Source organism: Hylobates moloch, unplaced genomic scaffold (assembly GCF_009828535.3).
Source record: "Hylobates moloch isolate HMO894 unplaced genomic scaffold, HMol_V3 SCAFFOLD_7, whole genome shotgun sequence".
Classification (NCBI taxonomy): Eukaryota; Metazoa; Chordata; class Mammalia; order Primates; family Hylobatidae; genus Hylobates; species Hylobates moloch.
In genome coordinates this window covers 133753177-133813590 of record NW_026652282.1, presented here as the reverse complement: position 1 = coordinate 133813590, position 60414 = coordinate 133753177, and the positions used below count along the sequence as shown (strand labels likewise).

General features: G+C 59.9%; 4 protein-coding genes and 1 non-coding gene across 9 annotated transcripts; 3 read left to right on the top strand and 2 right to left on the bottom strand.

The window, feature by feature from the left end:
- Window positions 1–1888: 1888 nt before the first annotated feature.
- Window positions 1889–28152, bottom strand: FLNA (filamin A). Of its 2 annotated transcripts, XM_032757869.2 has the most exons (48): window positions 28030–28152; window positions 24400–24888; window positions 21354–21602; window positions 21153–21250; window positions 20909–21056; window positions 20158–20276; window positions 19988–20065; window positions 19734–19896; window positions 19450–19650; window positions 18776–18913; window positions 18563–18686; window positions 18294–18430; window positions 17999–18192; window positions 17704–17817; window positions 17467–17610; window positions 16106–16229; window positions 15863–16023; window positions 15687–15777; window positions 15424–15593; window positions 15115–15232; window positions 14728–14990; window positions 13383–13980; window positions 13123–13296; window positions 12875–13037; window positions 12637–12797; window positions 12371–12541; window positions 11830–11953; window positions 11584–11740; window positions 10811–11000; window positions 10628–10651; window positions 8187–8434; window positions 7978–8073; window positions 7743–7845; window positions 7514–7654; window positions 7278–7406; window positions 6903–7076; window positions 6645–6806; window positions 6350–6553; window positions 6121–6273; window positions 5902–6024; window positions 5527–5793; window positions 5230–5367; window positions 4934–5049; window positions 4262–4394; window positions 3391–3567; window positions 3009–3227; window positions 2722–2925; window positions 1889–2396 (listed from the first exon to the last, which is right to left on the bottom strand). In XM_032757869.2, exons 2-48 carry the CDS (start codon window positions 24770–24772, stop codon window positions 2209–2211), a joined length of 7944 nt encoding a protein of 2647 aa, XP_032613760.1. In that variant the 5' UTR covers window positions 24773–24888; window positions 28030–28152; the 3' UTR covers window positions 1889–2208. The 2 variants fall into 2 exon arrangements, with proteins under 2 accessions (XP_032613760.1, XP_032613761.1); XM_032757870.2 differs by lacking the exon at window positions 10628–10651.
- A 5926-nt stretch (window positions 28153–34078) lies between these two features.
- On the top strand, window positions 34079–36468 carry EMD (emerin). The gene is made up of 6 exons (XM_032757868.2): window positions 34079–34428; window positions 34552–34656; window positions 34804–34881; window positions 35096–35229; window positions 35670–35719; window positions 35801–36468. Exons 1-6 carry the CDS (start codon window positions 34347–34349, stop codon window positions 36114–36116), a joined length of 765 nt encoding a protein of 254 aa, XP_032613759.1. The 5' UTR covers window positions 34079–34346; the 3' UTR covers window positions 36117–36468.
- Window positions 36469–52772: 16304 nt separating this feature from the next.
- On the top strand, window positions 52773–56761 carry RPL10 (ribosomal protein L10). 3 transcript variants are annotated; one of them, XM_058441628.1, is made up of 6 exons: window positions 52773–52939; window positions 53737–53795; window positions 53888–53995; window positions 54199–54337; window positions 54872–55034; window positions 55114–56761. In XM_058441628.1, the coding sequence occupies exons 1-6, from the start codon at window positions 52917–52919 to the stop codon at window positions 55264–55266; spliced, it is 645 nt and encodes a 214-aa protein (XP_058297611.1). In that variant the 5' UTR covers window positions 52773–52916; the 3' UTR covers window positions 55267–56761. The 3 variants fall into 3 exon arrangements, with proteins under 3 accessions (XP_058297611.1, XP_058297613.1, XP_058297612.1); XM_058441630.1 differs by lacking the exon at window positions 55114–56761 and having other exon boundaries at window positions 52774–52939; window positions 54883–54991; XM_058441629.1 differs by lacking the exon at window positions 54872–55034 and having other exon boundaries at window positions 52777–52939; window positions 55114–55450.
- Window positions 54689–54823, top strand: LOC116812343 (small nucleolar RNA SNORA70). The gene has a single exon (XR_004370647.1). It is a non-coding gene; the product is annotated as a small nucleolar RNA SNORA70 (small nucleolar RNA).
- Window positions 56712–60079, bottom strand: DNASE1L1 (deoxyribonuclease 1 like 1). 2 transcript variants are annotated; one of them, XM_032757856.2, is made up of 7 exons: window positions 59854–60079; window positions 59415–59503; window positions 59248–59334; window positions 57950–58050; window positions 57697–57809; window positions 57370–57618; window positions 56712–57269 (listed from the first exon to the last, which is right to left on the bottom strand). In XM_032757856.2, exons 1-7 carry the CDS (start codon window positions 59986–59988, stop codon window positions 57135–57137), a joined length of 909 nt encoding a protein of 302 aa, XP_032613747.1. In that variant the 5' UTR covers window positions 59989–60079; the 3' UTR covers window positions 56712–57134. The 2 variants fall into 2 exon arrangements, with proteins under 2 accessions (XP_032613747.1, XP_032613748.1); XM_032757857.2 differs by having other exon boundaries at window positions 59266–59334; window positions 59854–60072.
- Window positions 60080–60414: the final 335 nt, after the last annotated feature.

Sequence of the window (60414 nt, the reverse complement as noted above, 5' to 3'; positions counted from 1 at the left end):
CCTGTGAGGCCTGTGGCCTCCCGCCAGGGCTGTCGTCAGGGGCCTGGATCCCCCTAGTTTATCTTCTGCCCTTGCCGCCCCACATGTGTGCCTGCAGCCTGGGGACGACCGGGAGGTTTGGGGGACCGGTGCCCGTGGTTCACCTAGCCCAGCCCTAGGGTGGTTCCCCCGGTGGCCCTGCCAGGCATGGGGCTTGAGAGAGGATGTGATGGAGCAGGCACAGGGAGGGGGCAGGAGACTCTGGGTGACTCGGGGCAGGAGGGAGTGCCCCAGAGGTTCAGAACGCTGGGCACACAGTGGGCTGAGCGGATAAGTTGCAGCCTCAGGGGGACCTCCCGTCCTCCCCACTGGCACTGCATCTTTCTGGGCCTGGCTCTGCTGCCTCCCACCCCCGTTCAGCTGGTGGCTTCTAGAGGCTTCCAGAGTGTGCTTGGCCCCTTTGCCTCTATGCCATTGGGCCCAGGGGGAGCAGTAGAGTGGCCGGGACTGGGGCTGGGACTTCCCCTTTCTGTGTCTTGCTTGCCCCGTGTCTCCCAGTGAGTGGCCGCCCTGAGCCTGGGGCCGGCAGCCCAGCCCCAGTGAGAAATAAAAGTAGCCGTCCTGGCTGAACTGCCGCTGCCTTTTCTACTTTGCCTTCTCAGCAGGGGTCAAGGAGGGCACGCATGGTGTTGAGGTCTCAAGGCCTGGGTTTGACGTGTGCCATGGCTGCAGGCTACGGCCTGGTCATGTCAGACACTGTGGAGCTGAGGGAGGATGTGGCGAGAAAGCTGCGCATTGCCCCCGAGAGCCTTGCTTCCTGGCGCTTTTCTGCAGATGTCTTGAGGTGGTGGTGTCCTTGTCAGGGGTTTGATCGAGGGCCAAAGCCCTTGGCCCAGGGAGCAGGCAGCTTTGTGTGCTGCAGTTGGGACGTCCCAATAGCATGCAGGCAGCACCAGGAGGCAGGGCGACTTGGGATGTTGTGTGTTTGGGGGCAATCTTTACAGTGGGAGACACATAGGTTGGTGTGGGAATCCATGGCAGGGTACCAATAAGGGGATATTCAGCAGGGGGCCCAGGGTACCTGGGATTGGCACCTTGAATGCATCCACCTGCTGCCACCTGTTAACCAAGGGGCCCTGAAACGCAGAGCCTGGGGGAGGGGGCCTCTTCCCAGTCCCTTGTTCGGGGGAATGGTGGCATGGTGGCATGTTCAAGTTACCTGGCAGATGGCCAAGGCCTGCTGTGATTTTTTTTTTTTTTTTTTTTTGAGGCAGAGTCTCGCTCTGTCACCCAGGCTGGAGTGCAGTGGCGTGATCTCGGCTCACTGCAAGCTCTGCCTTCTGGGTTTGCGCCATTCTCCTGCCTCAGCCTCCCGAGTAGCTGGGTCTACAGGTGCCCACCACCACACCTGGCTAACTTTTTGTATTTTTAGTAGAGACGGGGTTTCACCGTGTTAGCCAGGATGGTCTTGATCTCCTGACTTTGTGACCCGCCTGCCTCGGCCTCCCAAAGTGCTGGGATTACAGGCATGAGCCACCGCACCCAGCCGGGCCTGCTGTGATTTTGAGGGCTGCTTAGAGGGCCCTTGATTATCTGGCCACCTCCACCAGGGAGGCTTCCTGACACCACCCTACCCAGTAATGGGCTCTCCTGCCCAGCTCTTTGCCTCCTTGCTGCCTGGGCTCCATTCCAGGTAGCTACATGTTCCTCTTCTTGCGTTGGCTTGAACTCAGGGAGGCAGAGGAAGCAAGTATAGATAGAGCCTTCTGGAGTCAGGGTGAGGTGAAGCAGGAGCCCCGGAGGGAGGTGACCTGTGCTCAGCCCACGCTTTGATCTGCTCATTGGCACCCCTGTCAGGTTGGCCTTGACTGGTCCCCCAACCCCAACAAAGCTACAGCCACCCAAAGGAGAATGGAAGCAAAACTTTATTCCTCTTGGCTGGAGAAGAGAACTAGTGGGTGGTCGTGTACAGGACCCCCATCCCTCACCCCTCCCAGAACCAAAGAAGACAAGCAGCGCCACCAAATGGCTCCCTCTGCCCAAGTGAAAGCCGAGAGGTCAGCGGCTGGCTGGGGAGGCAGGTGAGCGCAGCACGGCACAGGGCAGGGGCGGCTGCAGTGACGGGCGGGCGGCCATGGCGGCCCAGGGGCCAGGGTTGAGGGGAGGAGGGCGGGGCTGCTTGGGTAGTGGGGCAGGCTTGGGGGCTGCCGGCTGGCACGGGCCCCAGACTCAGGGCACCACAACGCGGTAGGGGCTGCCTGGGATGTGCTCGTCGCCCCATTTGACCACCAGTGTGTACTCCCCCTTGTCCTTGAGCAGGTAGGACACGCTGTAGAGCCGGCTGCCCACGTGCTTCACCAGGATCTCCTCGCAGGGGGTCCTTGGGCCATGAACCCCCACCAGCAGCATGTTGTTGCCTGAGGCAAGAGGGGTCCTCAGTCACAGGTCCCAGCCCCCTTCCTCCCGCTGGTGTCCTGCTCTCCTCTCCTGTCCCTAAGCCAGTTCTGGGGTGACAGTTCTCTCTTCCTAAAGAGCTGCCAGCACCTCCCCAACCCAGGCCGGCTTAGCAGATTCCAGCTCCTCCCTGGCCTTTGTTTGAGGGGTCCAGGAGGTGGCAGGGAGGTGGCTCTAAAAGTGAAAGCCATGCCCCAAAGGCGGTCCCTGCTCTCCCAGACACTGGCCATCCTGTGATTTCTGGCCTCATTTTGGTGGGAAGGTGGGCCTGGGGCCCGGGTTGCCCACCTGCTTTGCTGCAGTCTACTGTGAAGCTGCTCTTCTGGCCTGTGTAGGCCTTGCTCAGCCCCAGGCCCTTGGCCACCACCTTGCTGGCGTCAGCAGGCCCAGGACCCGGGGCCCCATGCTGGGGGGCACAGGTGGCCTTGGTCAGAGAGTCTACAAACACCGATGATGTCTCGTGGAGACTGTGGTTGCTGACGAGACGGGGGCCTGCAAGGCAGAGTGGGTGGGGCTAAGAGGTGGCTGTGGTGCCAGGCATTGGGCAGGTGCCAATAGCTTGGCCCCAGGCTCACCTGTGACTTTGGCCTTGAAGGGGCTGCCCCCAATGTGGTAGGGGCCGCCATACTTGATGGAGATGAGGTAGCTGCCAGGTGCCATGGGGGTATAGGTGACGCGGTAGCCCTCGGGGCACTCCTGACAATCCATCTTCACCTTGGAGGGGCCGTCAATGGTCACCGACAGGGCACCAGCTCCCGCATTGCTCGTGTTCACGATGAACTCAGCTGGGTTCCCTGGGAGCACAGGAGGTCAGGCAGAGCCAGACTGGCCTGCCTCCCTGTCCTCGGCCACCCAGCGCAGGCTTGTCACCTCCAGGTGCCTCCTGTTGTCACCAAGAGCTTGGAGGCAAGGGCCTAGCAGCTGTGTGCACACCTGCAGCCGCACCCACAGACTTACCTGTGACACCGCCTTCCAGGCCTGCTCCGTAAGCAGACACCAAGCCTGGGTCCCCTCCATGCCCAGGCTCCCCAACTCGGATCTTGAAGGGGCTTCCAGGGATGTGGGTGCCATTGAACTTGACGTCAATCAGGTAAACGCCATTCTCCCGAGGGATGAAGCGCACAGCATACTTATCTGAGGAGCAGGGAGTCATGCTGTGGGCCTGGGGCCCCTCCTCAAACCAGCAGATGGCGTCTCTGAGGAACAGCCTCAACCCTGGCCCTCCCCATTTTGCCGGTCCATCAGTGTGAGCCCAGCCATGCTGGGCACCTGCACCCCGCAGCAGACTTCCCGAGGGCCGAAGCTTTAGACACTCAAGCTGCCCACTGTCAGGGTGCATTGGGACGGAAATCTTTTACAAGCCAAACCCAGGCCTCGCTGCCTCCTAAGAAAGGTTACCGTGAACACCATATCCCCTGCATGGCTCAGAGACAGGCAGGAACTTGCTTCAGGTCACGCAGCTGGGAAGGGCAGGACTAGGCTGTGAAATGAAGCCCACTGGGCTCCTCCTACCCGCAAGGCTGCCCCAGGCCTGCGCACAAGTACCATGGCCGTGGCTGAAGGGCCGGGCAGCACTGAGGCTGGACTTTGAGTCTTTCCCTGTGGAGACGGCATGGTACTGCAGGGTAGAAGGCCTTCCTAATAGCCGTGGGTGGCAAGCCACATCCCCAACGGCTTGGGTCACCCATTGGGAAAGGGTTGCCTGGCTTAGGGGGCCCAGGAGTTGGGGCCCCGTCTTGGCTGCTTACAGAAGCGGCACCTTCCTTCTGTACTCTCAGCCTGCTTCCAGCCAGCAGGGCAGGGCGGCCGGGCAGGGACAGGGCCTCACCTTGGTCAATTTCTGTGACATAGCACTCCTCCAGGGCTCCTGAGGGGCTGTGCACCTTGGCATCGATCGCCCCCTTGGCCCCGTTCAGGCTGACTGCAAAAGAGGCTGGCTGGTTGACCTTTAGCCCTGACTCCTGGAAGCACAGCAGACATGGTTAGATGGGGGGGCTTGGGCCAGGGCAAGGGAGGAAGGAAAGGCCCCAGGAGCAGGAGGCCCTCGGGTCGCACTTACCCATCTGGCGTCCAACTTGGTTTAAAGAGGGAGAGCCACTGATTTGCAAGGGCCAGCAAGCCACAAGCACACATCCCCGCTCCTGCCCCCACACTCTGCCATCGCACACACCCAGGTGGCAGGAAGGGAAGGCCGCCCCACCCTGTGGGCAGCACCCGGCCTTGGCAGGCTGTCCCTCTTTAAACCGCAGCCCTGGTGCTCAAGGGGCACAGGCTTCTGTTCAAAGCCTTTAGACCTGAGACACGAGAAAAACTCCACGTGGTGGGCAGGATATTTCCTGCCGACCCCAAGCGTGGGCTGCACCCGGCCAGAGCAGAGGCCTGGAACCCAGAGCTGGGCCAGGGGGGCCACTGGAAACAGGGCCAAGGCCTGCTCTCTGCGGTGGCTCTGGTCTGTCCGGGCCCAGGAGCCCCAGGTGGGCGGTTTCTCTCGGTGCCTCACCTGAAGGCTAGAAACAGTGAGGCGGCGGGCGTCGCCAGACGGAGAAGCCACAGGCACCACGAAGGGGCTGTCGGGAATGTGTTCCTCGTTGAACTTGACTGAGACTTCGTAGTCACCTGGGCAGGGAAAGAGTGTAAGACCGGCTCATCAGCTTTTGGGCCTCCCACGAACAGCCTGGGTGGCCCTGTGACCTCAAAGTGAAGAGTGAGTGCCAGGCAGGGCTATCTGTGCAACCCCTGGGTCCAATACCCACACTCAGGCCCCACCTCCTTCAACCCCAGCCGGGTTCCCAGTACCTGGCTCCTGGACCACATAAGCCACACCACAGGAGCCATCCTTGCGGTCCTCGAAAGAGATCTCAGCCTTGCTGGGGCCCTCGACAGCAATGGCCAGGCCTCCGGCGCCAGCTTCCCGGGTCCAGATACTGAATTCGGCTATGGGAGAACAGTGTGTCCTCACTGAAGGCTGCTCCACCAGCCTTGGCCCCCTCCAGGCATAGCCAAGGTAGACATGCCTGCCAGCTCTTTCCTCCACCCCCAACCCCACCCTGGCCAATGCAGCAGAGCGAGCGCTTGGGGTGTGAGCAGGCCTACCTGGCACTCCAGCTTCAGCTCTCTCCAGGCCAGGGCCCCCAGCTCGGACCTTGTGGGCTCCCCCTTCCCCTAGGGGCCCCACGGTGAACTGGAAGGGGCTCCCGGGCACATGCTGGCCCTTGTACTTGACGCTGACTGTGTGTGTGCCCATCTCAGCAGGAACAAAGCGGATACAGTAGGTGTGGTTCTCCCCTTCCACGATCTCGGCCTCATGGGTCTTGCCCGATGGGCTGGTCACCTGGGCTGTCATATCCTGGATGCTAATTTCTGCAGGGTGGGGATGGGCTAGTGAGCAGCAGCCCTGGGCTCCACCCCTCCTCCTCTTGGGGCTGCTTGAGCCCCAGGACCCCTCCCCAGGCTCTCCACAGCCCCTACCAGGGATCTTCAGGCTGAGGTCACAATGGCTCCCAATGTTGGCCACTGAAGGAGCCCGACGCCTGCGGGTGATGCTCTCTTTCACCCGGCCCTCGCCTGTCACCTTCACAGAGAAGGGGCTGCCTGCAGGAAGAAAGCACAGCCCACGCCCCTCCAGTCACACACTGCCTGTGGGCCCTGGTGTAGTGACGGGGGCTGCCGAGGCACTGCTGCACTCACCAGGCACGTGCTGGTCGGCAAACTTGATGTTGATGATGTAGTTGCCAGGCTCTGTGGGGCAGTAGGTGACCCTGCACGTCCCGTCCTCCAGGTCCTCTGTGTTGATATCCACCTTGCTGGGGCCCTCAATGGACAGGCTGAGCCCACCATAGCCTAGGGGATGGATACCCCTGAGCTTTGGTGCTATGCACAGTGCTCCCACCCCAGCTGGTGGGCAGCCACTGCCTACCTGCATCTCGGGTATCAATGATAAACTCTGCAGGCTCAAAGGTGTGGCCTTCGTGAAGGCCCTGACCAGAGACCCGAACGCGACTGGCATCCCCGATTTCCGACTGGCTGATCACCACCGGGATGGGGCTGCTGGCCACGTGCTGGCCGTTTTTCTTCACATGCACCAGGTGCTCCCCTGTCTCCTTGGGCACGAATGAAATCCCTGGACACAGGGCATGGCTGTCAGTCGGGGAAGGCATGGCTCCCCACAGACTGCCTCCTTTCTGAAAGCCCTGGACCCTTCAGCCGCTTACCCACGTGGCCATTACGCAGTCGCTTCAGCAAACAGGGCTCCTCCCGGCCCGAGGGCGGGACCACAGTGGCCGTGAGCAGGCTGAGATCCGTCTCTGAGATGTTGATGGGGATGTCGGCAGCGGAGCCCACCTTTAGGTGGGACATACGCATGGAGTCGTCACCTGGTGGGGACAGGCCAGCCATCACTGTGCGTCCAGCCATGGGAGACCACGCTCACCCTGCCACCTGTTTCTGTCACTGCTCCCAGTGCCACCCACCTGTGACCCGGGCAGTGAAGGGGCTGCCTGGGATGTGCTGTTCATTGTACTTGACTAGAATGCTGTAGTCACCCGGCAGCACAGGCAGGTAGGACACGCTGCATGTCCCATCCTGGTTGTCAGTGCAGCTGATTTCTGCTTTGGACGGACCCTCGATGGCCAGAGACAGGCCCCCTGGAGAGAGCCGTGGGTGAGCATGGGAACCACGCTGGGGACACTCCAGTTGGCCTGCACTGAGGAGCCCCGATGGCCAGGGCAGCAGGGCAGGGAGCCCCATTCAGGGAGCCCCATTCAGGAGTATATCCTGAGTCCGGCCCTTAGCCCAGTGAGGGCATCCCGGGCACAGAGCAGGTCAAGACTGGAGCTATTGCTCACCCTCTCCTGCATCCTTGGTGTTGACAGTGAAGGTGGCAGGCTTGTTCACTACTCCATGGGTGAGGCCGGGCCCATAGGCAGTGACGTGGCCACAGTTGACGTAATCCACATAGAACTGCAAGGGGCTTCCTGAGGCAGGAAGAAGGGCCTTGTGGAATGGCAGCCTCGTGTGTCCCCCAGCCCCATCTCTCTGTGAGGTGGTGGCGGTGGAGTGGGCAGAGGCAGGGCAGGCCCACCTGGGATGTGCATGTTGTCATAGCGGATGTCCATCTCGTGCAGGCCAGCCTCGCTGGGCGCATACCGCACGGTCACGGTGCCGTCTTTGTTGTCAGTGATGGCGGGCTGTGCCACCTTGCCTGAGGGCATCCGAACCTCCCCTGTGGGGCAGTGGGGCCGAGGTCAGGGCAGCTCATTGGCACAATCTGGCCTCCTTGGCTCCCGAGCTCCTTCCCAGTCCCCACTCACCTGTGATCTCGCCTTTCTTGATGGTGAAGGGGATGACAAGGTCAAAGGGCCTCAGGCTGGTCATATCCAGCCCATTGACACCCACCAGGGGCCTTTCCGGGGCCTGCAGTGGAGACACAGGGTATGGGTGAGGGACAGTGGGAGGATCTGGGGTCCCTCCTCACACATGGTAAACTAGGGGCTCACAGAACACCCAGCTGGCTAGCCCCAGTGTCCCTAGCTGGCCAGGCCGTACCCAAGTCTGCTGGCCGCCCTGGGCGTAGGTGTACTGTGGGGCCAGCTGCTGAGACCGTAGAGGGGGCTGCACCGAGGGCTGGTCCCCAGCCAGAGCCTGCAGGGCAAAGCAGAGAGCTGCTGGAGAGTCTGTTGTCACAGAGGGGCCCCAGGGGAACAGGCCTGGACCTGCCAGACACCCCTGCTGACCTACCCCCCACCCCTCCTCACCGTCACTTGGAAGGGGCTGTTGGGCACGTGCTCGCCACCAAAGCGCACACAGATGACATATTTGCCTGGCTGGGGGGCCGTGTAGAAGATGTCGAAAGTGCCATCCTCATTCTCCACCACGTCCACATCCACCTCCGAGCCATCAGGCGTGCACACGGTGCACGTCACTTTGCCTTTGCCTGCTGCCTTAGTGTCCACAGTGATCACCGTCTCCTCCCCAATCTGAATGGTGGGGCCGATGCCAGCACCTGGTGGGGCAGGGTGGGTCCCCAAAGGGGGGCCAGCGTGTGAGCTCGGGCTCAGGTTGTTCCCGTCCACCTGCCGCCCACACAGGCCTCTCATTGCCACCACCAAGCACAGCCAGGCCGCCAGGCCTCCTGCCCCGCCCTGCCCCCTCCAAGCTGGGATGGCGAGTGGTTTCTCAGAAGGCAGGAAGGGTTCTCCTGACCACCTCAATTGCCCATGTGGGAGAGGCCCGACGGTAGCACCCAGGTGCCTGGGAGGAAAAGGAAGGGCCCACTCCAGCCTAAGTGTTGACAGCCACTCCCTTGCCTACTCAGCCTCGTCCAGCACCATGGCCCACACTGCCGAACGCCAGCATCTGGCTGGGCACACGGCTGCCTGCGCCCTTGTGGCCTGGCCCCGGCCCCCATTGCTGTGTGTGGACGCGGTGAGGCAGAGTCCTGCTGCAGCGTGGGGGGACGTGACACTTGCCTCCCCACCCCCAGGCCTGATGGTGAAACCGGAGTTTCCTGACAACTGAGAAGGCTCACGGTGAAAAGCAGCCCAGTGCAGGCAGGAGTGGGAGCGGGGAAGCGGGAGGCAGCGGGGTTAGCACCCGAGTAGCGCAGTGCAGCAGGCTTGGCAGAGCGGGGACAGCACCCAGGGAGACAGGGAACAGGAGGCCCAAGCTACAGCCACCACTGCTGGGTTGCGAGGGCAGAGCAGCTGAGCAGGCTCCAGGACCCCAGAGTGCCCGAGGAAAGGGGAGAGACAGTGACGTTATGATCTGGGGCTCCGCCGTGGAGGCTTGGGGGGCTGTGGGCTGTGAGGCCTGGCAGTGAGAGTGCCCCCTGCAGCCTGGCCTCCTGCCAGGGAAGCAGCCAGGAGCACGAAACCTACTTGAAGGCCAAGCTCGAGGGGCCCTGCCACCAAGTCCCACTATCGGCGGAGGGCTCCTGCTGCACTAGGCTCCATGCTGGCCTGCCGCAGCCAGGCAGCTCTCCCAGGCTTCAGACCTGGCTGCCTGCTGCCCACGCTGCCCTGGGGTGGCTTCACTCATGCGCACCCCATGCCATCTAGTTAGTGGCTTGGGCCCCAACCTCACAGGTACCCGACTCCCCCCAACTTTCCCTGCCCGGCTCCCAGCCATCCGCCGGTCTCAGCCACTCCATCCTCAAAGTATGCCTCCCAATTTGGCTCTCACTGAAGCCCCGTGGCCATCAAGCTTGCCCGAGAGCAACTTCAACCTCCCCCACCCGCCCCCACCCCCCGCCTCCGCCGGGCTCCCTGTCTCCATTCGGCAAACAATAGCCAGGGAAACTGAGGTTACTGAGTCTTGCTCCCACCCGCAAAGCCCCCAAGGCCCTGCAGTCAGCACTCCCCAGCCACCCTTGCCCTGCACACACACGCCTGTCACACACACATCAGATCCTACGGCCTCTATAAAGCCATCTCGCTCCTGCCGCAAAACTCTAGCCACCCTCTAACCCTTTCCTTAGCCACCTCGCCCAAGTGCCAGGCCTGTAGCCTCTCATCAGCATCCCTGGGTGTCCCTGGCTGGGGCAGGTGACCCTCCATGCCTGTTGGGGAATGTCTGAATAACGTCACTGCTGGGGGATAGGGGAAGGGGGAAGGAGGGAGACAGGCCACAGAATGCACTTTGGGGCTCTGAGGCTGGGCCGGGCCCCGCCATGCTGGCCGCCCAAGCAGTCCACACTGGCGCTACTGCACTACCAGCCAGCCCCACCCACTCATGCACCTCCCCCGGCCCGGGACGCAGAGGCCCCTGGAAGGTGGGGATGGGGGTCTGTGGATCTGGCCAGGGCTGGGGCTCCCATTGAGTTGGGGAGACCCCTTGTTCCCTCAGCCCACGCAGGAGCCCTTGTGCTTCCCTGGGTGCCAAGATCCCGAGACCCCAAAGTCCCCAGTGGGGTGCCTCTCAGGATGCACCTCACCCCAAAGCTCTCAGCTGCAACCCGAGTTCTCAGATGGGGAAATAAAGGCCCAGAGAGGGGGAGAGCTGGAGCGGTCATGCTCAGCTCCGGAAGCCTCCCTGGGCCCTCGCCCTCCAGCCCACGGCCTCATCTTCTGCACCCCACCCAACTCTGTCCCTGCCTAGAGCTGCAGCTGGAACTGTCCTGGGAATCGGCCCCAAGAGGAAAGGAAACCGCCCCTCTGGGCAGGAGGGGCACTGGGAGTGGCCCCAGCAAGCAGCTTACCTAGCCCGTGACCTCCGATTGACACTGAGGTGAGAGGGCAGAGAGCAAGGAGAAAGGTCAGGTGAGTCACTCAAGGGGGCGGCCCCCACTCCCACACGCCGCCCCAAGCAGCGAGCCCTTGCACACAGGCACAACCCAAGCCCCGTGCCGAGCGCCGCAGCGGCCAACGGCGGGCTGGCTCACCTGTGACTGTGCACTTGCTGGCGTCCCCGGTGGGCACGGCACGCACGCGGTACGGGGAGAAGGGGATCTCGTCACCACCATACTTGATGAGGATGGTGTAGCGACCCGTCACGTCTGGCACGTAGGCCACTGTATACGTGCCGTCATGGTTGTCTTGGATGTGTGTCTTCTTCGGCTTGCCTTCGGGATCCTGTGTGGCAGCGGCAGGGGAGGCAGTTGGCCCAAGCCCGAGTAGCCCCGGGCCTGCCTCATGCGCTCCCAGGGTGCCCAGGGCTGCTGCTACAGGGACAGTCTCTGGGTCTCAGGCCTCTCAACTGCTATGGCCCAAAAGGGCTGCCTGCACCTGGCAGAGTCCAGAATGGAGACTAAAACATCCCACACTCCCCACATGACAAGAGGCGCGGCCAGGGAGCTTGGCACCCATCCTCAGCCCCCCAGGGCCTGGCCAGCACTAGGAGGAGCTCACCGGGGTGATCTCAAGCTTCTATCCTATACCTGCCCCATGAGACTATTACAGGTGGGGAAACTGAGGCACAAAAGGCTTTGGTGACGTGCTCAAAGTTAGCAGCAAGTGCATGTCTGGGGAAGCCCATGCCTGTCACCAGCATCCTAAGGTAGTCACAACCTTAGCGAACCAAAGACAGGGGCCCTGTCCTTCCCTGCCCTCCTTGGTGTAGCTCCCCAGGGAGATCAGACACCGGCCACCCGCAGCCCACACTCCAGCCGCCCAGGCCCAGGCCCCCTTGCCTCCCCTGCCTGTGCCTGGAGCTCACCGTGATCTGGACAGCCAGCAGGCCCTCCCCGGCGTCCTTTGCATCGATGGTGAACTCCACGGGCAAGCTGGCGGGCACACCAGTGGTGTTGAGCCCGGGGCCACTGGCCTTCACCTTGCTGGCATCATGAGTAGGCAGCACCTTGACCTTGAAGGGGCTGTGAGGGATGGGTGTTGTGAGCAGTCAGACAGGTTCTCAGCATCCAGCCTGGGCCGCTCCCCACAGGCAGCAGGTCCTGCCTCTTACCTCCGGGGTACCTCTTCATCTCCATACAGTACTGAGATGCTGTAGGGCCCTTCTCGGCTGGGCACGTAATTGACGGTCTGGGTGCCATCAGCATTGTCTACCACGTCCACTGGCTCCACCAGGCCTGGCCCCAGCCCCAGGGACAGAGCCTCAGCTAGTCTCCTGGGCCTCCATTCCTACCCCACCACACTGGACGCCCAGGACCCAGCCCCAGGCCTACACCTCGCTTTATCCTCATCCGCTCGACCCTGGGAATGGCCTTGACCCCCTCTGGCACAAAAGACACACATCTGGGTGCCAGCTGGGACCCTTGCCTGCCTGCCTTCCTGCCACATCTGCTCAGTGACCAAGTCCCATCTGCTCTACCTCCTCCAAGTCCCCCTCCTGGCTTGCACTGTCAACGGAGGCTCTTCCAAAAACACCTACACACTTGCACCACCTCTGCACCCTGGGCCTCACTTTGGGCCTCCAGTCTCCTTTCCCGGCCCTCAAAGAGGACACTGCCCTCCCGACCCCCGGCTCCAGGCATGCAAACACTCACCTTTGGGCCCCTGCACTTTGACCTGCAGTGGGGCCACACCAGCCTTGCTTGTGTCCACCTGGAAGGACTGAGGGAGGTTGGCACGAACCATGCCTGGGCTCAGGCCGGGCCCAGAGCACTTGACTTTGGACGCATCTGTCACATCATGCACAGGGACCTTGAAAGGACTGCCTGAGGGTTGGGGCAAAGGGATGGATGGCGGCTGTATGAGACAGGGTGGGGACGAGCAGACAGTCCCAGCCCTGCCCAGGCCGCCACCTCCTCACCTGGCACTTGATGGCCACCATAGGTGACGTTGAGGCTGTAGGTGCCAGCCTCGTAAGGGATGTACTCGACCGAGCAGCTGCCGTCCTTGTTATCCATGCAGGACATCTTGGCCTCGGAGGGACCCTCTACAGCCAGGCCCAGGCCGCCCGTGCCAGCTCCCCTGGTCCAAACAGACAGCCGGTCGTTCCTGGGGTTCCCAGGCCCACCAGCCACACGGGCTCCTGGGGGCTCCCTTACCTGGTCTCCACAGTGAACTTGTTGGGCTTGTTGGTGGTGCCACTTTGGATGCCTGGCCCGTGGACACGCACCCGGGAGGGGTCGCAGCCCTCCGTCACGGGCACCTGGAAGGGGCTGCTGGGCACGGGGCTGCCGTCGTAGGTCACATCCACAGAGTGCAGTCCTGGAGGAGTGCAGGCCAGGTAAGGAGGAGCCCGGGCCACCCCACCCACCCCCGTCTGCCAGCCTGTGGGAGTCCCAGCACGCACCCTCCTCGTAAGGCGTGTACTCCACTTTGTACATGCCGTCGCCACGGTCCTGAACGTAGGTCTCTGTCAGGTTGCCTGAGGGGTTGGCCACACGGGCCTTGACGTGCGGCCCTCCGGTCTGTGTCAGAGCCCGGGCGTCTACACTGAACTCAGTGGTTGCCTCACGGAAGACACCTGCAAAGGGACAGAGAGGAGGCTTGGGGCTCTGGGGTTCTGGTCCTTGTCCCCGCTGCCACATACCCCACGGCAGGGCAACTCACCCTGGCCCTCAATCCCAGGCCCGTAGCACTGGACACCGGAAGTGTCCACCGCAGGTTCCACCTGCAGCTTGCTGGGGAAGTTGGGCACAGGCTGGCCGCCGTACTTGATGGTGACGGTGTAGGCCCCGGGGCAGAGGGGAATGTATGTAATGGTGTGCGTGCCGTCACCGTGGTCCTGGATGTACACCTCGGCCGGCAGCCCCGCCTCCGAGCAGATCTCAATGGTCAGCTCCGCGCTGCCCGCGCTCGAGCAGTCCACTTGGAATTGGCCCACCTCCCCAGCGGTGGCCCGCTCCAGCCCAGGGCCTGAGCACTTGACTTTGGATGCGTCAAAGCAGGGAACCACGTGGGCCTTGAATGGGGAGCCAGGGATGTGGGTGTCAGCGAAGAGGATGTTGATGTTGTAGTCCCCGGGCTCGGTGGGCACATAGGACACGGAACATGTGCCATCCCCGTTGTCCAAGCACTCGAGCTGTGCCTCGCAAGGGCCCTCCACTGTCAGGCCCAGGCCACCTGTGCCAGCACCCTTGGTGTCGATGGTGAAGCGGGCGGGGGAGCCTGCACTGCCTCCCTGCAGCCCCGGCCCAAACGCCTTCACCTGAGGGAAGAAGGGGTCAGGCGCCAAGGCCACGCTATGCCCCTGATCCCAGACCTCCTGCCTGACTCTCCACCTGCCTCCCCTTGCCCTGGCTTCCTGTCCTCACCAAACAGGGACATAGGCGGGCCCAGGCTGCCTGCCAAATGGGCCATCCATCAGTCATAAGGACAAAAAGGAGAGCAGGGCGCAGTCACTCACACCTGTAATCTCAGCCCTTTGGGAGGCCAAGGTGGGTGGATCATCTGAGGTCAGGAGTTTGAGAACAGCCTGGCCAACATGGTGAAACCCCGCCTCTACTAAAAATATAAAAATTAGCTGCGCATGGTGGCGGGCCCCTGTAATCCAGCTACTTGGGAGGCTGAGGCAGGAGAATCGCTTGAAGCCAGGAGGCGGAGGGTGCCATGAGCCAAGATCGCGCCACTGCACTCCAGCCTGGGCGACAGAGTGAGACTCTTTCTCAAAAAAAAAAAGAAAAAAAAAAAGAAAAGAAATTCTTCAACCCTGATGACTTTTTATGGGTTTCTATTTCCCTCCTCCCCTTTACTCTCACTTAAACAGGGTCAAGGTTGACAGTCTGTCTCAGAAAAAAAAAAAAAAAAAAAAAAAAAAAAAAAAAAAAAAAAAAAAAAAAAAAAAAAAAAAAAAAAAGAGGAGGATTGAGGGCAGGTCTGGAGAAGATGGGGTACCTTTGGGGCCCTCAGAGAGCACAGTGGGTTCTACCCTTAGGGCCTCCCATACCCCAATTACCTTGCTAGGCTTGGTGGGGGCCACAGCTTCCAGAGGAAAGGGGCTGCCGGGCACAGGCACGCCGTCATAGGTCACCTCCACCTCGTAGGGCCCTTCCTCACGGGGCACGAAGCGCACCACACTGTTGTCAGCCCCCAGGCCTGGCTCCACCTTGCAGGGCACCGCTGCACCCGAGGGGCCCACAATCTTGGATGCCACTTTGCCTTGACCACCAGCACCCTTTGATTTGACTGTGAACTCCTGGTCTTTGCCAACGTCCACCTCTGTGGAAATGATGAAAGGAAGGAGAGAGACATGACACCCAGCTCAGCCAATCCCTGGGATGACACTCGGGCTGGGAGTGCCTATGTGACAAAGGCTTTTGCAACAAGGGCCCCAACTACTTACTCTCTCCCAGGCCAGACACCTTGATCTTGCTGAGGTCCAGGCTTGGAGATGCTGCCACCGAAAAAGGGCTCTTAGGGATGGGATCCCCTCCATAAGTGACATTGACGCCTACTGGACCCTGGGAAGGGTGCAGAAGGGAAGGGGGCATTTAGAGACACCAGAATTGCTCCCCAACCCCCTCCTGGACCTCCATGCCTGCCCTCTCCCAGGTAAGGAATGAGAGTGGGCAGAAAGTCCCTCGGAGCTGTCCCCTAGGCTGCTGCACGAGGAGGCTGGGGACTCGGTGACTGTAGCGGAGGGCGCGGCTACCTGCTGCACAGGCGTGTACTTGACTGTGTAGGTGTTGTCATGGTGGTCGATGATGTCCACGTCTCGCACTGCATCCCCCTTGGTGAGTCCTGAGAACTGGACGTCCAGCTTGCCTTTGCCAGCGGCCTTGGCATTGACTGTGAAGTGGGTGGGCTTGCCAAGCTCAACACCTGACGAACACACAGGGACCGTGTAGGGGCACCCTGCCCCAAGCCCTCCTACCCTCGATGCCCCGCAACCTGCCATGGGGTACCTGTCCTCACCAGTGCGACTGAGGCCAGGGCCCTCGGCCTTCACCTTACTGGCGTCATGAGAGGGCTCCACCTTGACTCGGATGGGGCTGGTGGGCGTGGCCTGCAGGCAGTGGGAGGAGAAGGCCTTAGAGGAGGGCAGACGTCACCCACAAAGACATCTTAGCGGCCAGGAGCGCAGCACCCACCTGGTCAGCAAACAGGACCATAATGGTGTAGCTGCCAGCCCCCCGGGGCGTGTACTTGACTGTGAAGGTGTCATTGTCATTGCGGATGATGTCGAAGTCGATGTCAGCTTCGGCGGGGCCTACCACTCCAGGGGCACACTTGATGCCGATGCTGACGTCCCCTGCGGCGGGGAGAGGAGCGGAGGCTGAGACCTCGCAGGGACAACCCAGCCACCTGCCCTCCCACCCACAGCCAGGCCTTACCCTGGCCAGCCTCGGTGCAGTCCACAGTGAAGTAGGTGGGCTCGTGGGCCTTGAGCCCTGTCTTGGCTACTCCGGGGCCGTATACTTTGACCTTGTTGGGGTGGCTGCCAGCTCCCACATTCACCTGCAGGGCACAGGGGCAAGGGGAAGGGCATGAGCAGCTTGGAGGAGACTCAGAAGCTCCCTCAGCTACACTGGCAGGCATACAAAATGGTCAAGCTGCCTTGGGAAGAGTCTGGCAGTTCCTCAGGTGACCACAGAGGGACTGTGTGATGCTCCGGTTCACTCCAAGGCAGAAATGAAAGCAAATGTCCACGCAAACACCTGGACCCACTGTTAACAGCACTGTTAACAGCAAGCTCATCCTCAATATCTGTTAGCAAGTGAACGGAAAAATGGAATGTGGTCTGGCCACACAACGGAGTATTATGCAGCCATAAAAAGGAATGAAGCAGCCGGGCTTGGTGGCTCATGCCTGTAATCCCAGCACTTTGGAAGGCCAAGGTGAGTGGACCACCTGGGGTCAGGCGGTTGAGACCAGTCTGACCAACATGGAGAAACCCTGTCTCTACTAAAAATACAAAATTAGCTGGGCATGGTGGCGTATGCCTGCAATCCCAGCTACTCAGGAGGCTGAGGCAGGAGAATTGCTTGAACCTGGCAGGCAGAGGTTGCAGTGAGCCGAGATCATGTCATTGCACTCCAGCCTGGCAACAAGAGCAAAACTCCGGCTCAAAAAAAAAAACAGACCAGGTGCAGTGGCTCACGCCTGTAATCCCAGCACTTTGGGAGGCCGAGGTGGGCGGATCACAAGGTCAGGAGATCGACACCATCCTAGCTAACGCGGTGAAACCCCATCTCTACTAAAAATACAAAAAATTAGCCGGGTGGGTGGCAGGTGCCTGTAGTCCCAGCTACTCGGGAGGCTGAGGCAAGACAATGGCGTGGACCTGGGAGAAAGAGCTTGCAGTGAGCCGAGATCGCGCCACTGCACTCCAGCCTGGGTGACAGTGCGAGACTCCATGTCAAATAAATAAATAAATAAACAAAATAATTATAAAGGAACAAAGCGCCAAGACGTGCTAAACATGAACGAAAACACAGAAAACTTCGTGGTGAGGGAAAGAAGCCAGACACAAAAGGCCATGTGGCACACGGTTCCATCTATAAAACACGTCTAGGATAGGCAAAGCCACAGCAGAAAGCAGGTTAGTGGTCACCAGGAGCTGCGGGACAGGGGAGTCAGGATGGCGTGGAGTTTCTGGGATGATGTGAACGTGCTACAACCACTTGAAATGGGCGAATCGTGTGCTATGTGAATGCTATCGAGATGGACTAAAGGCCGGTGGAGGTTGGCTCACCCTGAAGGGGCTGTTGGGGATGCTGACGCCTCCCCAGGACACCATGGCTGTGTGCTTCACCGGCTTCCTGGGCACGTAGGAGCAGCTGTAAGTGCCGTTGCCGTTGTCCTTGACCAACGCCTCCACAGGGCAGCCTTCATTGTCCTGTCAGGCAGGTAGGAGCAGGTGGCCTGCTGGTCAGTGCCCAGGCCTGGGTGCCCACACCTGCCCTGCCCCCAACACCCGTGGGTGCTCTACCTGGACTTGGACCCGAAGCGGGGCCTTGCCACCGTGCTTGGCATCCACTGTGAACTCTGCTGGCTTGTTGACGGCCACACCTGTCTTCTCCAATCCAGGCCCACGTGCCTTCACCTAGTGGGAGACCACCCAGCTGTCAGGGGAGCAGCTCCAGGCTGCCAGAGCTACAACCCAGGCAGGGTGGCCAGGGACACAGAGTGCCAGGAATACTGCTGGAGACACCAGCCCACGGCCTGGGCCCACCCCCACCAGACCCCAAGCAAGAGCAGTAGGGCGAGACTCAGGCCATCTTTACCCTGTCTGGGTGGAAGTCCTGGGGCGCGTCACGGATGTCAGCCATGAAGGGGCTGAGGCGGATGTCTTCACTGTTGCACAGCACGTGGACGGCATACTCGCCAGCCTCCTGCGGCCAGTAGCGCACATCACAGGAGCCATCACCCTTGTCGTCACATTCAATCTTAGCCTGCGACGGACCTTCCACCGAGAAGCCTGACAACAGCCACCAGTCCCCTCAGTGCCCTGGAGCCTCAGGGTGGGCTGTCCTTGCCATCGTCTGTCCCCAGGTGCCCACGTTGCAACCTCCAACTTACCCAGGGTGCCCACGTCGTCCCCAATAGCCTCCACCACAAAGTCTGCTGACTTGCCAACGACGCCGCCCTCCAGCCCAGGGCCCCAGGCCCGTACCTTCTGATTGCCACACTCGGTGCCCACCTTCACCTCGAAGGGACTGCAAATGGGAGAGCCACACAGGGAACACCGAGGATCACTACACGAGCCAGCCTGGGCCCCACTGTGGCCGCCGGGCAGGAGGAAGAGGCAGAGTGTGCAGAGCTGGGAGAGGCATGCCTGGGGGCCTCACCTGCGCCCGATGTTCTGACCACCCCACGTGATGGTGACGATATAGGTTCCAGGGACCATGGGGTAATACTCGAAGCCATACACGCCATCCCCCAGGTCCTTCTGCTTCACGCGCTCCTCTCCCTCTGCCAAGACAAGGAGGGCCTCAGGCCTGCCCAGCAGTGAACCTGGGGGCTGCCGCCACCCATCCTGGCCTGGCTCCAGGCCAACTTACTGGGGCCCTTCACGGTGACCTTCAGCTCCCCACTGCCAGCGCCCTTTGTGTACACCTTGAAGTCAGCTGTCTCCTTCACCCGCACACCCTTCGGCTGGAGGCCCCGGCCAACCGCCCGGCAGGCACTCGGGTTACAGGCTGCAGGCAGAGGGGCGAGCTGAGCACCAGCAGCTCGGCTGGGCGACCCCTCCCTTGCCTCCCACAGGGCCCGGCTGTGAGGATTGGAGGGTCCCTCAGAGCTTGGTTGGAGGGGGACATGCAAGAAAGAACTGGAAGGGACCGTGACCCCAGGAACTGTGGCCTGGGCCAGGACATGGCAGGCCTCCTCCCACCTGCTCCACCCCAGCCCAGAGCCCCCCGCCCTCCCTTCCAAGAAGAAGACAGATCCAAGTACCGTTGACCCTGTGGGCAGAGCAGAGAGCAGCAGGTTTCTAGACAGCTGGAGCGAGCTCTTCCGAAGGTGAAAGCGTGAGGAGAGAGATGGAGAGGGGCGAGGAGAGGAGAGGAGGAAGGGCCCCAGCAGGGGAGGAAAGACAGCATGTGCCCAGACAGCAGAAGCTCAAAGAGTAGGGGCCCTGGGGCGGGCTGCAGCGGGACTGGCCCAGGGGGCTCCCCCTCCTGTGGGAGGCCCAGACTGCAGTGCCACAGCAGAGGGCAGTCAGGGCCGGGCCTACCTTGGCCAACAGTGACAGTGTAGGGGCTGCGAGGGATGGGCACGCCGGCAAACGTGACGTGCACGGTGTGGACGCCCTCCATGGTGGGCTGGTAGCTGCAGCGGTATGTGCTGTCGCCCCGGGCCTCCAGCTGAGGCTCTACCGTGCCCTTCCGTCCCACAGGGTCCTGGATCACAACCTCGACCTCGCCCGTGCCAGCTCCTGCCACGAGGCACCTGCTCAGCTCCCAGGCCCCAGTGCGGCTCTCCCCACAGACCAGCCGGGCCTTGGCAGCCTCCCCTCACCTGCCGTAAAGATCTCAAAGTAGGTGGTCTTGTTGGCGATGTTGCCACTGGGCTCCAGGCCGGGGCCTTGGGCCGTCACTTTGCTGGCGTCACCCTGTGACTTATCCACGTACACCTCGAAGGGGCTCTTGGCGATGTGCTGGCCAGCAAAGAGCACAGTAACCTGTCCCCAGAAGGGTGGGCCGTGAGGGTAGGGCTGGGGGCCTCCAGCCACCGCCTGAGGTCACAAGCCTCCCCACTGGCCAAGGGCTCACCTTGTGAGTCCCCGTCACCTCGGGGACGTACCAGACGGAGAAGGTGCGGTTCTTGTCGTTATTGGCGGTCACTTTTGCCTGCGGTGGGAAGGAGCCTGTGAGCCTTTGCTAAGAGCAGCCCCACTGAAAGGGAGCGCTGCGGGGCCTCTGCTGCCAGCAGCTGGCCCTACCTCCTCCTGGTGTCCAGCTGGGTCCTCCACGTACACCAGCACCTCTCCCTGGCCGGCACTTCTGGTCTCCACAGTGAACTCTGCCCGCTTCTTCACCATGTTGCCTGTGGGCTCGATGCCTGGCAGGGGAAGGCGAGCCAACCACGGGCCAGCTGTTAAGGCCACAGCCTCACCCCTCCACCCTTCAGCCCTGGACGCTAAGGGAGGCGGGCAAGAGTACCAGTGGCATGCCAGCCCCCAGGCCTCTGCAGGCTCAACGCCCCTCCCCGCTGGCCCCTAAGTCAGGCACATTCCAAACTGGGCAAGTTCATTCAGTGTGAGCCGCGGCACAGAGCCTGGCCTCGGGACCCAGCTGTGCTCTTGCTGCTGGGACAGGCCCGTGCCTGTTTTCTGGAACATTCATTCTCACTGCACTGGGCCCTTGTTCCTGTGTGAGCCTTGACTGGGTTTTAGGTCCCTGTTACTGAGACCTGGTTCATCTCCATTTATAATAAAGGCCGCTGGGTGCTACCTCCCCGAGGACCCCACACTGCAGGCGTCTGTGACTGGAGGAACCTATCAGCATTCTCTTGTCTACTCAGTGGAGTGTTTTCACTAGTCCCAAAAACCCACTCCTGTTTGACTCTTGGGTGGCTTGATCACCTAGCCACCATATAACCCAAGACCCCTCAGGACCACCACATTTAGATGGGACACTGTCTTATGGGGAAGACGCTGGCACACAGGTACACCCCTGGCTGGGCTCCCTCACCTGGCCCGTAGGCACGGGCTTTCTTCGGGTTCAGTTTGGGCCGCAAGGGAGCCCCTGGCTTCAGCTTGGCCTTGGGGAACTGGGACAGGTAGGTCATGACAGAGTGCTCGTCCACGTTGGGGTCCACAATCTCCTCAGGGGTGATCACCTGTCACGGGCAGAAAACAGGAGCCATCGGGCCTCCGAGTCTCTCCCAACTGCTGATCCGGTCCCCTACAGCTGTAGCCAGGCTGGGCGGGTGTACCTGGGGGATGCCCAGCCAGTCATCCGCCTGTTGCATGGCCTCTCGCGCATTGGTCACGGGCTTGCTGGCGTCCCAAGAGTCCCAGTCAGGACACAGGCCTGTGGCGCAAGGGAGGCTGTGAGTCTGGGGGCCGCAGAACCCCCTCAAGGGCCGCCCATGGGTGACCCCAGCCCAGTCTCTCCTGCCTCTGCGCCCCCTTACCCGGGGCACAGCTGTCCACCAGGGCGCCCAGGGCCCGGCCACTCTGCCAGTCCCGGCTGAAGTTGGTGATGGGCAGCTGCGGCAGCTTGTTCTGGATCCAGCCCAGGAGCCTCTGCTTGGGGGTCTGCTTCTTGGCCTCCTCATCCTCCTCCTCGTCCCACATGGGCATGGAGATGGAGTAGTGCAGGATCAGGGTCCAGATGAGGCCCAGGATCAGCTTCAGGTTCCCATCCACGATGGCCTTGCTGTCTGTGAATAGAAGAGTGGCCGCGCTGGGCACACAGCTGTGTGGGAGGGGCCGCTCCCAGGCTTTGGGGTCAGGGTCTGGCAGCACGGGGTAGCAGGGGCCAAGGAGGAGGGAGACACCCCCTCTTGGCCAGTGGTAGGATGTGGATGAGCCCTCTCTGCCCAGGGTCCCAGGGGGTGTTCAGAGGTGAAGGAGACTTTGGGGTGAGGGGAGATACACACAGACAAAGACAGGAGATGACAGCAGAGTGTGATTACTGCCAGAAGCCCCGGGCCCAGAGGAAGGGCAGAGGGCAGACCCAGCCCGCAGATGGGCAGCTCTGGAGAACAGCTGGACAGTGTCCACAGCTGCCAGAGCAGGGGTCCGCCACCCACCGCAGGAGCCTATGGGGAACCAGGAGGAAGAGGCTGACTCCAGCTGGCCCAGAATCCAGGGCCCATGACCTGGAGTGGGGCTGGGGCTGGGGCTGGGGCTGAGGAAGAGGAAGGCGGGTGGCCCCGGGGGGTTGGGAAATACAACTGTTGTTCCAGGGTGGGTGGGGTGAGGCAGCGGAAATGGGGGAGTTGGGCAAACGCCCTTTGGGTGAAGGAGTGTGACCCCCGCCACCACCCCCACTTCCTCTACCACCTCGAAGACCCAAGCTTGGAGTTGGGAGGCCACACGCCTGGCCGGGGGAGGGGCCCAGAGCCCAAAGGAACCAGCAGTTGGGCCACATGGCCCTGACTCACTGGGGCCCGTCGGCAGATGCCAGGGTGGCAGCAGGAGACACTGGGAACCCCCTTGCCACCCACTGCCTGACCCACTTGCCACCTAACGGGCCTCGGCAGGCTCGCCACAGGGGAAGTGGTTAGGGCGGGTCCCTGACACCCCCCATCACCATGGCAACCCTGCTGGGCTCTGGGCCCCACCCAAGGCTTCTTCTGGGTCTCAGGCTCAAGGCAGGATGGCTTGGGCATTCTAAGAGCTCATCTTTAGAAGCCCTGTCAGCCTCCCCCATAATCAGACAAAATACTTCTCTGGTGAGTCAACTCGGGGGTGGGCCTATGAGGAGGGGCTGGGCTGTCCACGGCAGCTGCTTCCCAGCCCAGCAGGCAGCACCTGGAGGGCCAGGTGAGCCGCTCAGAGTGGCCTCCCCAGTTCCCAGGTTGGTCCTGGCCCCACGAGGCTGCCTTTCACTCTCCCCAAATGGCAGCAGGGAGGGGGGCTCAGAGAGGACCGAGGGTGCAGGGCCAGGGAACAAGGCCAGTCAGGGCTTCCCATCAGGCCCCCACCCCAGTCCAGCCTCAGACCCCTCAACGACCCCCACACGGGAAGCAACCAGGCCCACCAGGTCCATGTTAGGCCAGCCTACTCCGTCCCCATCCCCCTACCAAAAGAGAGTGGGAAGGACCAGGGCCTACGGCTGGGAGACTGCCTGGCTGGATGGCCCCGCCCCATCCCACCCCTTTTCCCCAGCCCCTGGGCCAGCCAACCCCTCCCTCCCCTAATCACTGCTGCTTTCCAACATTTTTTTGCCTTATATGGCAAAGCTCTGGGAACTAGGTCTGCTCCAGCCAGCTCACAAGGAGGAGGGGAGCTGGGAGGAGGGAGGAGACCCCCCCCAAAGAGCTGGGGTGTGGCCCGCCTCCCCACATCCGGTCGCCCCCCCTACCATCCAGGACTGAGATGACTCAGCTTGGCTAGACTGAGGCTGGGACTTGGCGGGGTGGGCCTGCCCCTCGCCTCAACTGGCATTCCAAAGAAAGAACTTCGGTTCTTGGGATCTGCCCTCTGAGTGGCTGGGGGAACCCAAGTCTTGGTCCCTCACTTTCTTGGGTTCAGCAAGGGCCATTCCATGGCTGCAGGGTAACTGGAAGGCCTCTCAATTCTGAAGAAGAGAAGACTCATCATCCCTCTCCTCTCCCTGTTCGACATCACCCCCAAGTCACCCGTTGTGGTGCCTGCCCTCCCATGCAGCCCCTATCTTGAGAACGAACTGGGATGCTGCAGCAGGCCCAGTCAATGCCAGCCTTTCCAGTCCAGTGACACAGACGCTGGGCTGGCACAATGCACGCTGGAGCATCTACCAACCAACTCCTGCGTGCTACACGCAGAAAAGCAAGGCCTACATGGAAGCAAGAGTTTGGCCCAAGATGAACAGAAAAGTTGGCGTCCAAGTAGTCTACAAGCCAGGTCCCTCAGTCAACCACGCCCAACTCATCCCGGGTGCAGTTTTGCTAACTATGCTTCTTTCTGGCCCCCGAGTTCCCTGTGTGTGTGTAGGGGGGTAGATCTAAACTGGTGGTTGCAGCCATCTCCGATGGGCGACCCATCCTCCAGCGACACAAAGAGCCCAGAGCCCTAGACAATGGGACGCACGAGCTCCAACCCACATTTCAGAACCAACGGGCGTCTGAAGGCCAGAGGGCCCTCTCTAAACAGCTGTGGGGGGAGAGCCCGGGCCTCCTCCTCCTCGAGGATGGGGCGCAGGGCCAGGAGCCTGCCCAGCGCCCGACCCCCCAGGCCCACTCCCACCGCGAGCACAGCCGCGGAGGCGCGGCCTGCGGAGGATGTGAGTTCAGCCTGGGCGCCGGCCAGCCGGGGCGCAGCGGGCGGGGACGCGTAGCGGTTCGCACGCCCGGCCGGCCAGCCAGCTCGCGCGCCTTTGTTCTCCAGGCCCGCGTGGAGCAGAGCAGCCGGGGGCCTCGGGAGTTGCGCCGCGGCCCGGAAGGGGGTGGTTTGGAGGGGTCCGCCCAGGGGGATGGAAGGACGCGCGGAGTCCCCGCCCCCGCCCGCCCGGCGCTTCGGGGCGTCCCTCACCGATGGACACCAGTTTGATGCTCTCGCGGTCCAGGAACTCGAGCGCCACCGACACATTCTCAAGCTGCATTTGGCGGAAAGTGGGCCGCTGGTTGTGCTTGCGGTGCATCTTCTTCTGGCTGAGCACCTCCAGCAGCGCTATGAGCCGCAGCCCGTCGCTCAGGTCCGTCTGCAGGTTGGCGATGCGCTTGCTCACGCACTTCAGGTGCTCGTTGCACCAGCGCGTGAAAGTGTTCTGCTGGATCTTCTTCCACGGCGCGTCCTCCGCCAGGTCCTTCTCGGTGGCCGGCATCTCGGCGTCCCGCGTGTCGACGCCACCGCCCGGAGCCGCGCCTGCTGCGCTCTGGCCCGCCCGAGAGTGGGAGCTACTCATTTTGAGGCGCGAGAAGCCGGGGGGGCGGTGCTGCAGCCTCGGCGAGGGGACGGCCCTTTAATTAAAGTCGCAGGCACGTAGGCGCGCGGGAGGCGAGGCAGGGAGCAGAGGTTGCGCTGCGGAGAGAGCGAGCCCTTTAAATGCGGGCGGAGGGCGGGGCCAGGGGGCGGGCCTCCTGCGGGGAGGGGCCGTGGGGTGGGGCTTCGAGGGCGCGCCTGCCCCACCCCGCCCCGCCCGTTGGAATGCCCCCACTAGGCCCCCGGCTTCGGCTGATCAGACGCGAAACCCGGGCTCCAGGGTGGGTCGCTGGGCCGTGGGGTGGGCAAGGATGCTCCCAGCCCCGCGGCCTCGCGTTGGCGCTGCAGGAAACGCGCCCTAGAGCGAGGAAAGGCTGAGCAGTGTCTGGCGCGGGACTGCTTGGCCTGCAGCCGGCGCGCCTTACAAGGGACTTTCCTTCCCCAGGGCCCCTGCGGGGGGTGGGGTGGCTCTCGTCCCTAAGTCACTTGGGCTCTGCCCCGTCCCTGCACATCCCTACCCGCCGCCGTCATCCCCCTTCCCCGGGCCCCCAGGGCCTAGGGTTCCCCGGCGGCATCCCCGTCCGCCGCCCCGGCAGCAGCTGGAAGGGGCCAACCCTAAGAGCGAACCCCTGGAGAGCGGCGGCCCCGGACCGGGCACTGCCGAGGGCGCTTTGTGTGCTCATTACCTGGGAAGCGGCTGCAGGGCAAGGCCTGCGCCTACGCGGTCCCCGCAGACCCCCTGCCACAGGCCCGCCTTCCTAGTCTGTAGGGCCCTCGCCCGCGCACCTGTGTGTGCCCGCTGCTTCCCACCGCCTCCCTCTCTGCTTCCCTCCACCCGGGAGGATATGGGACACTGGGCCAGGAGGCCGCCGGCACTCCAGGAGCAAGCAGCCTTCGAAGGGGTCCGGGCATGCCAGTGGGCGCAGGCAGAGGGCGTCGTGCGATGCATGCAGAGACGCGTGCCCCCCTAACCCTTCATGCCAGTTCACCCGGGGCACTGGGGGGAGTTGAAGCGGGGGGTCCTCTCCTGTCGGAAAGGCCCCTGAGCCCAGCGTGGCCAGGGCAGGGGGCAAACGGGAGTGGCATTCCAGACCCAGAGGGGCCTGCTCAGAGGTTCCCATAAGACTTGTCAGGCTCTGAGCACCTGGGTCTGGGTGGGCTTCAGGTGTGGTGGCAGGTGCAGAGGAGGCCTGAGGACAGGGATCGGGGCCTGGGGGGGTTGTGTCCCCAGAGCCGTGGGGGCTATTCACTCAAAATTTTCTGGTAGATAACTCTGGAGATGGTGCAGTGGCTGCTGTGCTGAGATGTAGACTGGGACCAGGGGACGGTTGGGGACGCTCACTGCTACTATCTTCGGTCAGAAGCCACCCTGCCTATGGCCTCCTCCCCAGCGTGCACTCCCTCCCTCTCAGTCCTCGGTACCTCCCCTCTCCGGAATGTTTCCTCCTCTGAGTGTTTTTTTTTTCTAGGAAGGCAGGTATCTGTCCCTCCTGCTCAATTCTAGTAATAATTAATTTATCTGCTAAAGACCAGTGAGAGGAGGAGGCCCCGGGTTGGCCAGCACGTCATGCCCAAATATGGTTGACTCTCCTGTAGCCCTGGGTGTCTACATGACATGTGGTGGGGCTGTGATCCGCCCAGCACATTCACTTCGGGGCTGCCTGTGGCCCCACTGGTTTTTCCCACTAGTAGTGGTGTTAGGGGGTGCAAATGGCATTTTCCAGTACTAAGGCCAACCCCTGTATATTGTCCCCTCTCCTGACCACTTTGAGACACACCTGCACCAAGTGCGCCTCGGCGTCTGGGAGCTGGGGTGGAGGTGGGAGGGAGGGCTGGGAAGGGGTAACCCATACAGACCCCTCCCTGCACTGGCCCCATTCAAGACGGGCTTGAAGTTGTCTTTCTGGTCCCCCTGCCCCACTGGAAAGCAAGTTCCCAGGCACGGAATTCCATCAATAATTGACTCTCTCTCCACTAAGGGCCATTGAGCTGGGTTGTCTGGGTTCATTCCTTAATCTTCAGAGCTCAGGGAAACTGAGTCAGAGTGACCAGTAGTCAATTCCAGCAGAAAGGGTGTCAGGAGGTGGGTGCCCTGTCTTCCAGCCCTAGCTTTTCCCTATTTAGAGGAAACAAGGAATGGGCGTGTAGAGGGTTCTTGTCCCTAGAACGTAGTATCACCGCCAGATGTCGCCCGATCCCAAAGCCCCCAGATCGGGCAGTCCTGGGAAGCCAAAATGCAGCTTTCATATTTTCCCTTATTTGGAGTAGATTCTTGGATGTTAGACACACCCCGCCCACCACACCACCCCTGGCCCTCAGACCCCAGGCCAGACCCTCCCACTGGGAGGTATAGCCCAAGCCCAGGGGCTGTTCAGCTGGGGTCCCTGAGGAGCCATTTCCAGGCCCGCGTAGCCAGGGGGCGCAGGAGGGAAGGAAGCAGCAGATTGGCAAGGTGAGAAGAGGCCTGTGCTGGCAGGTGAGGTCGCCCATTCCCAAGCTCCCACCTTGACGGTGCACTCGGAGCACTTACAAATGGGTCTGCCAGTGGATTTTAACCTACTTTGCCTGGCCCCAGGTGGCATGGGAATCTGGGGACATTGTTGGTTGCATCCTGGCTGGCAGTGCACATCCAACTCAGAGCCAACCTGGCATAGGGCCCAGGGCCCAACCAAGGAACCTGGCCTGGTCTCATCCTCACCATGGCCCCCATGGAGTAGAGCAGCCCCAGAACCAGCTCCCCTGTGCCCAAAGCAGCTGGTGCCCCGTGGACTCGAGCCAGCAAGGGACACGCTGTCCCCCTCCCAGTGGGCACACTGGCTGAGAAGTGTCCTTCCAGGTGGCCACTCACCCTGAGACCACACAAGTTCCTGGTGCCAGGGCCCTTCTCTCTCAGATAGACATGCAGTGGTCCGTTCATGGGCACCCACGCAGGCACCAGTTTCCTGGCAAGGGCCCAGACACCCTCTCTCTCTCGGGGACCCCCCATGGCCTCAGGCTCCCACATTCGTGGGCACAGACACGGCTCATGGATCAACTAGGGAAGACATTCTCTGGACAGGCACTCCCAGATGCCAGGGGCGCCTCCATCGGCTCACGCATCCCAGCTGAACCTGGCCCGGACCTGGGCGCGAGCTGGCGCCTGCGTTCTCGGGCCTCTCTGCCCGCCTTCTCCAACTCCACCCCCGGCCGACGAGGAGCGCGGCGACCCCACGGCGCGAAGCCGGGCCGCGGAGACCTCACCTGCTGTTCCTGAGAGCGACCGGTGACCGATGACCGCGGGGTGGCGCCCGGATCGCCTTCGCGCCCGCGCCAGGCGCCTCGGGGTTCTGTCGGCGTCCGCTGCGCGCGACGCGCCTCCACGCGAATGGGCCGCCGCCGCCCGCCTTCTTGTTGGCCGCACCCCCGCCCCGCGCCCGCCCCGCGCCCGGCCCGGCCCGGCGAGAAAGCCTTAATTGGTAAAATTGCCCAGGAGCCCGGGACGGGTGCGTGGGGGGCGGGGGGGCGGGGGCGCGCCATGAGCTCCAGCGACCCGCCGCCGGGCGACGCCGCCCCCCGAGATGAGCTCACCGCCGGCGAGGGCCGCCAGGCCCTGGGGGAGGGAGGGCTTCGTGGGGGAGTAGCCTCCAGCGCCCACAGGGACTGCAGGGCTCATGTCTAGGCCCAATCACAAGGATCCTGCGTGTCTGAGTCTGGGGGAGCCAAGCACACCCCAGGTGGAAAGGCCCAGGCCCAAGGCCACCTTCTCCAAGGAGCCACCCACAGTCACGGCCCCCGGTGTCTGTCCCAAGCCGGGATTGTGTTTCCTGGGGTGGGGGGAACAGGTTGTTGCAGGTGTTTACTGGGCGCCTACCTCAGGCAGGGCCCCAGGACGGGACTGCAGGGCTCTGAGCCCTGGGATGAACCTGACTGCCATGGATCAGGCGCTGCCAGGTCTGGCCTGGGGTGGGCAACAGAAACAGGATGGCTCAGGGGGACGCTCGGGGCAGTCCCAGAGCCTGGGAGTGTGCAGCGGAGTGCAGCCAAAAAGCCAAGTGTCTGTGAACATGGCGGGCACAGCCACGCCCTGGCACTGCCAGGCTCTTTCTTCTTCTATGTGCCCATTTCCTGGTAGCTTCAGATTCAGCTCAAATGTCACTTCCTTGGGGAAAGCCGCATAAAGCAGTGCCGTTGTAACATCTTGCCCACAACCCCCAGTAAGAATTACAGTTGACACTGTGAGCCAGCACACACACACACAGACACATAGACCTGAAACAAAGACTAGGCTGCTATTTTCTATTCTATTCCAAAGACGGAAGGGCGGAAAGGAGGGAGGGAGTCTGCTCGCACCTGCTAATTTAGTTCTTCAATCCCCAGTTTAACACTGTGGCAAGGCACTGGTTGCCCTCTAGGTATTGAGGTCTCTGCTGGCAATGACATTTCACACCCGATGCCCCGCGGAAACCTCCCAACAGTCAGGCCCAGGGGCTCGTCTCCAGCCACTCCATCCAGTGTGCGTGCCCCGCTGGGGAAGCCACTTGCTAGATGAGAAACCTGAGCTCAGGCCCGCAAGGTAGCTGTGCTGCGGTTCACAGCCAAGGCTATCCTTCGAGGAGGGAATCCCGCCCACCCACAGGCACCATAACAGGTGGAGGGAGCATGAAAGAGGTAGTGGCTGCTTGGCTGCATCTCAAGACCCCCGCTGTATTTGAACCCTCTCTTTCCACTCCTGCACGGCTCCCTGACACACACCTTCTAAACACAAGCAGTTCTTTGTGTCTACTTTTTCCAGGTTGCACTGGGGACAAAGGTTTCTATAGCACCAGCCATTCCTCGTGAAGATGCTAAGAAATTAACGACATCTTCTTACGTTGAAGATGTCAGAGAACTGGAATTGGCTCCATTCCTGCTGCAAAGGCTGAATCTCCAACCAGCTACACCAACAGTTAACAAGCTCACCACCCGCGAGGGCCGTCAGGCCCTGGGGGAGGGAGGACTTCGAGGGGAGTCGCCTCCAGCGCCCACAGGGTCTGCAGGGCTCATGTCTAGGCCCAATCACAAGGATCCTGCGTGTCTGAGTCTGGGGGAGCCAAGCGCACCCCAGGTGGAAAGGCCCAGGCCCAAGGCCACCTTGTCCAAGGAGCCACCCACAGTCACGGCCCCCGGTGTCTGTCTGAAGCCAGGATTGTGTTTCCTGGGGTGTGGGCAACAGGTTGTTGCAGGTGTTTACTGGGTGCCTACTCAGGCAGGGCCCCAGGACGGGACTGCAGGGCTCCGAGCCCTGGGATGAACCTGACTGCCATGGATTGGGTGCTGCCAGGTCTGGCCTGGGTTGGGCAGCAAAAACAGGACCACTCAGGGGAACACGAAAGTTAAGTTTGTTTAATATTAAGAAGATTCTGATCTTAAAGAAAACATTGGCCAGGCATGGTGGTTCATGCCTATAATTCTAGCACTGTGGGAAGCTGAGGCAGGCGGATTAATTGAGCCTAGGAGTTTGAGACCAACCTGGGCAACACAGCAAGACACTATCTCTACCAAAAATATAAAAATTAGCTGGGTGTGGTGACGTGCACCGGTAGTCTCAGCTGCTCAGGAGACAGGTGGGAGGATCGTTTAAGCCCGGGAGTTTGAGGCTGCAGTGAGCTATAATTTCACCACTACACTCCAGCCTGGGTCACACAGTGAAACCCTGTCACTAAACATTAAAAAAAAAAAGGCCAGGTATGGTGGCTCATGCCTGTAATCCCAGCACTTCAGGAGGCCAAAGTCGGTGGATCACAAGGTCAGGAGTTCAAGACCAGCCTGGCCAAGATGGTGAAACCCCGTCTCTACTAAAAATATAAAAACTAGCTGGGCGCAGTGGCAGGCGCCTGTAATCCCAGCTACTCGGGAGGCTGAGGCAGGAGAATTGCGTGAACCCAGGCGGCAGAGGTTGCAGTGAGCTGAGATCACGTCACCACATCAGTGCACTCCAACCTGGGTGATAGAGTGAGACTGTCTCAAAAAAAAAAAAAAAAAAAAGGCCAGGCGTGGTGGATCCCAGCACTTTGGGAGGCTGAGGCAGGTGGATCACGAGATCAGGAGTTTGAGACCAGCCTGGCCAACACAGTGAGACCTGGCCTCTACTTAAAATGCAAAAATTAGCCGGGCGTGGTGGCGGGCACCTGTAATCCCGCTACTCGGGAGGCTGAGACAGGAGAATCACGTGAACCCGGGAGGCGGAGCTTGCAGTGAGCTGAGATTGCGCCACTACACTCCAGCCTGGGCGATAGAGCTAGACTCTGTCTTGGAAAAAAATAATAAAGATAAAAATAAAAATACAAATAAAAAATAATGTTAACAGCTCAGTGAACAATCATCTACTTGTCATAGATACTGAGGAATGTTTCCATGTTGATATTTTTTCCTTGTAGCTCAATCACGTTGGGATTGTAAGTTACACAACATATGCTGCTTGCAAACCATTCCATCCTTAAGGAGCAACTCAGTTTTCTTATTCTTGACTTAGAATTGGTTGCACCCTGATGTTTCCTCTGCCTGCACTTCCGAGGAAGAACCCCCGGAGGCCCTCAGGTTTTCCTGTACGCGCCCTTCCCAGACCCTCTGGCGACTGCAAATCCCACCCTACCCTTGACGGGAAACTCTCTGAGGCTGTCCAGGTCATCACCCCCAGGGACCAGGTACTGGTGGGGGAATGTTCCATGAATTAATTGCTGTACTCAGGGCTCTTGGACAAGTCTCCCCTGATCGCAGGGTCCTGACTCTCCCTGTATAAGATGGAGGCTCTGCTGCTCCTGCCTGGCTTCCACTCCTGCCTGGCTTCCAGTGGTCTGGAGTGGAGCTGCACTGCAATGGGGCTGGACTTAGGCGCCAGGTACCCACAGGGTGGGTGCTGGGGGACCATCACAGTTCAGCTTCCTGGTGTCATCTGTGGTGGGACCTGATTGTGGGGCAAACGGGTGGGACATAAAAGGCAGAGTGCCGAGGCAGGTACAGAACGGGTTGGGGGGTGCTCCTTAGGGAGAAGGCAAATCTGGAATTCCTTGACCTCATAAGGAAACAGCTTGGATCCGTATGGGGAGGGGTGGCATGGGGGAGGATGGAGCAGCACTTAGTACACAGAGGCCTCTGGGAGAGGGGCCAGGATTGCAGAAGGCTTGCAGAGGTGCTGGGGAATCTGATTTTGTCAAAACTAAAAAATCCACGAGGCAGCCTCTGAGCAGCCCAGAGTCCAAACTGCCATCTGTCCCCTCAGCTCTGAAAGATGAGGTGCAAACCCCTGCCCTACCCAAGGCTCTTCTGCTGCACACTGTCAGGCACTGTCTTCATGGACCCACACTTCCTTCCATATTGCTGGGGACAGAGTGGGGCCTTGCCAACAGTGATTCCTCTTTGTTAGGATCTTTGTGTGTAGTCAAAACAGGGCCCCATCTCCTCATTACTCCCCGAGGTGTCTACCTCTTCCCACCCCGTGGGCAAACCTCCATGGATGACTGGTCTGTGACCCTCACCAGCCGGGCCAGCCATTCTGGACATGACCAGAGCCCTCCCCTCTTCTTCCCTTGTCACCAGCCCTCATCTGTGAAACCACAGATGGCATATCACCTCTTCACGCTCCCAGTTTGGGGCCTACCCAGTGAGGGGCACACTAGTTGATTCCATACACCCTCAGCTGGCTTTGTTTAGAATGTGAATGTCACAGCCAGGTGCGGTGGCTCATGCCTGTAATCACAGCACTTTGGGAGGCCGAGCCGGGCTGATCACTTGAGGTCAGGAGTTCGAGACCAGCCTGGCCAACATGGTGAAATCCCGTTTCTACTAAAAATACAAATACTAAATACTAAAAATACAAAAACTAAAAATACAAAGCCGGGCATGGTGGCATGTGACTGCACTCCAGCCTGCGTGACAGAGCGAGACTCTGTCTCAAAAAAAAAAAAGAGAATATGAATGTCACCTCCTTTCTCTTCTCCATGAGACAGCTTATATCTGATCAAGGCCCTGGGAATCCTAGCCACAGTCCAGGCTCCTGAGCAGGCCTTGGCAGCCTTCCATAGCTCGCCACCCACGTCTGCCCCCTGCCTAGCCACGCTGCGCTCAGGGACCATTCCGACAGGAGAGGACGCCCCACTTCAGCTCCCCCCAGTGCCCCGGGTGAATGAACGGCATGAAGGGTTAGGCGGGCACACGTCGTCTCTGCACGCATCGCACGGCGCCCTCTGCCCGCGCCCCCTGGCGTGCCCGTCGGCATGCCCGGGCCCCTTCGAAGGCTGCTTGCTTCTGGAGTGCCAGCGGCCTCCTGGCCCAGTGCCCCACTTCCTCCCGGGTGGAGCGAGGGAGGAGGAAGGGAAGCAGAGAGGTAGGCGGTGGCAAGCAGCAGGCACATGTGCGCGGGCGAGAGCCCCGCAGACTGGGAAGGCGGGCCCATGGCAGGGGGTCTGCGGGGATCGCGTAGGCGCGGGCCTTGCCCTGCAGCCGCTTCCCGGGCGATGCGCACACAAAGCGCCCTCGGCAGCGCCTGGCCCGGGGCCCGCGCTCTCTTAGGGTCCGGGCCCTTCCCGTCGCTGCTGGGGCGGCCGACCAGGATGCGGCCAGGGAACCCTAGGCTCTGGGGCCCGGGGAAGGGGGACGACGGCGGGGAGTAAGGATGTGCAGGGATCGGGCGAAGCCCAAGTGACTTAGGGACCAGAGCCACCCCAAGCGCCGACTTCACCCGCTCGCACGTCCCGGGTCTCTCGCGCGCAGGCCCCGCCCCTCTCACCCCCCTGGCTCAAGCACCGCACAGGGTGGTGTCTCGGCTCCCAGCCGCATCACCCTGACTCCCGCGCGGGCCACGCCCCCTGCCGCTAGCCAATCTGTGCGTTTGTGACTTTTGGGCCCGCAGCCCCGCCTGCTCCCACTGCGATACCGATTTGCATTGCCCTGACTCCCGTGAGGGCCCCGCCCCCTACGCCGCTAGCCAATCCGTGCGTTAGTGACGTATGGGCTCTCAGTGCCGCTCGCTCCCACCGCGAGACCTTCTGCTCCGCGCCCGCGCGGGCCCCGCCCCCTCCACCGCTAGCCAATCCCCGTTTTTGTGACGTATGGGCTCGCGGCCCCGCTCGCTCACCGCGAGACCTTTCGCTCCGCGCCCGCGCGGGCCCCGCCCCCTCCATCACTAGCCAATCCCCGTGCTTGTGACATATGGGCTTGCGGCCCCGCCCGCTCCCACCGCGAGACCGGTTCCCACCGCCCTGACTCCCGGGCGGGCCCCGCCCTCTCTGCCGCTAGCCAATCCGTGCGTTGATGACGTTTGGGCTCGCGGCCCCAGCCTCCCAGCTCTCAGGGCACGGCCGGTCTGTGCCAGCTACTCCCGCGGTTAGGTCCCGCCCCGCGCAGCGCGCGCAGCCTGCGGATCCAGCGGCCGTGACGCGACAACGATTCGGCTGTGACGCGACAACGATTCGGCTGTGACGCGAGCGCGGCCGCTCCCGATGCGCTCGTGCCGCCCCCGCCGTGCTCCTCGGCAGCCGTTGCTCGGCCGGTTTTGGTAGGCCCGGGCCGCCGCCAGGCCTCCGCCGGAGCCCGCACCCGCCATGGACAACTACGCAGATCTTTCGGATACCGAGCTGACCACCTTGCTGCGCCGGTACAACATCCCGCACGGGCCTGTAGTAGGTACGCGGCGGCGGGCGGGACCCCTTCCGGGCCCCCTCCTCGTGCTCCGCCTCGCGACCTCCCCGCTGCCCTCCCCGCGCCCCTTCCCCGGCCCGCGGCCCTGACTGCCCGGTGTCCGGCCAGGATCAACTCGTAGGCTTTACGAGAAGAAGATCTTCGAGTACGAGACGCAGAGGCGGCGGCTCTCGCCCCCCAGCTCGTCCGCCGCCTCCTCTTATAGCTTCTCTGGTGAGAGCCTCGCCTGTGGGGACGGCCTGGGACGCGGGGAGGATGGGGTCGCGAGGGTGTGGCAGGGGCGCCGGTTGAGAGCGGCACTGGAGAAAGGGGAGGGAAGTCTGGGGGGGCAAACAGTTCTGTCTCCTTTTTTCAATCCAGACTTGAATTCGACTAGAGGGGATACAGATATGTATGATCTTCCCAAGAAAGAGGATGCTTTACTCTACCAGAGCAAGGGTAAGGCAGGGGTTGGGTGGGCACGCTGGCACCTTCACCCGACTGCGTCAGGGACCCCGCTCACAGGGAGGACCTGAGACCTCAGTCCCAACCACTCCAGCAGCCTTAGGTGGGAGAAACTGTTACAGGTCCCGAAATGGGATTCAGATTAGGGCCATCAGGCCAGGCGGGGCACACCGATGCCCCCTCTGCTATCGCTGCCCCCCTTCCCAAGGCTACAATGACGACTACTATGAAGAGAGCTACTTCACTACCAGGACTTATGGGGAGCCCGAGTCTGCGGGCCCGTCCAGGGCCGTCCGCCAGTCAGTGACTTCGTTCCCAGATGCCGACGCTTTCCACCACCAGGTGAGCTGGCTGGCAGGTGTCCTGTACTTGGGTACAACCTAGGGGATCGCGGCTGTGTTTGGATAAATCCAGGGGGGCACTGGGTACAAATGGTGGCTCTTGGGCCTCCGGGGAGACTCTGGCTCAGCGGACACCTGTTTGGTCAGGGTCCTACTTTGGGGAGCCATCAGAACTATGTGAGTAGAGCACATAGAATGCGCCCTGCACCCTGGTCTGGGATCTAGGCTCAAACTCTTCCTGAGAGTCCTGGGAGCAATGAGCACAAGTGGCAAGGCCCCATGGATAAAAGGCTGAACACCCAGAGCCATTCAGGAGGGTGTGGGTCCCTGGTCTCTAACCAAACGTCATAGGGGACCGGCTGGGGAAGTCTGGACTGAGGGACATGACAGGGCCATGGTGGCCCTGCCAGCCAGTCCCCTCACCCTGACTCTCTTCTGCAGGTGCGTGATGACGATCTTTTGTCTTCTTCTGAAGAGGAGTGCAAGGATAGGTGCGTAGTGGGGAAGCCCAGGGACAGGGGCTGGTTCTGGGCCCAGGCTCCTGGCCCACTTGCTCCCCTCTTTTGCCTCAGGGAACGCCCGATGTACGGCCGTGACAGTGCCTACCAAAGCATCACGCACTACCGCCCTGTTTCAGCCTCCAGGAGCTCCCTGGACCTGTCCTATTATCCTGCTTCCTCCTCCACCTCTTTTATGTCCTCCTCATCACCTTCCTCTTCATGGCTCACCCGCCGTGCCATCCGGCCTGAAAACCATGCTCCTGGGGCAGGGCTGGGCCAGGATCGCCAGGTCCCGCTCTGGGGCCAGCTGCTGCTTTTCCTGGTCTTTGTGATCGTCCTCTTCTTCATTTACCACTTCATGCAGGCTGAAGAAGGCAACCCCTTCTAGAGGGAGCCGTGAGGGTCTGGGCTTCAGAGCCAGGTCTTTTGGGGAAGTCCTGGCTGACTGCCTTAGCAGTGGGGGTGGGGGTGGGGGTGGGATGGGGTGGGGGAAGGCACAGGGGCTTTTATGTGTTTTTGCTTGGGGGGCGCTGGGCCTAGCCCAGAGTAGTGCTTGCTCCCCCTGCCTTGTCCCACCAGGGAGGCAGCAGACTCAGGCCCTCCATGGTCCTCTTTGTCATCTTGTTAACATGCATTCCTCCTTTTGTCATCTTGTTGGGGGGGGGATTAACCAAAGGCCACCCTGACTTTGTTTTCGTGGACACACAATAAAAGCCCCGTTTATTTGTAATGCGTTGGCTCTTCCTGGAGGAGAGGGTTGGGCTCCCATGGCAAGGGCCTCTGCGTCTCGAGGCTTGAGGATTGAAATCTGGCTTTGTTGTGTCCGCATTTTTGCTTTGGTCTGGGGCTAGGAATCAAATGCTACCCAGAGATGTTTGTGTTTTGTTTGGGAGTTTTATTCCCTAACTCATTCCCCAAAGCGCGTGTAACTGCTTATACATATAATCGTGGTACAACAAGGTGTATACAGAGAACCCACTTGGAAATTCAGGCAAAGCTGCATGCACGCTACCGGCAGTCTGCGGGTGTTTTAACTGGGAAAAGCTGAAGTCCACCCCAGTGTCCAAGGGCATGGGGACGGAAAGAAAATGAGGCGTCTCTGGCACATCATTCTCAGCTCCTGGAACTGCTGCTTGTTTAACATGGGAGAAAAGCTCCAAAGGCTGAAATGCCCCATCATCCCTGGGTGATGGAATTCACCTGCCTATATTCTCGCTTAGCTCCCAGGTTTTCTGCCCTGGGTATGTATTTCATAATCTTCAAAGTATATATATAATTTTTTTTTTTGAGACGGAGTCATGCTCTGTCACCCAGGCTGGAGTGCAAGGGCATGATCTTCGCTCACTGCAACCTCTGCCTCCGGGTTCAAGCAATTCTTCTGTCTTGGCCTCCCTAGTAGCTGGGACTACAGTCGCACGCCACCATACCCGGCTAATTTTTGTATTTTTAGTAGAAATGGGGTTTCACCATATTGGTCAGGCTGGTCTTGAACTCCTGACCTCAGGTGATCCACCCATCTTGACCTCCCAAAGTGCTGGGATTACAGGTATGAGCCACCACGCCCAGCCAAAGTTTGTGTGTGTGTGTGTGTGTGTGTGTGTGTGTGTGTGTGTATATATATATATATATATATATATATATGTATGTATGATTTCATTTTTTTCGAGATGCAGTCTCACTGTCGCCAGGCTGGAGTGCAGTGGCGCAATCTCAGCTCACCACAACCTCTGCCTCCCGAGTCCAAGCGATTCCCCTCCCTCAGCCTCCTGAGTAGCTGGGACTACAGGTGTGCACCACCATGCACGGCTATTGCTTTGTATTTTAGTAGAGACAGGGTTTCACCATGTTGGCCAGGATGGTCTCGATCTCCTGACCTCGTGATTCACCCACTTTGGCCTCCCAAAGTGCTGGGATTACATGTGTGAGCCACTGTGCCCAGTCTACATATGTTTTTTTAAGTGGAAAGTGGGTACTAAAACCCAAGACAATGCCACGTGTTGCTGTGCACGCCTGGCTCTATGCTGCTGGCAGAGGGCGGGGAAGCACAGAGGGGCTGCGCTCCACTGCACACGGGCAGGTGGGAAGCAGAGGCCCAGCAAGGGGTGGGGTGCTGGCATTAGTCACCCTCGCCTTTGGCTCCTTGCTGCAGGTAGTGGGACAGCCCAGCCTCCCACACTTGGCACAGCTCCCATGCAGTGCCTGCACATGCATTCGTGGAGGCAGGGCTGGGGCTGGGGCTGGGACCCTCCCTGGCTACTCCTGACCATTTATCTTGGCTGCATCCTAGTCTCTCCTCACGTATATTTTTGGTCCTAAAATAGCGCATGGTCCTTGTGTGTTGAAAACATGCAGAAAAGAGTGAATCACTTCTAATTTTCTTACCACTCACAGTTTCAGCCTTTCTTGTTTGATTGCTATAAGCTCCTCTTACCTGGCTCAGCCCCCAGAATCCAGCTGTGTGGATTCCCCACGCCCCTGCCCTCTGCCCCTCACCATCCCAAGTCCAGTGCAACGGACTGATGGCTGGCCCTGCAGCAGGCGAGACCTGGATGGTCCATGGCGGGTGGTAGGCATGGGCAGGGGATGCCACCTCCTCACAGGTCCACCTTAGGGACCCAAATGGTCCCATTAATGAGCCTGTACGTGGGGGGCAGAACAAACAGCTTGCTACTGCCAGGACCCTAGAAGGACGCAGTGACAGAGCCTCCTGTTTCAGCAGCTGATAAAAACCAAGTGCACTGACAGGAAGAACCAAACTCACCTCAGTCCAGTTACCCAGGAAGCACTCACTACCCGGGATTGGGGCTGGACTGCAGCCCAGTGTGGCTGGACAGAGGCAGATGGGGCCTAGCAGGAACCCACATGGGACCTGGGGTGGTGGCAAGGTTGACATCCCAAAGCTCTGGAGTAATAGCTGGTGTCAGGGAGATGGGGGATGTGGAGCTGGGCTTGGGGCATCCCAAGGAGAGAAAAGAGATATCCACGTATCGGGACGAAATGGTGCTTTCTAGGCCTTAGGTCAGGTCCTGGATCTGTTCCAGGTGAGGAGTAAAGAAGAGGTAGCTGGGTGTACTTGGCAACCACTGTGGTGGCTGGCGTGAGGGAAGAGAAGGAAGGAAGGAACAGCGGCCACCCCTGACGTAGCTTGCCCTTTTTCATTCATTCCAAAAGAGCTCCCAAGATTGGATGGAAGAGGGCTCCCGGAGTCCCCACCCCAGTTCCCCAGGGAATGAAAAGGGCTGCGAGACTCCCTTTTCCTGCGAGAGCCCCCAGGGCTCGGAGACTCCCTGCTCCTGAGGGCTCATGGCCTTCCTCAGGGCTCTGCTCCCACCACCTCCCTCAGCTCCCCCTGGATTCCTGAGGCCTCCCACTTGGGCTTGGTCACCAATCCCCAGGGCTCCATGGGCCTTGGAGTACTCCCTCCCCGTTCCAGGGCTCCTCAGGGCTCTGCCAACCCCATCCTGTGATCTGTCCAACCCCCAGGGCTTCAAACCCCATGAAGGATCCTGACTATTCTGGACACACCCAAGTGTGCTGGGTGCCCCAACCAGAACCAGAAGGATTAGGAAGGTTCCATGGGCCTCAAGAGCCTCCAGGCCTCCACTTAAATGTTCTCCAGAGCTCTGAGAGACCACTGTGGCCCGACTTTCAAAAGTTCCCAAAGAATCTGGGGTCCCCCGCAGGGCTCCAGCCATGCTCAGACATACAGCAGGGGGCAGCAGCTGCCCAAGGTCCCAGCTAGAGGCCACTCTGGGCACTGTCCAAGAAGATACTGGATTTTTTCCTCCGCTCCCACCAGGCCCTGCCAGACCAGGGAGGAGAACCACCTGAGGGGGCTGGGAGGGTGTCCAGGCAGCCAGTGGAGAAGGGGACTGTGGAGAGGGACTGCAGGTCCAAAAGAGGTGACAGCGCCAAGGCCGGCCAAGAAGGACATTTGCCTTGACCCTCAGCTGGGGTGGAGGAACGAAGGGTGTCTGCTGGGCCACCACCAATTTCAAGAAGAGAGTTCCAGGGGTGTAGAACCTGTGGCTTCATGAGCATGGCACACTCCTGACTCTGAGGGCATAAAGGAAAGGAAAACGGCAGAGGAACCCTGCCTGACGTCCACCTGGGGCTGGGCTGCCGGCCCCAGGCTCAGGGCGGCCACTCACTGGGAGACACGGGGCAAGCAAGACACAGAAAGGGGAAGTCCCAGCCCCAGCCCCAGCCCCGGCCACTCTACTGCTCCCCCTGGGCCCAATGGCATAGAGGCAAAGGGGCCAAGCACACTCTGGAAGCCTCTAGAAGCCACCAGCTGAACGGGGGTGGGAGGCAGCAGAGCCAGGCCCAGAAAGATGCAGTGCCAGTGGGGAGGACGGGAGGTCCCCCTGAGGCTGCAACTTATCCGCTCAGCCCACTGTGTGCCCAGCGTTCTGAACCTCTGGGGCACTCCCTCCTGCCCCGAGTCACCCAGAGTCTCCTGCCCCCTCCCTGTGCCTGCTCCATCACATCCTCTCTCAAGCCCCATGCCTGGCAGGGCCACCGGGGGAACCACCCTAGGGCTGGGCTAGGTGAACCACGGGCACCGGTCCCCCAAACCTCCCGGTCGTCCCCAGGCTGCAGGCACACATGTGGGGCGGCAAGGGCAGAAGATAAACTAGGGGGATCCAGGCCCCTGACGACAGCCCTGGCGGGAGGCCACAGGCCTCACAGGGCGGTGAGCTGGAGGCCACCCAGGCAGGCAGGCAGGCAGGCAGCAGGGAAAGACACTGGCATGGTCCTGGCCAGGGGCCTCCCCGGGAAGGGCGGGCAAGTGGGAGCAAAAACAAGAGCAAAGCACGGGCCCCCACCCTGCTGGGGCCTATGGCCTGGGGACCCAGACACACTGAGGAAGACCCAGGAGGACCCGCCAGGCTACTAGGAGGAGACAAACGGTGCACAGGTCTCCCACCCGCAGGTTGTGTCTGGACTGAGTCCAGGGAGGGCAGGGAGGGAAGGTAGCCCAGTTGACCTTCCCTCCCCCAAGCCACACCTCTGCACCCCAACCCTCCCTTCTGCCTCCCAACAGCCCCATCCCCGCTCTCCGAGGAAACTGGGAGGGGACCTGGAGAGGAAAGGGAAGCAACGGCCCCTCAGAGCGGGGTTCGCCAAAGTCTATGGCCAGGGACTGAGGCCGGCACTCAGACACTGCTGGGAACACTGGCCAGGAGTCCCTCGGGGTGGACCTGGGAACGTGCCGCAGAAGCTTAGGGGACCGGGCCAGCTCAGGAAAGGGCTCAGGCTGGAAACCGAGCAGACAGGGCACACCTGGACCTGGGGCCGGGGAGGACAGGAAGTAGGTGACTATGGAAAGACCCCCCCCACCACCCACGCCCAACTCTCTGGGCACACGAAGGCCCAGAGAGGCCCCCAGACATGCCTGTGGGGGTAGGGGTGTCTGCAAACATTCGCAGAGGGACCGGGTGTCCCAGGCACATGGACAGCTTGCAGGGCCCGGCTGAGGCTAGGACAGCAGCAGGTGGCTGGCAGGAGGTGCCCGGCCAGGGTCTCCAGCTGTGTGGAGGGCAGGCCCGAGGCAGGAGGCACCAGTCCCGGGCAGGATCTCTCGGAAGAGGGGCCGTACCCAGCCAGGGCTCCCAGAGACAGGGGTGGTGGGGCCGAGTGCCCCCTCACCCTGTGCCTGGCCCCCAACAAAGGGTGAGCATGTATCCTTCCTGGACACAGTGTCCAGGGCAGGATACTCCCAAACCGGGATGCCCCCTAGGCCACAGGACCCCTCAGCCCCAGCTGACAGCAGCCGGGGGTCTGGGGAGGCCCCCAGGAGGCAAGGCGGCAGCCAAGAAGAACACCATCCCTGGACCCACTCTCCAACTGCAACCAGGGCCCGCTCCCCCGAAGGCACCAGCTCTCCCTGGGGGCAGGACCTTGATCCAGAGCAGGAGTGGAGGCCCCCAGCAGGGGACGGCTGGAGAGGCCCTGGGCTCACGAGCCAGGGAGCGGCGCCTCTGTGCCCGGAAGCCCCTGGGTCCTGCCTGGGCCGCTGGTAGCTGCTGCGGGCCGAGGGGTCCGGAGACCCCTAGGGTGCTCTGGGGCAGCTCCTTTGGGACCCTCAACGGAGCCAGTAAGTCCAGGAGGGCGCCGATCCGTCCAGGTGGGTGCATGGGCCGGGACAGGGTCTGGCTGCTGTCGTGACTGTGCCCATCTGCCGAACAGGCCGCTAGGAGAGCACTCCCTGAGCCAGGGCGCCCGGCAGCCCGGGGAGGGAGGACACAGTCCCCGTCCAGGCCCCCGAGGCCCCCATAGCAGGGAGAGCCGGCCCTCCTCACTGTTCTTCCCGCGGGACCGGGCCGGCACCTCGGCTCAGGGGAGAGAGGGTCACAGAGGACAGCCAGCAGGCAGGCGGCCCAAGAGTGTGGGGGGTCGGTGGGCCTGACCGTGTCCTGAAGCACCCCAGGACCCTGTACCCGACACCCTGGGGGAGGGGCTGTCCCCACCTGCCAGGAACACATTCCTCAGGGAAGGCCCGGCAACCTGCTCTCGTCGGGTTCAACAAGGGCCAGGCGGCTTTGGAAGGGGACAGGAGCTGTCACCAAGGGCCCCCGCATTGCCCAGAGGCGGCGCGGGCCAACAGGAAAAGCACTCACCGCCCACGGAACCTCTGTGACAAATTCAGAGCCACGGAGAGCGTCATCGGGAAGTCACTTGCCAGTGCCAGTGGGAAGGATGGGGCACGTCTCCAGGGAAACGAGACGCCAAGGTCCTCCTGGGGCCCCAGTGGAAAGCTCCTTCCAGGACCCACCTGGCCCTCCACATCCCACCCCCCAGGCCAGGGACTGGAGCCCAGTATCCGGCAACCTGACACATCACGGAAAAAAGGAGCTGCTCTGCCTTCGCCGTGACGACGCGGCACACCCCCTCCCTGCCCCGGCCCCTCCCCTTCGAGGCTGCCTGCGGGGAGGAGAGGCCTCCCCTGTCTGCAGAGAGAGGTCGCCCCACCTGGGGCAGAGAGGGGACAGGGGCAGGAATGAGCCCCTGGGAGGGGGGCATTGGAGGTGGGGGGCACATCCTGCCCCCCAGGCTGGCGTGGGGCACTCATGCCATGCAGAAGGGGCTGCGGAGACCAGAACGGGCTTCCCGCCGGCTCCTGGGGATGTTGGACCGGGGCTCCCCGACCAGGGCTGGCAAAGGCTTCCACGAAGAGCCAGAGAGCACAGGGCGCAGACCCTGCGGGGCACACGGGGTCTCGGTGGCAGAGTCTCCCTTCTTGGGGTTCTCTGTGATGGGTTTTGCAACCCTTTCAGGATGTCAAAGCACGCCCCGCCCTCAGAAATGCAGGCCCCGGCCAGTGTCAGCCCCAGGAGGTGGCCTGCTGCTCCCGCTGACACCAAGGACATGTTCCTGAGGCGGCCCGCTCGGGATCTCCAGCAGCCGACGTTGCAGGTCTACACGTGCAAGGGTGCTTCTGACTCGCAGCACTCAGGAACAGCCTCCACCCTGAGCGTGGCGCCCTCTCCAGCACGTTCCAGGGTGGACCTGTGAGACCAATAAAAACCACAGCGGAGGCGAGGCGAGTCACTTAGCAGACCAGGCCATAAAGAGACTGTGGCCGGGTCTGGGGCGCCCTCTCCTGCTGGTTCGATTGTATTGCAGGTCCGGGGGAAGCCGAGCAGCCCTGGGGAGGCGGCCCGGTGGGGAGGAACTGAGGCCTCCTGCCACAGCCTCCAGAGAGAGAGAGTCATCACGAGGGCTCCCCACCCAGTCAGATAGGATGGCTGGGCCCCAGTGGACACCTGACCACAGCCTGAGAGGGACCCTGAGCCACAGTCCTGGCTCCCCGAGAGCCCTCCCAGAGCCTGTCCCTCAGAACCCTGGGGGGTGAGACGAGCGCTAGGTGGGGAAGGACCGAAACGTGAAGTCGTCTGTTACCCAGCAGTCGGAACTGGTGCCCAGCGTCCAGGGGGCAAGACACGGCGTGAGCCAGAAGGAAACAAACCGACAAGAACCCCCAGAAGCCATCAGGAAAGCCTGGAGATTCTGATGACACGAAAACTAAAATCCCCTCTGTGACCGAGCACAACCCGCAAACCACACAGTCAAGAGACAAGTGATAACGAGGGGAGAAAATAGTAGCAAGAGGTGACTAAGGGCTCGCGTCAGTCACACACACACACAGAGCCGGACACACGGACAAGGCAAAGTGCAAAGACAAGAGAGCAAAAGGGGGCGGAGGAGAGGAAGGGAGAGGGAAGGAAGCGTCTTCTCCACCGGGATGCAATTCCTTGGGAGCCCGTCTGACCCCAGGGCAAAGAGACGCTGGGTCGCCAGAGCCGCCGCGGAGAAGTCCCGCCAGGCCTCGGAGCCCAGCAAAGAGGAACCAGGGCGGACGGGCCAAACCCAGCGGCCGGCTCCCGGGGGCGGGTGGTGGCGCTGCGGGGAGCCGCCTGAGCAGCATCACCAGCAGCTGGGAACCCTCCCAGTACGGGAAGGTTGGCGGGTAAGGCGGGGCTTCCCCGGAAACACTGGGCTGGACCCAGCGGTCCCATGGGTGCTGGAACCAGCCCTGCGGGTGTTCCCAGGCACCCTCCCGCGGGAAGACCGGCTGGAGGGATGGCTCCTGTTGGCACCCACGTCGAGGGAAGCCACCGCCTTCTCTGCGGGGCTCGCCTTTCCTACCTGCCCCAGGAGACAGGCCAGGAAGCGCCCCAGCCCACGACCGCCCGCAGCAGAGCAGGATTCCCTCCCCGGCGGCCACCGCTGTCAAGGGACGGGGAAGACTTTGTTACCCCACCGCGCGCCACCGCGCGCCACCGCAGAACGGTGCACAGACACCTCCAGACGCCACTTCCCCCAGGACGGCCGCCCGCCCCGCTCTGCCCACCTCTCCCTGGACGCTGCCGGGTGGGCGGGTGGGGGCGGCCCTGCTTCCCCACGACCCCCCAGACGCGCCCCGAGGCACTTTCGCAGCACAGTGGAGTGGGAAGGGCGGGGCGGCCCTTCGACGGCGCCGAGGCGAGAGCGGCTCACGGGGCTTCCCGGGCCCTGATCTCAGGGGACGCCTGTCCGCCTCGCCCCCGGGGGAGGACAGTGACCACCGGTCTGCAGACGAAGGGGACTCGGCGCATGCCCCGCAAGGCCGGCCCAGGACTCGCAGGCGCAGAAGGCGGTGCCGGGGCGTGGGCGGGGGCGTGGCGGGGCGGGGCGTGGAGGGACAGCCCTCGTCTCCACCCGCCGGAGCCCGCAGCTGCCTCGCTCCCCGCCTCCGCTTCGGTCGCTCCTCATAAGCTCCAGGCGCCCACCGGAAGCCCCGCCCCGCCCCGCCTATCCGTCCTCCTCTTCGCCTGTCCTCGCCAATGACCATGCTCAGATTCCACGGAATTCCCGCCCCTTGCCCTTGACTGACGCTCCTGCTGCCCAATGGACGACACCCCGTCGCGTGCGCGCCGCTGCGGCCCTGCCGGGTGGGGCGCGGCGCTCTCAGGCTCCTAGGCGTTCCCGGGGCGAGACCCAGGGCGCTGGCCGCAGAGTCGCCGGTGCACACGCAACAGTGCCGCCTTGTGTTTTGGGTGTGGACCTGCGCTTCTCTAAGCGTTCCATTCCCGAGGAGGGGCGAGAAACGTCCGGAGGTCGTGGCACCTGCCCGCTGCTGCCGGGGCGTCGACCGTGGGCGCAACTGAGGCGCCCCGGGAGCGCGGCGCGACGTCCGCGCCCTCCGAGGGCTGCCCGGGTGTCGCCGCGGTGCGCGCGGGAGGGCGCGGCCGTGGGCACTTCCGCGCTTGCGCGGGTTCCTGTCCCGCCCCGGCCCCGGCCCCTCCCTCTCGTGGCCCCGCAGTAGACGCAGCCCCTCCCTCCCGCGGTGCAGCGCAGCCAGGGAGTCACGGAGTCCATCGCCGCGGAGCGTTATCTCAGCGGACCCACGCGGTGTCCTCCGCTGGGGTGGGCCGAGTACCCTCCGCCTCCCGCCCGCGAGATCCATCCCAGCCCTTGGCGGGAGCCCGCGGTTCTTCCCGCTCATGGCCACGGAACGGTCCACGCTCGCGCAGCCGCAGGCTGAGCTTTTCCTGGTGAGGGACAAGGTCGTGGTTTCCCGTGGCCGGTGGCCCTCACGGAGGAGCCTGCTGGGAGCACGCACGTGTAGGGTTTCCTGTCATCGGGTTGCCACGCCCATCTTGAAGGCTCGAGTCCACGCAGAAGTGTAGAAGTGGATGTGTAGCTTTATTTGTAATTCTCTTTCTTTCTCTCTCTCTCTCTCTCTCTCTCTCTCTCTTTCTTTCTTTCTTTCTTTCTTTCTTTCTTTCTTTCTTTCTTTCTTTCTCTCTTTCCTTCTCTCTTTCCTTTTCTTTCTTTTTGAGTCAGGGTCTCACTCTGTGCCCAGTCTAGAGTGCAGTGGCGCGATGAGGGCTCACTACAACCTTGACCTCTCCACCCCAGCGAGGGCTTCAACCTCCAGCCTCAGCCTTCCATGTAGCTGGGACTACAGGCGCACGCCACCACCATGTCCGGCTAATTTTTTACTTTTTGTAGAGATGGGGTCTCGCTTTTTCGCCCAGGTTGGTCTGGGATTCCTGGGCTCAGGTGATCCACCCCAGCCTCACAAAGTGCTGGGATTCTGGGCACCGAGCACTGGCCGCCGCGCCTGGCTTGATGTGTAGTTTCAATAGAAACCACCAAGGTCTTCAGGGTGGCCTGTGCATCCCTTGACACATACTCAAGCGAATCACTGAGAGGTGTTTGAGGCCGGGCGCGGTGGCTCACGTCTGTGATCCCAGCACTTTGGGAGGCCGAGGCGGGTGGATCGTTTGAGGTCAGGAGTTTGAGACCAGCCTGACCAACACAGTGAAACTCCGTCTCTAATACAAATACAGAATTAGCCGGGCGTGGTGGCGCCCTCGCCTATAATCCCAACTACTCAGGAGGCTGAGGCAGGAGAATCGCTTGAACCCAGGAGGCAGAGGTTGCACTGAGCCGAGATCGCACCACCGGCACTCCAGCCTGGGTGATAGAGCAAGATTCTGTCTCAAAAAAAAAAAAAAAGTTTTTGAAATAACTTGAAGCAAGTTATCCCATGTATAAAAAAGTATAAAGTTATTTATACTATTTTTCTGTGCAATCACCCACATAATTAAACAAGTTAAGACCCATTATGCGGCCGGGCGCGGTGGCTCACGCCTGTAATCCCAGCACTTTGGGAGGCTGAGGCGGGTGGATCACGAGGTCAGGAGTTCGAGACCAGCCTGGCTAATATGGTGAAACCTCGCTTCTACTAAAAATACAAAATTTAGCTGGGCGTGGTGGCGTGTGCCTGTAGTCCCAGCTACTCGGGAAGCTGAGGCAGAAGAATCGCTTGAACCCGGGAGGTGGAGGTTGCAGCAAGCCGAGATCGTACCACCGCACTCCAGCCTGGGTGACACAGTGAGACTCCGTCTCAAAAAAAAAACAAACAAAAAAAACCCGTTATGCCACACATTTTGTAGTGATTTTCTGGTTTTTTTTTTTTTTTTTTTTTTTTTTTTTTTTTAACTTTTTTATAATTTCAACTTTTTTGTTTTTGAGATAGAGTCTCACTCTGTCGCCCAGGCTGAGTGCAATGGCACGATCTCAGCTCACCACAACCTCCACCTCCTGGGCTCAAGTGATTCTCCTGCCTCAGCCTCCCGAGTAGCTGGGATTATAGGCATGCGCCACTGCACCGGGCCTCCATTTGATGTACTTTTAAAGCATTATTTATTTATTTATTTATTTTTTTTGAGACGGAGTCTTGCTCTGTCCCCCAGGCTGGAGTGCAGTGGCGCGATCTCGGCTCACTGCAAGCTCCGCCTCCCGGGTTCACGCCATTCTCCTGCCTCAGCCTCCCGAGTAGCTGGGACTACAGGCGCCTGCCAACACGCCCGGCTAATTTTTTGTATTTTTAGTAGAGACGGGGTTTCACCGTGTTGGCCAGGATGGTCTCGATCTCCCGACCTCGTGATCCGCCCGCCTCGGCCTCCCAAAGTGCTGGGATTACAGGCTTGAGCCACCGCGCCCGGCAAGCATTATTATTTCTACCTTGCATTTACTATGAACACAGCCTCGAACATGCATCCATCTCTCTCTAGGATAATTACCTGTAAGTGGAATTGCTGCTGGGTCGAGATATATGTACATTAATTTTTTTTTTTTTTTTTTTTGAGACAGGATCTCAGTCTGTCGCTCAGGCTGGAGTGGAGTGGCTCGATCACAGCTCACCACCGCCTCAACCTCCTGGGCTCAAGTGATCTTCCTATTTCAGCCTCCTGAGCTGCTGGGACCACAAGTGTGTGCCACCATCCCTGGCTTTTTTAGAAAACTTCTTTTTGTACAGACAGGGTCTCACTGTGTTGCTCAGGCTGGTCTTGAACCCCTGGGCTCAAGTCCTCCCTCCTTGGCCTCTCAAAGTGCTGGTTTTACAGATGTGTCCCACCTTGTGTGGCCTGCATTTACAATTGTAGGAGACACTAGGGAATTGCCTCCCCAAAAGACCCTAACTTTGATACTGTGCGTCCCTCACATTGTACCCTCAGTGTTTACCCACAGCCTCACCAGCACCTTTTGGGCTAACAGCTTTTTAGGTGTCTGAAAATTAGATGGGAGAACTGTATCTTTTCGCTTTTTCCTTCTTCCCTGTTTCCTAGTCCTGTTCCCCTCCCTCCCAAAGGGGTCATTTAAAATGTGGTGTCATTTGGAATGTGTTTGTTCAATTGTATTTTAGTTTTTTGAGACAGGGCCTCGCTTTGTCACCCAGGCTGGAGTGCAGTGGCACGATCTCGGCTCACTGCAACATTCACCTGCTGGGTTTAAGCAATTCTCCCACCTCAGCCTACCGAGTAGCTGGGACTAAAGGCGCACGCCACCATGCCCGGCTAATTTTTGTATTTTTAGTGGAGACGGGGTTTCACCATGTTGGCCAGGCTGGTCCTGAACTCCTGATCTCAAGTGATCCCCCCGCCTCAGCCTCCGAAAGTGCTGGGGTGACAGGCGTGAGCCACCGCGTCTGGCTCCTTTCCCATTTTCTAAGGGACAGTCAGTCTCCTCCATACCATTTATCACACACAGCCTTTCCCCCATGATGGCACTGCCATACTCCCGCTAAATGCGCAGGCATCTGTGGTCTCCTCTGCACTCGTCCTTCCAGGGAACAATGCAGTGGGCTCCTTGCTTTGCATCTTGCCATACTTGGTGCACCTGCCAGCTCCCTTAGCAGGACCTTGCAGACAGTTTCAGTCATTCTTGGGCATTTTCTTCTCCACGTGAAGTTTCCCATCATCTTGTCCGGGACCATTAGACACCCACATCCCTGGCTTCCTGGGACTCTGGTGGCGTGATGGGAAGAGCCCACTTCTCAGCATTGTTTTTTTCAAGAGGATCTCATTCTTAGTCCAGGCGGCAGGAATGGTTTCCCCTCCGGCCTCAGCTCTGTTGGCAAGGGATACCTGCAGTCTGGGGCCTGGAGTTGGAGTGCTCCAGACATGGTCCCTTCCTTCCGGGAGTTTCTCGTGGGTGAGTCATCATAAGCAAACAGCTCATCCCACAGTTCTGAGGGCCTGGGTGGGGCCATCGCCCTGGTCCAGGTAAGAGACCATGGAGTCTGGCCAGGCACGTTGGCTCCTGCCTGTAATCCCAGCACTTTGGGTTGGGGTTAGGGCAGGAGGATCACTTGGCTCCAGCAGTTCAAGACCAGTCTGGGCAACCTAACAAGGCCCCATCTCTACAAAAGAAAAAAAAAGTTATCCGGGCATGGTGGCGTGTGCCTGTAGTCCCAGCTAATTGGGAGGCTGAGGCAGGAGCATCTCTGGAGCCCAGGAGTTCGGGGCTGCAGTGAGTGTTGATCGTGCCACTGCATTCCAGTCTGGGCAACAGAGCAAGACCCTGTCTCAATTTAAAAAAAAAAAAAAAAAGCCAGGCGTGGTGGTGGCTCACGCCTGTAATTCCAGCACATTGGGAGGCTGAGGCGGGCAGATCACCTGAGGTCAGGAGTTTGAGACCAGCCTGACCCACATGGAGAAACCCTGTCTCTACTAAAAATACGGAATAAGCCAGGCATGGTGGCGCATGCCTGTGATCCCAGCTACTCGGGAGGCTGAGGCAGGAGAATCGCTTGAACCTGGGAGGCAGAGGTTGCGGTGGGCCGAGATCGCGCCATTGCACTCCAGCCTGGGCAACAAGAGCGAAACTCCATCTCAGGAAAAAAAAAAAAAAAGACAATGGACTCCTAGATGGCGAGGGTAGCAATGGAGAAACCCACTTCAATTTCTTTGAGCCAACGGTTCATGTATTGGAAGGATTCCCGTGGGAAGGTCAGGAGGGAGAGGAGCCAACAGGTGGAACTCCGACAGTTCCACCTTGTAGGGCTGCAAGATTCCCTGGTGCCTGTCTGGGCTCCACGGCCCCCACCCACCCCTGCATACTTAGGTGCACATCACCAAGAGGCACTCTGCTCTTGGGGCAGGTACTTGGCTGGAGGCGAGGACACGGGAGGGATTTCAGCCCTCTCGCTCCCCAGGAAGGTGTCCTTGTGCAGAGAACAGCCTGCACGACCTTCTAGGGCACCCAGGATTAGGCTGTATCCTCCCTCTGCCCAAACTGGCTACAGAAAGTTCTTTTTAACACCCACTAGAGAGTGAGGAGACTGTAGCTGGAATTTCTTTTTTGTTTTTCTTTTTTTCTGAGACACAAGAGTCTTGCTCTGTGGTCCCAGGCTGGAGTGCAATGGTGTGATCTTGGCTCACTCAACCTCCACCTCCCAGGTTCAAGCCAGATTCTCCTGCCTCAGCCCCCTGGCTAGCTGGGATTACAGGCACGCGCCACCATGCCCGGCTAATTTTTTGTATTTTCAGTAGAGACGTGGTTTCACCATGTTGGCCAGGCTGGTCTCCAACTCCTGACCTCAACTGATCCGCCCACCTCAGCCTCCCAAGGTGCTGGGATTATAGGCGTGAGCCACTGCACCCGCCCTGTAGGCAGATTTTTTTTTTTTCTGAGATAGTTTCTCTCTGTAGACCAGGCTGGAGTGCAGTGGCATGATCTCGACTCACTGCAGCCTGTCGTCTGGGCCCAAGCAATTCTCCTGCCTCAGCCTCCCGAGTAGCTGGAATTACAGGTGTGTGCCACCACACCCGGCTCATTTTTGTATTTTTAGTAGACTGGGTTTCACCATGTTGACTAGGTTGGCCTCGAACTCCTGACCTCAGGTAATCCACTCGCCTCGGCCTCCCAAAGTGCTGGGATTACAGGCGTGAGCCACCGCGCCCGGCCATACACGAATTTTTTTGAGACAGTCTTGCTCTGTTGCCCAGGCTGGAGTACAGTGGTGTGATCTCAGCTCACAGAAATCTCTGCCTCCTGAGCTCAAGCGATCCTCCCACCTCAGCTGGGATTAGAGTGTGCCGCCATGCCTGGCTAATTTTTAATTTTTTTTTTTGAGACGGAGTCTGGCTCTGTCGCCCAGGCTGGAGTGCAATGGTGGTCTCGGCTCACTGCAACCTCCGCCTCCCGGGTTCAAGCGATTCTCCTGCCTCAGCCTCCGGAGCAGCTGGGATTACAGGCGCCCACCAGCATGCCCGGCTAATTTTTGTATTTTTAGTAGAGACCGGGTTTCCTCGTGTTGGCCAGGCTGGTCTCGAACTGCTGACCTCATGATCCGCCCGCCTCGGCCTCCCAAAGTGCTGGAATTACAGGCGTGAGCCACCGCGCCCGGCCAATTTTTAATTTTTGTAGAGGCGATTTTTCGCCATGTTGTCCAGGCTGGTCTCAAATTCCTGGGGTCAAGTGATCCGCCCACCTCCGCCCCTCAAAGTGCTGAGATTACAGGCGTGAGCCACCGCGCTCCCCCGCAATTCCTGACTTGTATTGCCCCAGTGGTGTTACAGCCTCGAACCCAGTTTCCAGACCTAAGTCGCCGCCGGGATCCAGAGTCCCATGATGGAAAGGGAGGCTAGGTTCCCCTGGGAAGGACCTTGCACCGTTGCTGCAAGTGCACCCCAGAAATCGTCCCAAGCTTTTCTCAAAGGGACCTGCAGCCATTTATAAAAGCGACATGTCATCCTGGGAAACAGGTGCGCTCCAGCAGGATTTCCTCCCGTCCTTCCTGTCAAAGGACGGGAAGACTTTGTTACCCCATCGCGCCCCACCTGCAGAATGGTGGACAGATACCTCCAGACGCCACTTCCCCCAGGACGCCCGCCCGCTCTGCGCACCTCTCCCTGGATGCTGCCCCGTGGGCGGGTGGGGGCGGCCCTGCTTCCCCACGACCCCCAGACGCACCCCGAGGGACTCTGAACACAGTGGAGTGGGAAGGGCGAGGCGGGGAGGTGCCCAGGCAAGAGCGGCTCATGGGAGGCGGCGCCCGAGACGCAGCTGGTCGGGACGGTGCGGGACAGGGTGGGCGGAGCGGGGCCAGTGATGCCCCCGGGTTTCCCAGGCCGTGAGTCTCCGTGGAGATTTCTCCTCGACCTCTTGCCCGCGGCAATGCGCGAACCCTGGGTCTCCAGGAAACGGGGATACGGGGCATGGCTCCCAGCAAGGCCTGGTCCAGCCTCTCCGGTAGGGGAATGGGTCTCCCCCTCCGGTCTCCCGGGTTGACAAAGGAACGCGGGCCCAGGTCCCTGTATGGCGCTTCACCGCCGGGGCCTCTAGCCTAGAAGGAGGCATGGAGCGCATGTCCGTGACCCGTGAAAGCTCGGGGACACTCTCGCGGTCGCCTAGAGGCCCACCTAGGGTACTTTCCTTTTTTCCACTCTCAGAAATATACGTCTGTCACAGTTAACGGCAAAGCCTAGGACAAGAGTTCTACGCCCAAGATGGCCAGCCGGAAGCGGGCTTCTCGCGACCATGTGGCGAAGCCCCATTCGTCAGCTGGCCGCCCGCGGCCCTGGTACCCGGTCACCTCTCTGATCTGCGCATGTGCTGGGCTACGCCCGGACGCAAGCGCCAAATGCGGCTGCGTCTATGGTCCTGACGTCTGACAGAGCGTCCACCCGTCTTCGCCAGGACTCTATGGTTCTTACGCGCGCAGACAGACCGCGTATATAAGCCATGCGCAGGCGGAGGAGCGCCTCTTTCCCATCGGTGTGGTGAGTAAGCGCGGTTGTGGTCTCTTGCAGTGCCGTTGCTGGTTCTCACACCTTTTAGGTCTGTTCTCGTCTTCCATTCCGACTCTCTCTCTTTCGTTGCAGCCACTGAAGATCCTGGTGTCGCCATGGGCCGCCGCCCCGCCCGTTGGTGAGTCTTGAATCCATGTACTTTCACTGCTGGGAAACGGGCGGGGAAAGAAGTGCCTATGGCCGCTGAAAACAATTGTGGGGTGGAGCCTCCCCTGTACGGCGGCCCTGTCTTGGGAACTGACCCTATGTTTTACACCTCTCGGCTATTTTTTAGTTTGCAATATTACTGTCTGTTCCTTTGTTCCCGTGTCGGTGTGGAAGCGACGGTTCTCTCGTATCTCTGCCTTTGTCCTGCAAGCTCACAGCATTTTCGTGCGCTCGATACGTTCTTGGGGCCTTTGTGTGCGTTCTCTGTCTTATTTCCGGGCGACGTGCCGCGTGCGTTGTCGGACGTGAAGGGCAGTCCGGGAAAAACGGGTGCGGCCGCCTCCTGTGTCCTACAGGGGGCGCCAGACGCATTTCCACTGGGCTCGGAGGTGGATTTAGTGCCACGTGCCCGAAAGTCTTAAATTGGGTGACCTGAGCTGTGCAATGATAATGCGGCGATTTTGTAGTACGCAGTGTCTTGAAGAGAGAATTTTTAACTAGGAAAGTTTGTTGCAAAGTGTTTATAGGAAGCGTAAGGCAAAGTAACGGAAGATGGTGGCTGTTGTGTTTCTAGTTTTGGGTGTTCTCTGTGTTGCAGCAGGCAACTGTTGCTTTGTAGTTTGTTTCCCCGAATGGAAACGGTTTAGAAGTGGACGTGCATTCCCCACCCTTTTCCCGTCCCTCGTTTGGGTTGTTCCTTGAGGGGCAAAGTGCCTGTTGGGCTTTCTGTGAACCTCACCTAACCTGTGTTTTTTCACTCCCCTGCAGTTACCGGTATTGTAAGAACAAGCCGTACCCAAAGTCTCGCTTCTGCCGAGGTGTCCCTGGTAAGTAGTGGAAGAGCCCCTGCACTGGTTGGCTCTACTGACTCAGCGTCCGTCTGTGACACCCCCTGCACACTTACCCAATCCTTTTTTAGATGCCAAGATTCGCATTTTTGACCTGGGGCGGAAGAAGGCAAAAGTGGATGAGTTTCCGCTCTGTGGCCACATGGTGTCAGATGAATATGAGCAGCTGTCCTCTGAAGGTAAGGCAGGATTCTTTGTCACCCCTAGTCCTTCCTCCGTGCTCCCTCAACCCCACCCACATACACTGCACTGGAATTGGGAGTTGATGAAACATGAGCCTTACAAAACTCAGCCAACACATTTCCCCCGAGCTGGAGATAGTCGTGGTGAATGTTTCTCTATTATCTTCTCTCACTTTGCTGCTTTTCTTCTCCCTACCTAGCCCTGGAGGCTGCCCGAATTTGTGCCAATAAGTACATGGTAAAAAGTTGTGGTAAGGATGGCTTCCATATCCGGGTGCGGCTCCACCCCTTCCACGTCATCCGCATCAACAAGATGTTGTCCTGTGCTGGGGCTGACAGGTGAGCTTGGTCTGGGCCTTTTAAGGCAGTTGGAGTCTCTACATTATTAGGCTTGCATTATTTCATCAAGAGCATAGAGGTGGCCCCAGTGACTCAGCCACTATGGCTACTAGAAAAGCCAGGCTGGCAAGTGACTTTCAGTGGTCACTGAGGACCCCTTCCTGTGGACTGTTGCGGATACAAACAAAGCATGAGTAAGTCTTAGCAAGCTCTTCCCCACGGGTTAGGGGAAACACTTGTGATGGGAGTAGTTTTTGCTTTTAGCTTGATGACAACCATCTTGCCAGCAAGCAGGTAGTTGAAGCTGGCAGAGGAGCCCAGTGGCGCCTTTTCAGTGGTTCTTGGGATGCTCTGCAGCCAATTAAGCCGACTGAGTTCCTTTCCTCATGGGGGCCCAGTGTGCAATGGCTGCACACAGCAGCTTCCTTGGTAGTGTACGCAGCCTGTTGGTTGTATGGGTTGCTCTAAGGGACCTTGGAGACAGGCCTTTCCGATGGATGTTCATGTTTCTGACCTTGCACTACCCCAATGTAGGCTCCAAACAGGCATGCGAGGTGCCTTTGGAAAGCCCCAGGGCACTGTGGCCAGGGTTCACATTGGCCAAGTTATCATGTCCATCCGCACCAAGCTGCAGAACAAAGAGCATGTGATTGAGGCCCTGCGCAGGGCCAAGTTCAAGTTTCCTGGCCGCCAGAAGGTACGTAGTGCTGCAGCCCGCTTCTCCCACCTTTCTTTGCCCCAGGCCTCCTGACTTAGTTCTTTCCATTGCTCCCTAGATCCACATCTCAAAGAAATGGGGCTTCACCAAGTTCAATGCTGATGAATTTGAAGACATGGTGGCTGAGAAGCGGCTCATTCCAGATGGCTGTGGGGTCAAGTACATCCCCAATCGTGGCCCTCTGGACAAGTGGCGGGCCCTGCACTCATGAGGGCTTCCAATGTGCTGACCCCCTCTTAATACTCACCAATAAATTCTACTTCCTGTCCACCTATGTCTTTGTATCTGCATTCTTGACAGGGAAGGAACTTCCTCTGGGAACCTTTGGGTCATTGCCCTTTCACTTCAGAAACAGGTTGACAACTCAGCCCTGCTCATGAGGCAACAAACCCTGCAAAGGGCTGGGACTGGTGGCCTTCTGTCAGTTGTCTACTCTGGAGCTTGACTTGGACCTCCCCAGGTCCTAGGCAGTAGGTTGAAAAGCATTGAAGTGCTTTTCATGAAGCACAGCTGCAGCAAAGCCTTGCAATCCCAGGCTGGGGGTCAGCCTACAGTTGTGTTGCTTATTACAACACATGGGGACCAAGAGGGGCTTGTGGGCTAGAGGTTGACCAGCAGCAGCGTTTATTTAGCAAGGGTACGTGTGCATCATATTGGGCTTGGTCTCACCCATCTGGTTTAGCCATTCCTCCTTGGTGGGAATCATCCAGGTACTGCTGATGTCACCTGCGATTTGCCCCATTTCCTATCTCTAGCAACCTCCTGGGCCCCATGCCCCCACCCCTTCTAGAGCCTGCATTCCCAGGGCCCTCACCACCTGACCAAAGGTCTAGGCTAACCTTTGGTCCTTTGTAACAAAAAGACCTCGGAATAGACACGTGCGTGGCATGGTTTGGCCTGGGGATCTTAGATGTCTGACCTGAACTATTGAAGAACAGCGCTGGCTTTTGGGGGAGCAGCAAAAATGAGAGGAGTGCTAGGTGGGTGGCCTGAGCATCTGTATCCAGGGACAGGACTCCAAAGGCTTTTGGTCCCAGAGCTGGGGTATGTTGGCCCCAGCCCTCAGCCTGTGGCTCCCAAAAGGCCTCTGGTTTTTTGTAATCCCAATTTACAGCCATTTCTTAGGTTTTTAAATTACCTTTATTTTCTTTTGCCAAACATACCTGGGAATACCTTTTATTTATTTATTTTTACCTTGGGGTGATGGTTCCAAACCATAAATGTGATTATAGTTAACACATGACCCTTCTAGCATCCCAGCCAGTGTTTTTCCTGACCTCTGTTCTTTGGAGAGGAGGATGGAAGGGAGGGGTCCGGCACACTGCTGGCATTTTGCTGTGTCCTACAGCCCCTTTCCCGGGGCACCTGGGTTCACACAGCTTTTTAGGTTACATAACTGGTGCAGATTTTCTGTGTGGAGATGCCTTGACCAGCCTTGGCTGGACTTTACCAGGCATGCAGAAGCCTGTGCCAACACAAGACAACAGCACCCAGGAGGTGCGAGCGTGGCTGCTCAGCGGTTATAACAGGCCTGACTGCATTGTTCACCGGATTACAATGAGCCGAAATATTTCCCGGTGTTTGCTGGTTTCAGGGAAGGAGTTTGATGTAGCGGCTTAACCACCCTCCTTGTAGCTATTGGGGCTTAATGGTTTCCTGGTGATTCTTACCAATCCACAATAAAGATGGCCCATTGGCATATCTGCTGCACAAGTGTCGTATCTCACCAATCTGGGTTTTCTCAGTAACTTTCCTTCTTGTCATCCAACATCTTGATTCCTCTTTCTGAGCCCTCCCTTCCCTTACCCCAACCCAGAGCCCACTTTGTCTCCACTCCTGATACTACACTACCTGGCAGGTGGCATGAGTCCAGCCTTGGGGCCCCTGGCTTCCTCTCCTAATCTAGGCACAAGCCCAACCAAAGAACAAGAGCCAAATCAAACAAAAGGCAGGTGGAGGCGGACTGCAGTCACAGGGCAACTGTAGTTGAAGCCCCCCCAGCCCCAGGGCTGGATGGACGGGGGAGGCTGGGGTTTAAGTCCCAAAAGGCAGCAGGCCCTGGGGGGGTAGGGGGGGCGCTCAGGCGACAGGGCACAGCTGAGGGGACAGGAGTGACAGCAGCAACAGAACAGTGAGGCTGAGAGGCTGGATGCTGTGCGCCTGGCTCAGCTTCAGCTCCACCTCCACGGGGTAGTGGTCACTGATGTTGAGGGCCTGGGGATGGGTGGTGGGGCAGCGTCAGTGCCTGGGGCCGAGGGGCTTCCCTGCGACCCTGCTCCTGCCCTCCCTCCTCATGTCAGCCCCATCCCTTCACCTCCTCCTCGGTGAGCTGGAAGCTCGTGGGGAAGTCAAAGGCGGCCGCAGTGTGCAGCAGACTCCGGCAGCGCTCCCCGTGCAGCACGATGCGGTCATAGGCGCAGTGGGTGCTGGCCCGCACTGTGGTGTCCTCCCCGTCGGCAATCACCCAGTGGAAGCCTGGTTCGGTCCGCAGCTCCAGCTTGTCCAGGCGCTTTTTGGTCAGTGAAGCGCAGTCAGCATTGAAGTCCCCGAGCAGGATCACATCCTAGAGACACAGCAGCCATCAGGCTGGCCACTGGGCCGCCCTATCCTTGTCCCTCCTGTACAAACTGCCCAGGCCTACCTTGCTCTGCCAGTGCCGGGAGACCTCCAGAAACACATCGTGGAGGGCGTTCAGCTCGTTCTCTGCGTCCTTAGGAGTGGTGTGCAGTGGCACCAACACCAGGCTGGGAAGGACTGCAAGGCCCAGGGACTGAGGGCTGCCATCCACTCCTGGACCTTCTCCCCCTAGCCCCTCTGGGTGAGGAAGCCCCCAGTGGAGCCAGCCAGAACTCCCCTTCTGCTCCCACATACCAAGCCCACCCTTCCCTTCCTACCATTGCTGGGCAAAGAGAACTGGGCCACAAATGGCTCCCGGGCAAAGACATCATCCTCGTCGTTGTACACGTAGGAACTCAGGACCTGTGTTTTGTGTGACCTGGGAGGACCAAGGGATGGGCAGCAGTGGCCCCACGTCTTTGATTTTGGCTTGCAAGTGCCAAACGGCGCTCAGGGAGGGGCCCTCCACTAACAGCGGCAATGTGGGCACAGCCCTCCCAACCTGTCTCTAGAACTTTAAAAAATCAGACATAATTCATATGCCATAAAATTCACCTGCTTCAAGTATACAACACGGTTTTTTTGTACATTCATAAAGCTGTGCAACTATTGCTACAATCAATTTTAAAACATTGGTATCCATTACCCCTAATAAAAACATAATATCCATTACCAGTTACTCTCCATTCTCCCCTCCCCCAGCCCTTGCGACCATTAATCTGTTCTCTATCTTGTACATTTGCCTATTCTGGATATTTCATATGAATGAAATCAGCTCATCAATGTTTTCCGCGTTCGTTCGTATGCTGTGGCACGTCTGTGCTTCATTCCTCTTTCTGGCTGAATAATATTCCACGGACTGGGTATAGTACATTTTGACATTTGGACACTTTGATGTCATTCATTTTTTTTTTTTTTTTGAGACATGGTCTCACTCTGTTGCCCAGGCTGGAGTGCAGTGGCACAATCATAGCTCACTGCAGCCTTGAACTCCTGGGTTCAAGTGATCCTGCTGCTTCAGCCTCCCAAAGCGTTGGGATTACAGGCATGAGCCGCTGTACCCTGCCTACTCAGTAATTTTGGAGCAAATACCAGATGTCATATACTTTTGTTTACATAGAGAATCAGTTCTCCTTCCCTGCAGCCTCCCTTGCCCTCTGGATCCTGACTCCAAAGGGCTCCCTGCCAGCCTGTCCTCCCAGGGACTTAGAAGATCAGGTCTACCCAAGGCCCATAAGTGGTCCCCACAGAGCCTCTTCCCAGGAGCTGCAGCCCTTGCTGGACACTTTCACAGAGGGGGCCAGCCACACCCTGAGCCCCAGCAGCTCCCACAGGAGAGAGGAGGAGGGACCCCACATTTGTGCTTACAGAAGGAAGGCCTCCTGCTCTATGGACACTCTGGCGGGGGTCGAGGATGGGAAGAGCTCAGAATAAAAGGTGTTGAGAAGAGAAAGCATGCAAAGCAGGTGAGGCTGTCCCAGGATGGGGGGCCTGTGGCCCCAGGGACTAATGAGCCTACCTCACAGTAGGGCCAGGACCGCCCCCCACCCTGCTGCGCTGCCAGCTCCGTGCTCACCGATAGAAGTACACGTACGTCTCCATGTAGGTGCTGCGCCCCAGCTGGGGGCTGCTCAGGGTGCTGTAGGGCCCAGAGCCATCAAATCTGCCAAGAAAAGGGGAGGCGGGGTCAGGGCCTCAAGGCTCTGGGTGTGCCCCTGATTAGACCCACAGAGCCTTCCTCACCGATTGAGTTCTCGAAGCAGGAGGGGGATGGCGCTGCCAGAAGAGTCCACCACCTCCTGCAGCACCATGATGTCACAGCGAGCCAGTATCTGTGGGACACCAGGAAGGCCAGCCTGACTCAGTGCCAGCTGCCCTGAGAGGAGGCAGTGGGCCCAGGGAACTGGCACTGTTGTGGCCAAGAGTGTTAAGGCTCGCTGGCTGCAGCCCACAGAAAGCAGTGGGACTGGAAAGGACCCAGGAGAAGACTCATCCCACCCACATGTCACCTGTTTCACAGAGGGGGAGACTGAGGCCAGCAGCAGGCAAGCGCCTGCACTGCATCTCTGTGCCACACCTCTTCCTGTCCCCTCTTCTCTAGAACATACCCCTGGTCAGGCAGGGCTGGGGGCTTTGGGTCATGGTGGTCAGGGGCACAGCTTCCCTGAAGTGATGAACTTACCCGAACTAAGGTGTCCATCACCTGCTCCCTGGCCACCTTGGCCAGCGTCAGCCGCTGGGCATTGAAGGCGCAGATGCGAAAGGCCTGGGCCCCACTGGCCAGGATGAGGAAGAGGAGTGCAGTTGGGTAGTGCATGGCTGCGTGTGGCTGCCGGGGACCCCCCAGGAATCCAGGCTGCCCCAGGGTGCGCTCTCACTGGGCTCAGTTCTGGCTCTGGGAGTGCTGAAATATGGAACAGAGAAAGTTGCACTAGCTGCTGCCCAGCACCAGCCTCCCAGTGACCTCCCGAGATCATACCACTGCACTCCAGCCTGGGTGACAGAGTGAGACTCTGTCTCAACAACAACAAAAAATTGTTTTTGAGCCAGAGTCTCGCTCTGTCAAGATCAAGCCAAGATCGCACCACTGCACTCCAGCCTGGGCGACAATGAGACTCCATCTCAAAAAAAAGTGAAATCCTACAGTATTTGTCTTTTTGTGACTGGCTCATTTCACTGAGCAAAATGTCCTCAAGGGTCATTCATGTTGGAGCATATGTCAGAATTTCTTTTGTTTTGTTTT

Coding starts and splice junctions, on each gene's coding strand:
- FLNA (XM_032757869.2), bottom strand. CDS start 24,772: ATGAGTAGCTCCCACTCTCGGGCGGGCCAGAGCGCAGCAGGCGCGGCT. Junction 21,251..21,353: donor GGTGGACAGCTGTGCCCCGG/GTAAGGGGGCGC, acceptor CTTGCGCCACAG/GCCTGTGTCCTGACTGGGAC. Junction 6,274..6,349: donor CATTGATACCCGAGATGCAG/GTAGGCAGTGGC, acceptor TCCATCCCCTAG/GCTATGGTGGGCTCAGCCTG.
- EMD (XM_032757868.2), top strand. CDS start 34,347: ATGGACAACTACGCAGATCTTTCGGATACCGAGCTGACCACCTTGCTG. Junction 34,882..35,095: donor TTTACTCTACCAGAGCAAGG/GTAAGGCAGGGG, acceptor CCCCTTCCCAAG/GCTACAATGACGACTACTAT. Junction 35,720..35,800: donor GAAGAGGAGTGCAAGGATAG/GTGCGTAGTGGG, acceptor CTTTTGCCTCAG/GGAACGCCCGATGTACGGCC.
- RPL10 (XM_058441629.1), top strand. CDS start 52,917: ATGGGCCGCCGCCCCGCCCGTTG. Junction 52,940..53,736: donor GGCCGCCGCCCCGCCCGTTG/GTGAGTCTTGAA, acceptor ACTCCCCTGCAG/TTACCGGTATTGTAAGAACA. Junction 54,338..55,113: donor TCCTGTGCTGGGGCTGACAG/GTGAGCTTGGTC, acceptor ATTGCTCCCTAG/ATCCACATCTCAAAGAAATG.
- DNASE1L1 (XM_032757856.2), bottom strand. CDS start 59,988: ATGCACTACCCAACTGCACTCCTCTTCCTCATCCTGGCCAGTGGGGCC. Junction 59,335..59,414: donor CTGCTTCGAGAACTCAATCG/GTGAGGAAGGCT, acceptor TTTTCTTGGCAG/ATTTGATGGCTCTGGGCCCT. Junction 57,810..57,949: donor GTTCTCTTTGCCCAGCAATG/GTAGGAAGGGAA, acceptor TGGGCCTTGCAG/TCCTTCCCAGCCTGGTGTTG.